Genomic DNA, 72,089 nt, shown 5'->3' on the forward strand with positions numbered 1-72,089 from the left:
TTCCTCAAGAAAGAAACGGACCATCATAATAATCATCGTGGTAGCCGGTTCGTTGGTTGTCTTAGCACTCATCGCCGCAGTTTCCTATATCCTCAAAGATCCAGCCATGGCATCCCGGTTCAAAAAGGCAGAAAAGAAAAAACCAGCGGGGAACGTAATAATGGGGAAGAAAGAGGATCAATCATCGCAGCATTACAGAAAGTTAGGTGAGAAAGCGAAACTTTATTTCGTGAGAAATGACAGGGAGAAGTTCCAGTTGCAGGAGTTGCTAAGGGCATCGGCAGAGGTGCTGGGGAGTGGGAGCTTTGGGTCGTCGTACAAAGCTGTGATCTCGAGTGGGGAAGCCTTGGTGGTGAAGAGGTTTAAGCAAATGAATAATGTGGGGAAGGAAGAGTTCCGAGAGCACATGGTTAGACTTGGAAGGTTGTCACACCCTAACCTGCTTTCCCTTGTGGCTTTCTATTACAGAAAAGAAGAGAAGCTTTTGGTGTCTGATTTTGCTCCCAATGGAAGCCTGGCTAGTCATCTTCATGGTACGCTTTTCCCACATTTCTTAGTACCCTTTTCCCCCTTTTTTGTCTAAATTAACGTTAGGCTAGCATATTTGCACAGCAAGGCGTGCTCCAGGAGAGCCAGGGCTTGATTGGCCAACTAGATTGAAGATCATCAAAGGAGTAGCAAAGGGTTTGGCTTACCTTTACAATGAACTCTCCAACCTTACACTCCCCCATGGCCATCTCAAATCCTCCAATGTCCTTTTAAACCACACATTCGACCCCCTCCTATCTGACTACGCCTTGCTCCCCGTCATGAACAAAGAACACGCCCAACAATTCATGGTGGCATACAAGTCCCCTGAATTCTCCCAATACGACCGAACTACACGAAAGACCGACGTCTGGAGCCTCGGAATACTTATCCTCGAAATGCTAACAGGTAAGTTCCCAGCCAACTATTTGAGACAAGGTAAAGGTGGCAATGCAGATTTGGCAACTTGGGTGAACTCCGTTGTGAGAGAAGAATGGACCGGAGAAGTGTTCGACAAAGACATGAAAGGGACCAAGAACGGGGAAGGCGAGATGCTGAAGCTGTTGAAGATCGGGATGGGTTGCTGCGAATGGGATATAGAGAAGAGATGGGAATTGAGAGAGGCTTTGGAGAGGATTGAAGAGTTGAAAGAGAGGAATAGTGATAATGTTGAAGACTATTCTTCGTATGGCAGTGAAGGGGATGTGTACTCATCTAGAGCAGTCACCGATGATGAGTTTTCGTTCTCGGTTCAGGCTTGAAAACGTGAAACCAAATCGTTAGGAATGTTTGGAGTGGATCATAACATTTGTTTTAACTGTGATTTGGTGCTTAACATTTCCAAGAATTTGCAGACATAGCATGTGAGTGATAATGTTTATTATATGTGTTATGGGGAAAATTCATATGATGCATTTATTATAAATTTAGGATCTCATGTTCTTTTAACCTGTTAAGTTGAGAATAAAGTGAAGGAATATTTAATTCGATTGACATTCATTCATGGCTATGTTAAAACAAAACCCAAAGCGATGGAACATCCATCCATCTCTGCTTACTAAAAACTATATTATATAAGGCCTAGCGGGTGCCAATAAACCACCTCAGCTATATACAGCCACAATGGGACTGGGCCTCTCCTACTCTAAGTCTCCCTCTTATACCTTCCCCTGTCTCAAACACTGGCTATTACATACACATCTTTCAGTTAGGGACCCTTTGCCTTAAACTCTAGAACTGACCACCTTCGAATGTTTGTCCGAACTGCCAGTTTGCTGGAGCCACATTGTAGCTTGTCACAGTCCGGCCGTCACTTGTGGTGACTTGGAACGACAAACTTTGGCCGTTGAGGTAGGAGTTGCTCTGCCAGTTTTGGCCCCAATTTCTGGACATTGATTGCCATCCTGTTTTAGAGCCTTTGATTGAGACTGCATGGACATCTCCAGCACCACCAACATTTGAGATGAGGACCAAGTTGAAGTAAGAGTGACCATTGATAGTAAACCTGATTCCTCCTTTCTTCATGCAGGGTACTCTGTTTAGACCAACATATATTTTGTTACTAAGATGAGCTTAAATCATTAATGTAGTACATATAATTACTCAAGGGTGTTGTAAATATTACCTTCTGAATGAAATGGGAACGATTCCAGCACGGTATTGAGCAATCTGCAAGAAAGCAGGCTCAGCCAAATCGAAATGCTGGAGAGGGGGATTGCACCAACCACCATTGTCGTTGGACAATGCTAAGTTAGGGGGACAGAAGTTGGTTGCAGTGATGGTAATGGACCCGGGCAGGCACCATTTGGGGTCATTGTCACACCTCATTTCATAACAAGAACCGCAGCTCAAACCATTGTTGAACAAGGCAGTGCTAAGTGCTGCAGTGTTAGTCCCATAGCCTTGGCTATACAGGTTACCATATCCACAAGCACCTCCTGAAATAGCACCAACGGATATAAGAAACTAAGCTTAAAAGTTAAAAAAGACCATTTAAAGCTACTAATTAAGGTACCCAAAAGTGCTTGAAACAACTTTGAACTTTTTCATTACCCCACACTTCATAAGTTTGTTCCCCCCCCCCCCTCCCCCTTTTTTCTTCCATAAATTCCTTTTGTTAAAAATGTCCTCAAACTTACCCATTGTGCCAGATGCATCACCACCACCATAGAATGTGGCATGGCCACCTTGCCATCCTCCCCCATAGTCACCAAAGGTGCCTTGCAGGAAAAAACTGAAAACAAACAGCAGAAGAGAAGTTGCAGTTAATGGTGCTATCACCATAGTATTCGTTGAAGTGAGTTGTGAGGAAGAGAGGAAGAAAGGAAACAAAGAGAAAAAAGGGGTAATTAAAAGGTTGGTTGCTTTGATGGTTGTGACATAGGGATTGGGGGAGAAAGGATTTATATAGGAAAAAACACAACAAAGGAACAGAGATTTATCATAATTTCAGGTCAGATGATCTGCAAAGGATCAAAATATGCACATGCAAATGTTCCAGTCGAGTTCCATAAGGATAGACTACCGACCGCTAGGCCTAATGGTCCCACTTGCACATGCATTTATTAATACTTCAGTTCACTTCCCCCTTGACCTTTATTCCTTGTCTTAGTTTATCTTTGCTAAGGACATCTCCTTTTTGTTTTCTTCTATAGCTTGCATACACCCACGTCTAGTTTTATGGATTTTTGTCCTTAAATTGCCTGAAATCCCGCCAATCCTTTCAAGAAATCTTTTTATTCCCTTTGATTGGGGACTTTGGTCTTTTTCCTTTTTTCCTTCCTTTTTTCTAGTCTAAAGATTTTGTTTAAGACTTGAATCAATCTCAGTCGTTTTATACCCTTTTATGTTTTAGAAAACTTGTAAAAATGATCATTCAATTCAGATTGGCGTAAATGAAAAATCAATAACAAGGACACCATGTCTAGCCTAAAGGACATCACATGTGAATGTCCTTTTTGACTTGCTTGTTGGTAGAAAAGAAATTTTGAAAAAAAAAATAAAGAATTGAAGAGTGGGGAAATATTTTAAAAATATATTTTTTTTCTTCTTTCCATCAAGTAGAAAGTATTAAAAATTTTTAAATAAATCTATTTCCATTATTTGATAGAGTTTTGTTGAGGAAATGAAGAAAATGACAAAAAGGATAGTGGTTAAGAACCCGAACATGTTTAGGTGTGATTAAATTTAGTTACCTTAGGCTAGAGAGAGAGGAATTTCTCTACCTCATAGGGTGATGGAAATGCAAGACACGCGATTGATGGTTTATCTCATAGGGTGAGGCGATTGAGTTGAGTGCAGCTCTACCTTCAAGTGAAGTATAGGTTTCGTGTGGTGAAATACATATAACGAATTGAAAATAAGAGGCGGAGGAAATTAAACTTTTAAAACGTACATAGTGTACTCAAAATTTATATTTATTTCCATTTTTTCACTCTTGATTTCATCCTTTTATTTTTCACTCAACCAAACATATTATTAACAATTTTCAGGCACGGGCAAAGTCAGAATTTGAGGGAGGAGAATTAAGCTGTACATTTTTACAATAGCAAAGTTACAATTTCATCATTTTAATAACTTAGGTCTTTAGAATTTTAAAAGTCCAAAATATATTGTTAAGATTCAAAATATAATTATATTTATAAAATTAAAAATATAAAAGAATTAAAGTAGAATTTTTTTAGGAGACTAATGCCCCTACCTACGTGGAGTGGGTCCTGATGCTTAATGATAACATTCAATATGATGAATTAGTAAGTAAGAAGTGCAGGCGCAGGCGAATTATGATATTATAAGGTTATAAAGAAAACCAAAAAGCAGGGTTTTCATCATCAGAGAAATGGTGATTAGAGTTGGTGGGATGATCAAAGAAGTGAATGGTAAAATGAAGGGTCCAGCACATGCAAGCCCCGCGGTTCACGCCATCAGTTTCATTGCAGAATTCCCTCCCTTTTTTTCTTAAAATAGGTTTTGATTTGCTTAATTCAAATCAGCAGCAGAAATGAATCCTAGTTTCTGCTGCTATTTCTTTTCACTTATCTTTTCCATTTCAATTTTTTCTGAACTGCATGGTTCTCGTTAAAACAATCTTATCTTTTTTTATAATGAAATTTAATAAAAGAAAAATTAGACATAATAACAAAATTATAAAATAAAATAAAATTATAAAAAAATCAAAATTATTCATAAAAGTATCATAAAGTTTTAATAATAAGATGACTGAATTGATATCAATATTGTTATAACATCAAACATGATTTTGAGCGTAATTATTATTCTCCAATTTAAGGATTTTAGAATTTGTATAAAAAAAAAGTAAGTTTTTTTTAGGGTCAAACTGCTTATTCAAGTATGGAGGCTTGCTTGATTTTGAGGGGATTAAGACAAAATTATTAGGTCTAAAAAATGAACTTGAAAAAAAAAATAGGTTTACTTAAAATACAGCTCAAACTTTTGCTATAATATTCAAGGCCTTTGTCCAGTTTGGCTCGACTTGGTTTTCAATCCTATAATATGTTATTCTTTTTGTTTTTATACCACATTATGTAATTTATATTATATGGAAGTTAAAATATGTAACATTAAAATGTAAATATTAAAATAATATTTTTTATGTTTAAGTTAATTTAATAAAACAATATATTTTTGTAAAAACATAAAACAATATATATAATATATAAATTACTAAGTATTAAATAAAAAATAACATATGGCTTTAAATAAAATTTAGAAAATATATGGACAACTTCAAATGGATTTAAATTAATCATTTACAAATATGAGATGATTTGAACAAAATTTAAGCTCTATATTTTAAATTGAGCTAGACTTAAATGATGCCATATATGAACTTAACTTTAACAACCGGTGGAAGTAAATATTTCACGAAAGCAGAACTAAGATAATAACATGTGATTTTATTTTCACTTGTAAATAATAATAATAATAATAATTTCACCAAAAATAATAATAAAAGATTTGCTAACCATTCAAAACCAATTTATTAGATTAAAATATAAAAAAAGGTAAAAATTAAAACTTTTTCTTCTTCTTTTCTCTCAATTTACTTCATTTTAAGAAGGCATGGAAGAAAAAAATTGAAACTCAAATATTTTTGTCTCCCTTTACTTCTTTTGGAACAATCATATTATCTATATAAAGAAAGAAAAATCATTTCTATTGCTCTACTTTTTCTTTTTCTTTGATTATCTCAATTGCAATCACACTTTATAAATATAAATATAATACAATCATAAATACATGTTTGAACAATTATAAAATCAAATTAAATTATAAACAGATAAAAATTAAAATATAATTAAATAAAACTCACACATAATAATTATGCATGTTGAAACTCATTAGAGAATCTGACATTTAACTTTGACTAAACTTCAATAAAAATAACTTTGAATGAGTTGATTACAATCCTAATTATCTAAAAGAATTAATTCTTTGAAATATATTGTTGTTATGACATTTTCAACTAAAAATAATATTTTAGTGTTGTTAGTAAAAATTAAAATTTTTGGCTTTTGAATATTTAATTCAAATATTATTATATATAAAAATCCCATGTGATGGGCTGAGGGTCAAAGGTGTTTAATGCTCCAAGTGTGATCTATATTCGAATTGCGCCAGTCACGTTAGTTATTTAGACTTTACCCTACTATTGTAATGAAAAAAACGAACCTCCAATTCTAGTAACTTTTTTAAAAATTAAGTAAGCCCCTACAACTTTTTATAGTTTATAAAGTATATATGTCATACGTTTGGTACCTTAAAAATATAAAATACTGGTACGTTATTATATAAGTAGGATTAATAGTTGTGACCGTAAGGTTCCCCAATCCCCAGGCAAATTTGCTGGGGACAACATTAATCAAACAGAGATCCAGAAAAGGGTGATGTGGAATTTACCCAAATGTTTTAGTGTTAGAGGCCAATGACAGTTCCCTTCACAAGCCTTGTCTCTTAGTCCCCCACTTACTTTCTCACAATGGAAATGGTCCTTCTCTTGAGGATACATTATCGCACACTTTAGCCACTAAACACACCCACTTGGGTCCTTCCAAGTGCCAGCTTCCACCCAAAATAATAAAATTATAAAGTATACATACATCAACATTCCAATAAGTAGTCTGAAATGCCTAGTGTTTTTTAAGAAATCATCTTTTAGGATTATTGTTAGACAGTTTGTAAGTTGTAAGTAATAGGTTGAAACTCTTATACATCGCATATCAAAGCCCGTGATCAATATACATGAAATGTTTTATAGAGGTCAAAAGTTAAAATGGGGTGTATTCGATCGACTTGAACTGACTCAATGAAAACTCTAAAATATACAGTTATTTTCAACACTTTTTCATATTTAATTTACGTAGAATCTGAGTAATTGATAACACTTTTTATAATTTTATTTATACTTACTTCAGTAGATAATCTAAACGAGTCTGTAATCTCGTTAAAGAATCAAAGTGAGCATTTGGTTCAAATACTGAGAATGATATTATGTCGTCTACAATTCCAATTGAAGAGATGACTAGTCTTGGCTATTAGAGCAGTTGAGTCCACGAGTAGAGACTAAGATGTATTTATTGGCAGAATGATACATTAGACTAGACCCAAGATAAATTAATTCTGAATTCGTTTGTGAATTAATTCACTTGTGACATTCATGGTGCGATTTACCTAAATCCTAAGTTAGTCACTAACTATTTGTATGTAACTCATATGCTTTGATATAAGTGGAGGCTTATGATCTAAAGATGATACAGTTGAGAGTCGGTATGTTGGGTACATAACTTGTGTATGGTATGGCTTTACTAGCAACAGTGGAATTCATGGTTCAATTAAATAGTTAATGATATCCTTTCATTGACATTATGTGAATTGATAAATATGGAACGTGGCCACGAGCTATTTGTTCTCAAAAGAACAATTTATCACAGTCATTTGTTGATAGTGATCATATTAATCATTAAGAAGACACAATGGTGACAATGAAATAAATAGAATTGCATTGAATGACGTATTTAAATCAAAGGAATCAAGGATATTCTATGATGGTAACACACACATGACGAGGTCATTAGACAAAGCAGTTGGATGAATTGCTTTTGTAAAAAGTATATAATAAGGAGTTTTCAATCATAATACTTCTTGTGGACTAACTCCATGATTAAATAATTGTGAATTATCGGAACAATACTTCTGAACATATTACAATTACTAGAGCCTAAATATATATATCCGATTGGTCCCTCTGCTAGCTCAACAAAAGCTCGATCGGACTACATTTGAATAAGAAGAAAATTTTACGACTTTGTAAATAATTTAATTGAGTCAATTTATTCGATGTGGAATTAAATTGGACGATTGTAAGAATTGTTCAACTAGAGAATTTAATTAAAGAATTTTCTTGAAAAATTAATTTGGAAAATCTAAATGATTTTTGGGAAAATTAATTTTGATAAACTAAAATTAAATTAATCAAACTAATTAAAATTAATAGGATATTTTTGGAAATTAATTTTCAAGTCAGACAATTGGCCCAATGGGTAATTGAATTTTAAAATTGGACCTGATATCGTAAATCAGGCCCGAGAGCACAAAACCAAGAGCAAGACCCAAAAACTATTCAAATCAGGTCTAATATGTGAAACTAGGCCGACGTTCTAATCGATGGCTAGACCGAACCAGTCGGGCCGTCACTGGTTCGAATCGAACCCACAGAAACTAAACCAACTCGAGGTGCTAGCAGCTACAACGGCAGCATTCTGGTGGCCGACAAATGGTTGACGACGGTGAGTCTTCGATGATTGAGCAATGAAAGAATTACACTCTTACTGGGACTCTACCAGAGAATTTGATTTTAGATTAACTATTTCAAAAATAATATTACTTTAATATATTTAATATGAAATTTAATTTAATACTTATCTTAATAGTATTTTATTAATTTAACATTGAAGTGATTATCTTAATATTAAATTTAATTTAATGTTTATCTTGCAGATAAATATTCTATTAATTTAATAAGATTTAATATTAAATTAAATTAAATATTATATTAATTTAATATTAAAATGATTAAGTTTAATCACGTTAAACTTTCTAAACTCTCCTATATAAAGAGAGCCTTAGGTTATTATTTACACACATTTGAATTCAAAAGAAAGTTGTAGAGAGAAAATTCTCTGAATAAAATATTTTAAAAAATTTCTAGAGATATTTTTCTTATTTACAACTTGGCTCAAAAGTTTAGAAAAATTACGAAACTACCCTACTGGTAATTTTTGTGAAAAATTTTCTTATTCGAAGCGAGCCCACACTCGGTAGACGTAAGCTTGAGATAATAGAGAAGACTACTCGGTTGAAGCATTCATCCTAGATGAATCAAAAATGTACAATTTTGATTAAGTGTTTATCACTTTAGATATCGTAACCAAGTTCTTGTTTTGAATTTTTTTTTTAAAAACTCTAGTTTTTCCCCTAAATTTATTTTCCGCTGCGTTTTCCAAATCTGATTTTCTAATACATCTCTACTATAGATAGTCCCTCATTCCTCAATCACTTAATCATCCATCTATCAACATCCCTCATTCATTCAAGCATCTCTCATCTCTCATTTTCATTTCTGCATTCTCTCTACATTTGAAAGAAAGATGAGTGAAATAATTCTAGAGTGTTAAAGCTCTTAAGGCTCGGCACCTGAGGAGTGAATTTGTATCGAAGCAAAGGAGGAGGAAACAACCACGAGCAGCGTCACGGAGAACCATCATATTCTACTTGGAGTTTTTTCTTTCCTTTAATCTTTATTTTTGTTCTAAGTTGAAAAACATGATTGCAATTTATTCTATTGCTTTTAATTTAATAATGAGGACTTAGCTTTGTTTATGCTAGAATGATTGCACATTCTTGATTTATATTGTTCATAACATGACATGCATAATAAATGTTTGAATGCATCTAAATTAGTTATTTAATCGAACCGGATGGTAATTAGTGGACATGATATTTGATGGTGCATATTTGATCTTTTAATGAGAAATTAGGTCAAATTAATAGTAATATCGAAATGTATTTATTATCTTGCATAACTTTAGGATTAATGTGATTAAATTGTTTCAAGATAGAAATATCATGTTACTTCACATAATTTCTAAGGAATGGTGCTTTATAATATAATCTTTAAGTAAATATGACATAGACATATATGCATATTGACTAATAGATAAACATCGGACTTCGGCAGAAGCTTATGACTAAATATTCTAAGTTAATAAACAATTGAGTTGCCATGAAATTTTCCGGATCATTTATTAAACATTGTTGTGAATAAATTAAGTTCAGGAGTGTAATTATTCTAGCTCATTCATGTCATAGTTGTTAAACCTCGAGATCTGCTACTCCACTTTTCATTTGCATTTTCATTTTCATTTACATATTTAGTCATTCATTTTAGTTAAGTAGTTAATTCACACTTTTTTTTTTATTTTTCACCACCAACTTGCTAATTTATAATTTCACAATAATTTGTTTTACATATACAGTCCCTGTGGAGACGATACTCTAACTCACTACTTTATTACTTGTTGACAACCGTGTATACTTGCACATCAATTGCATATATAATCTTTGTGACACCCAATTTGTGGAATGTAAACTGAAGCTCATATACTTAAAACATTGGTGGTCCAGTGAAGCACTCTAGTAAAACTAGAGTTACCATCCTAAGGGATAAAGATATATAGAGTTTAAATCCTTTAAAACTCTCATCTTGTAGATAGGGACTAATCTTAGCCATTGATGTAAAACGATTTGTATCGTTGGATTTGGAAGAGCTCAACTACAAATAGAGGTATCCCATCATACCTCGAAGTATATTGGTAAGTGGGAATCGTGGTTTTGGGGATTTATTAAATAACTACACAAAAAAATCGGGTCTTAGAGGAAATTGGTGGGCTAGTTTTGGAAAAGTTGGTTTTCAATTATGGTCCGGTTGGTTATAAACTAGAAAGATGTTAGTGGGAAACACGATTATTATGGATTTGTACACTTAGCTGTTGGAATTTAGATTGGTGAAAGAATAGGGGTATTATTTAAGGGAGAGATGTTAATCTCCGGGATGATTCTCTTCTTCCCTGTTCTTTCTTCATCGTCCTTACAAATGGAGTTACAAGAGAGGGAGATTAAGGAGAGGTCTACATGAAGGAAAAAAGCTAAAGACTGTGCACAAATAATTTATGATTTATCAAGATGGTAAGTTTCCTAATCTTTCTACATGCATGAATATTAAGAAAGGAAATAAAGTTAAAGATGTTAGTTAGTCGTCGAATCTGTTTTGTTCTGACTTGAAGCTATGAATAGTTGCCTAAATGGTTTCTGCTTCACCACACTGGACCTTCACCGCCGTCGTACCACCGTCGTGCTGCTGCCGTCGTTCTCCATTATTTTTTTCTGTTTCTCTTCTTCTCCTCCTCCTTTCTTTTGTAATTGAATTTTCATTCGTTTAAACATTTATATTTTGATTAGAAAAGATTTATTAACATCCTTTTTACTAATCCACCATTCTCTTTTTTTATTTGTACTTTGTTAGTCACGAATCCTCTTTTCGAATCAAACCACCGTGGGAATCATTGAGCCTCCTCTCTCGATTTTATGTAAGTAATTCATAAATTCTTTGATTCCAATCTTTTCTTTTTTCCATCTTTTTAGGCCGATTCTAACATTAATGATTATTTGCACATATGTGAAGTGTTTGATCTTAAATCGTTTGGATTCGTATTCCTAATATTGGAAGAGTGCATTATTTGGGCAACTAATTAAGTAAGTATTCTCACTTAATCATCAATATGAAAATCACTTGAACGTATCATTATTCTGATATGGTATTTATTTTATCAAATATAAAGATTCAAGATCGAATCTCCTTTCTTGGAGTTTGGAAGCGAAATCGGAATTGTCAAGAAATATTAATCAAGGTGTAGGTTTAATCTACTATAAAAACTGTGAGATTGTTTGTTAATTAAAATATATGTATTAATGTTAAATACTCTTATAACAATTTTGAAACGTGAAAATATGCGAATACACTATGTATTCAAAAGGATTGATAAATTCGTTAAAATGGAGAATTTCAAGTAAGTGATTCTGAACTATCAAATCTGTGTTGTTATGAATGTGATTGTATGTTTTACTGTTAAATGAAATATCATGTTTATTTCCTGACACTCATGTATTGTGACTATATGACATTATTTGAAAAGCATGAAAATAATCGTGTCATTGTTTCTATTGATGATAATTTGATTTGCATGTTCAGCATGCCCACTGTATTGATCCGTAATAAAAGTTTGATTCGTATGTAAAGTATGCCTATTAAAAAATATGTTTTTTGTATGCTATATCACATGCATGGGATTGGGATTATGTTGAAAGGTGAAAGATTCTGGTAGTTTAATAATCTGCATATTCTGGTGGTTTAACCACATTATCTAATAGTATATTTGCAATTTTGGTGGCTTGTCTACAATTATCTATATTTAGCAGCTTGTCTTCATTATCTGGTGGCTTGTCTACAATATTGGTGTGTTATTCAATGGATGAGTTCTGAGAGAACTTTTTTATGATGTGTAGTGGAGATGGGTAGGAACGTTTTCTGAAAACTCTGCATTGATTTCTGAAAAATTTTGTATTTACATTGTCATGTATATAGATATATGTGAAATTGGCTTGTTTGTGTACTTTATGTTATCTTTCTGAATTATATGATTTATTCACTCTTATGTTTTAAGTAAGACTTACTTTGAGCTTTAAAAGCTCACCCCTTTCATTTCATAACTTTTCATATAATAATCGAGGTTAGGACATGGGCTTAGCTTATAGAGGTGCACTCGAATACATTTTAAGTATAAACTTTTACACTTTATAGTTCGATAATTTGAGACTGTTTATTTATTATTGTGAACTGTGGCATGAGACACTTATTTGGATTTTAGATTTTTGAATGTTTTTGCTGAGTTGATTTTTTTAAAACTATTATTTAAAATGATTTATCAATTTGCTAAGAAAAACTATATTTTTAACTTAATGACAAAATCAATCCAATATTATCATTTCAAACAAGAAAACGTTTTAGAAAACTTGCATATATTTATTCACTTATTCAATAAATTATCTAATGTATTAAATTACGATTTTTAAATCAACAAGTACGATTTGGTCATTTTCTACTATGACATTTCAAGGTACGATGTTTTCTTCAAAGGTTCAAATCTTAAACTTCTCAACCTAATCAATTTTTGATAATTTCTTTTTAAAGAAATTTAAAGATATTACTTTGGTATTTCTCAAGCAAATCATAACGTCGATTTTAAAAGATGATGATTGTTGAAAGAAAATAGCTAAATGTTTTTCTGCACCATCAACATGGCCAATGTGATCTTCGAGATTCGGCCATAGTGTCTAGGTCGGGTTTAGGGGGTTACAAAGCATATTTATATTTTTTATTTAATGTTGTTTCAAGTTTTTTTAGTTTTAATTAATATTTTAAATTAATAAATATATTGTTTTCAAGTTTTTCTTTATTTTTAAGCCATCTTTTTTATTAATAACTCTTTTATTAATGCCATACACGCCCTGTCACACAGCCTGGCACACGGTTGTGTGGCTCAAAATAGTGAGTTACACAGTCTGACATACGGCTAAGTGCACGCCTGTATGACTCCAATCTCAAAATAACTCTCACACAGCCTGGACACACGACCGTATCTTTGGCATCTGTGACCCTAAATCACAAACAGTGAGTTACACGACCTGGACACACGCCCGTGTCCCTGGCCCATGTGACTCTAAATCACAAACAGTGAGTTACACGGCCTGTCACACGATTGCGTTGCGTCAACAACCATGTTTTTCGGCATTCAAAAATCACAGAAAATCGGGTTTTCAGTACACACCTAAAGTAGTTTCGACGTGGAAGCAACAAGAAAGATCCGAAACCTAATAACGCACAACCAAAGACCAATTCAATAGTTAATTCTGAAACGAATGCTCAAACAGTCGAACAAAATGGAGTTATTTCAAAAACTTTGACAAAGAAGCACAAATCTCGAGCCATTTCTCACTCACCTCTTACAAAACAACAATATACTGATTTAACGTGTTGAAGGAACGTTACCTTTAGAATTCCTGCCTAAAAAGACAACCAAATGAACGCTTAAACATAGAAATCGAGCCAAACAAGTAGAAAACTAATTCTTGACAAAAAACAACAAAAGACATTAATTAACATAATTTCATACTAAAACTTATACGATCAGCCTTACCGTTGAAAAGAGTAAGGAAGCGCACCCATAGAGTGTCCAAAACAAGAAGTAAAAAGAGGGGAAGAATATGACAGGAAACAAAAACAAAAGAAGAAGAAAAGAGGGAAAGAAGGAACAAACATAAAGAACAGGAAAATTTAGGAAATTTAATTAATAAAGAGGGAAAGCAACTGATTTTTTTTGTACAGAGTAGTAAAAATTATACCCTCGCTTTGCTTTCACAGAGACTCAAACACAAAATCCAAGGATACACAACAGCTTAATCGTTGAACCAACAAGTTTATTCTTGATATAGATTTACTACTCATAAATACTCTTAAGTTGAAAGCTCAGAGATACAAGTTAAATCAAAGGAAATAACAAAATCTTCTAAAAGTAGGACTTAAACCCCATATCTCAAGCACATAAACAAGACACTTAACCATTGATATAGAGATTTAAATATTAACAGAATTTAACAACAGGCATTCCAAATTTCGGGGCATTACAGAACCTGAAACTCAAAGATAAAATCACTATTAATTAACCATCTAACCAAATGAGCTTATATGTTAAAAACAATAATTAAAAATAAAAGTAAAGGTTGAAACAAATGAATAAAAATACAAATGCGAGTAGGAGTGGAATTGAACTCGAGACTCAAAGACAAAATCACTAACATTTAACCATCTAACCAAATGAGCTAATGTATCAAAAAGTCAGAAAGAGCGCCCTGTAGGACACGTTTTCATTTCTTTCTCCAAAATCGACCTATTTCCCTAAATATCTCAGAAATTAGTCCAGAACCCTAAATATTTTTTAAAATCAACTTTTTTTTTCAAATTCGACCAAGTATACAGTTATAATTTTATTTCAGATTCATTAAATAAATAAGGATTTTTTTAAAAAAACAACCCAATTTAATTCATTAATTACAAAAATGACCTAGGGTAAAAATTATATATGTAAACGACATGATCTCTACAGTGACTGTCGATGTCGCCTGATAAACCGACAGCACCACCCCCAATGATGACCTAATTATCGGCTTTTAAAAAAAATTTTGGGTGCTGCCACTGTGAAATACCCATAAAAAAAGAGTATTCACAGTAGAAAAAAAAAGAAAAAAATATTTTTTAATAGGTATTGCCAGTGTGTCAGGCGAGACCAATAAATTTTTTAAAAAATAATTATTTTTTGGTGTTGCTGGTGTGTTAAGCGACATTGGTGAGAATTTTTAGAAAAAAAAAACAAAGGTGAAACAGAAAAAAAAAAGCTAAAAAGAAACCGTTGAAATAGATAAAAAAAATAGAAATAAAAGTGGTTCTTATTTTCTTGGCTTGACAGTGCCACCATGAATGGATTGAAAAACTTAATAAAGGATAACTAAACACAAATAATCTTAGATGGAATGAGAGTGGAAAAAAAAAGAGATATGAGAGAAATATAAACGGATCGAAGAGAAAAAGTCGAAAATGGGAAGGAAAAAGAGAGTAGCAAATATGAAAAATAGAGATATGAAAAGAATTTAATATTTTAAATTTATATTTAAGAGATTTATGAGAAGTCATTGATTGCATATACTAATATTATTTAGTTTTCCATTTTTCAACTTGAGGGCTTTTAAAGTAAAAAAAAAAAACAGGGAGTATGAAATTCCCATTAATTTTTTTTCTTTTAAATAATTTTTGAAAAAGTTGTTTCCAATTATAAAATTTCATTTAATTCCCATCATATATTTTTTCCTTTACATATACTTTTAAAAGTATCAGAAACTTTAAAATCCCATTTAATTCCCATTAAATATTTTTCCTTTAAATATTTATTTAAAAGTTGTCACCAACTTTAAAATAAATATAGTGGAAGTGAGTTGTTAACATTTAATTTTCATTAAAATTCCAGTTAGATATCTTTTTCCTTTAATTTTTTAAAATTGTCACCAACTTTAAAATTCCCATTTAATTTCTATTAAAATTCTCATCTAATTCTCATTAAAATTCACATAACTTTCCTTTTTTATTATTCTTTTTTCTTTCTTTTCACATTCTCATTTTTTTTATTTTGTTTCTTTTCTTTCCCTTATTATTCTCAATTGAAAACCCTTACTATGATATTCAATAATAACCATCGATGTCGCTGTTTGTGGTGGCCTTTTGTGATGATTTTGACACCAGAAAAGGTTTCCTCTTCATCGTTGAGTTCTACGATTCAGATCTCCTAATAGTTGGCTCTAAATATTCTAAAACAATGACCAAAGCTTTGAACTATGCTTTTTTTTTTTATCTTCATTTCACATCGTCAGTTAGAGATATGATGTTCCCCGCGGTTAAACACGCCACCTCACCGTTCAAATCACCAAACGAAGTCATGAGCTTCCACCCCTAACACCCTATAATTTTTGTTCGGTTTTTTTTTCTTATTTCAGGTAACTTTTTTTTAAATATATTGGTGTCGCCTGACACACTGACAAAACCCAAAAAAATAATTTTTTTAACTTTCCAGTGCCGTTTGACACACTGATGGCACCCTTTAAATTTTTTTTTCGACACCAATTCCACTCGGCATGCTAATCGCACAAAAAAAATCAGTTTTTAAAAAAAAAATTCATGATACCACCTAAGTGTTAGGCAGCACCTATTAAAAAATATTTTTTTCCTTTTTTTTCTCCACCATGAATACTCCTATGTGAAGTGTCACCTGACACAGTGGTGGTATAAAAAAAATTATCCTTTTAGAAAAGCCAATAATATGGTCATCATTAGGGAGCGGTGTCTCCGGTGTATCAAGCGACACCGACAATCATTGTAGACTTAAGGTCATTTAGGTACATAATTTTTTCCTTAAGTTATTTTCATAATTAATGAATTAATTTGAGTAATATCTATAAATGTCTTTTTTTAAATATTTAATTTCCATTAAAGTTCTCATTAAATATTTTTTCCTTTAAATATATTTTTAAAAAGTTGTCACCAACTTCAAAATTCTCATTTAATTCCCATTAAATATTTTTTCTTTTAAATTTACATCTTCGGTTATGAAAATTAAATGCTATTATTTTTGTTTGTTCAAATTCCCATTAAAATTCACAACTTTCCTTTTCATTTATTTTCTTTCTTTTTTTTTCTGTTTTTCTTTCTCTTCTTTTCAAATGAAAATCTTAGCCATCGTACTCAATAGCCACTGGTGTGTCATTTACGGTGACCGTTCGTGTCAATTTCGACACCAACAAAGATTTTTCTATTAAAAATAGTCTTTTTTTTCTACTATAAATACCCGTATTTTTCACACGGTTATTGCAAAAAAATATACTGATGTTGCCTGATATAGTGATAACACCCCAAATTTTTAAAAAAAAGCTAATCATTGGGGGGGTGCCGTCAGTGTGATAGGGCACCAGCAAACACTGTGGATTTCAAGTAATTTTTGTGTATGCTTTTTCATTTGGGTATTTTTTGTAATTAATTAATTAAGGCTTAGTTTGGATGAGCGGTGCGTCTACCTGCGGTTAGTATAAAAATAACGATGGGATAAGATTAAATATTGTAACGATATTGTAAAATGAGACAAAAAGTAAGCTAACCGCACCGTATCACACCCAACTGCCCATCCAAACCCCACTTAAATTGGGTTAGTTACAAAAAAAAATAGCCGAATGTGAGTTTACAAGGGTGAAATGAGAGGAAACTAAGACTAAAGCAGCCCTAACAACCTTAAGCTATGCCGGAGGGATTCTGAAGATCAAGTTTCAGGGTTTCAGCTAAGTTAGCTGCAGTCTTCAGCTCAGCAATATCTACAACTACAAATTGCAGAAAGAAGCAAAATTTAAAGGAAACTAATAGTTCAGCAGTTGTCTAAATAGCACCGTAAGTCCGGGAAGGTTTTGCTTATGTAAAACCCATGAGCTCGGACTCAAGATGATAAGTTGTTGTCCATTGACTGTTAGCATCTGAGAACTGAGTAAAATCACCACAGAGATGGATTCACGAGTAATCATATAACATTATTAAAAAGCCAAGCACCAGCAGATAACGCTAAGGTCCAACCGAGCCAGGAAAAAAGAAAAGAAATGGTAAACTCAAGGCATTGCAATCCGATAGCCGGATACATTTCAAGTTGCGCACAAATCCATCTTGTGAGGGAGAGAGTCCTCGACCGAAACAAAAACACAATTTTCGAAGAAATTCAACAGCAATACAACTTTAAACAATACTTTAACAGACAATAGAAATGGGAGCAGCTGGTTTGAGGTGCTCCATTAATCTACTCCTACGATCATACTTCTATTCCCACATCATTGCTCCAAAAAAATTGAGTTGAATGCCACAAGGAAAGAATCTTAAAGGACTGAAGAACTAGCAAAGCTACGGAAAAAAAAAAAGAAAAAGAAAAAACTAAAAATCCCAAACAAGGTCAGTCTATGAACAACCCAACAAATAGGACAGGGCAAGGTGTAGATCAGCAAAATTTGTATCATAATGTTCCACTACTTTCACCAGCAGATATTGAAGGGCCTTCAGATTTCACCAAGTGTGAATCTCTGCTACTGATATCAAGCCCCTGCAATCGGCCAAGAGGATCCTGTTGCATCATATCCGCAAAGGCATGTGGGCCAGAGGCAGCTACCATAGACTGATTAGATGCCAACATGTTAGATTGCAAGGGATGAAATGGTGGCATTTGCATATTCTGGGTTTCAACTTGCTGTGGCTGGGGAGGAAAGAAAGAAGATTGGGTGAATGGTATATGGTGCATTCCTAAGTTAAAGTTATCTGTGGGTGTAGACATTTCACCGGTAGCCATCTTGAGCCTCTCTACTTCCTTCTTCAGTGCTTCATTTAGAGCTGTAGTTAGACAGGAAAATGAGAAAAAATTATGTGCAGGAACATGATACAAATATGATTAAATTGACTACAAATTAGAATGGGATGCACATCCCTGGGTAACGAGTTCCATGCGAGTTTGTTTTGTTTCTCGTCATTGACTACAAACTGACAATATATGGTAAGAAAAACTGCTCAACTTTGTGTAGGGAACAAACACGTCCCTAGACAAGCTAGGTATAAACTTTTGAAGGAATACCATCTTGGAGAGAATTTGGTAATTAAATTAATTTAGTTTGTGGACAGAACATACCATCACGTAGCTGAGCCTGCTGTTCCATAGCTTGTAGCCGAAGCTTAAGCTCAGTGTTCTCAGTAGTCAAGCCTGTTGTATCTCTCTAGAATAGAACACAAGAAATAAGGCTATTAAATATTCCATATCATCAATAGAGAAAGTCATAAGCAACACAAGATGAAAGACATCCAAAATTAATGGCAATTTCAGAAACTAAGATGCCTTTAACAGAGTTACAAGCACATATAAACATGTAAAACAATAAAAGTATGAATCAAGAAGAATTGAAAACACAATCGCAAAAAGCTTTTGATGCACTAGAAAGTAGAGCTGCAAAATACTGATTGTTTAATATGTAGATCAGATATTCTCAGAAGGAATGCAAATGGTCACCATGAACAAGCTCTAAAATTATGCAATGAGAAAGGCAAGTGTTTGACAAAAACCTGGAAAAGGGTTAGTTGCGCAGAAAGAGTAGTTGCTTCCGTTTGAAGTGTTTGGACCTTTCTCTCCAGTTCAGATATATATCGGGCTTTTCTCTCTTTAGAGCGAGCAGCTGACTGACGATTTGCGATGATCCTACACAAGTTATGAAGTTCTCAGCAGAAACTTGGATGGAAGCACATAGCTCATCAAAATAATGACAGTCAATCTATGGAAGAGAATTTCCATTTCCCAATAAAGGTTGAGTGAGAGAACAATTTCTCTAACCCAGCCACCTCACCAAATGCTTGTGCATTTAGGGCAATATAAACTTTTTGAATAATATATAAATAACAGACTCGAGTTTAGAGGCTCTCAAACACTAGCAAATATGAGTGAAGAAAGGCTATAACATTCTAAATCTAGAAAATTCACAATCACGTGACCTTCTCAAATCCATTATTTCGCATTCCAAAGTTTGGAATGAACAGCTCATTCGCCCAAAACTCAAACTTATTAGAAACCAACAGCGACCAAATGTGTCCGTCCACTAGTCATTTTGTTGTAATGTCATACTAGTACTGCATGAAATATAGTGACATGCAGGGTATAGATTGACAAAAAAGTTATGAAAACTTTCCATCAAGTTTTAAGAATATGATAAAACTATCAGAAAACTTTTCAAAAACATCATTTAGGAGGAGAAAAAGTGGCAATATCAATTACTTTACGGTCAGGAATACGGCAATCAGATTAATCACTGCTGGATTTTGTTATGAAACAAATATCCAGTGATACTCAAACAATATTTTTCCTACCCACGACCTAGTATTACAATATTAAATGGTGTAACAGACCATTCGTATGCTGAAATACCTAGACAAGCATAAAATGTTTTTAGCAATTTGAGATAGAGATATATAATTGAAATTCAGGTATAATTTACTAATACAAATATTCAATTCAGCCCTCGATCAGGAAGCATTTATGAAATCTCCTAATCAGGGTACAAAACAAATAACCATATATAGAACACGCCTTACAATTCACATGAATTTTTCATTTAAAAAAAAGAAGAAGCGAATAGTTTTAAGAACTTCCGAAAATAACAAAACTCCATTCTTCAAGGCTCAGAAAAGTAAATTGTTAACAAAAGGATAGTCAACAACGCAACCAAAACGTCCACGAAACCAGAGAAAAGCTAAGAAACATGCATGATCCATAAAAGAGTACCTAAAATTAGTTCAAACTCATAATAGACACCAATTATTAGTTACATAGAATTGCATGTTTTTCAGAACTCTAGTACTCAGTTTCTTTCAAATTCCACCCTCCCCTAAAAAATATATTTCCAAGTTTCAACTTCTTAATTTACTTCCTAAATTGCCCAATACACTATTTATAACCAAAACAAGAGGAACAGAAAGTCAACTTGATACCATTGAGATAAAGAAAAGAAAGAAAAGAACATTTCAACAAAATAATAATAACACCCACGAAAATTTAAATATATATAACCAACCAACAATAAAGAAAAAGACACAAAATTTTTAAACTAGCACTACAATGTCGTTCATAAATAACTTCCCCTAATAATCTACCGAAAACCAAAACACAAACTTTCCATTAAAAGCTATAAGCTTAAAGTTTCTTCACCAATTGCATGAGTACCCAAAACCAAATGCTGTAAAAAGAAGCCCGAAATAGTGGAAGAAAAAAGAGAAGTAAATTCCAAACCTTTTGGCTCTCTTAGGGTCAATAGTCCACAATTCAGCAAGCTTATCAGGAGCCATAGCTTTCTTAGCTTCAATGGACTCCATTAGCGAGCACCCATCAACTGAATTACTATACCTATGCCTTCCTTTCCCACCTTCATTAGTCTTCTCCCCCATCCCCGCCGACCCGCCACTGATTTCATCTCCTTTGGGATTATGAGCGGATCCAACAGTTGAAGAGCCAGTAGCACCCCCTCCTTCTTCGGCTCCCTTAGATGATCCCCCTAGCTTCTCAATATCCATGTAACTGCAAAACAAGTCGTCTTCGGATCCCATTCCTTCGAAAGGGTCGGAAACGAGATCCAAGTCATCCGGGATCCGAAATTGAACTTCAGACTGGGCTCGCCTGTGGTAAGAGCCTCGGAAAGTGGTTGGGTTGGGAAAAGAAGGGGTGGTGGATGATGCATTGGAGGGAACCGGTGGATCCGGGTTCGGCTTCAGACTTGGTGGATCCTGCATTTTGGTGTTTCCTTTTAGATTCAGATCTCAGAAAACTCAGCAGAGAATGAGAGAGAGAGAATGAGCGAGCCAGCCACCTGAGTGTTGAAATTATTTTATCTTTCTTCTTCGCTTCTTTCGCAACAAAATACAACTTCATAAACGACGCCGTTTAAGTAAACACTTGACATAAATTTTTTTTTAAGTATTTGGAAAGTTACCCGTAATTGAATTTACTAATAATTACTTGTAATTGTATACGTGTCACATTTAATTATCTATTTTAATCAATAAATTTTAATTAAATCTATACTTAATTAATTATTTTAGTTGTTTATTCTTTAAAGAGTTCAGAACTGAGAGAATTATTAAATAATTTGCAATGATTACATTCAAACTTTATTTTTTAAAAAAATTTAATCAGATTAGGAAATTAAAATTTAATGCCTAAATATTACACTATCTTATAAATTAAAATTAACATATAAATTAAATCTTAATTTTATAAAGAGCCAAAATTAAAATTTGATCATTATTTTATGATATAAAAAAAGAAAAAGAAAGAGAGGAGCGCAAATGGTTAAAAGAAATGGGAAGGCATATGTTAATCTCTAAGACTCTTAATGCATTCAAATTATATATAACCACATGATTTTTCAATAAAAGGTTCATGGTATTAACTATTTGGACTAATTAATAACATTATAAAAATATAGAGACCAAATTGTGTTAGAAATTAAATATCAAATTTTGACATAATAGAAAGACCAAAATTGAAATTTAACCACTTTTCTATAATGTGAGAGAGAGTGTCAAAATATTATTCTAACAAAATTTTTGTTAATAATTTCAATTTAAATAAATTTATTTAAACTCAAAATTTTTTGTTAAAATAATATATATTTTAAATCCAGTAAAAATTAATCAAAGTAATTAACAATATTAGCTCTTTGGACTAACTAATAACATATAAAATATAGATACTAAATTATTCAAGAATTTAAAGAATGAAAATTAATTCTTAAACTTAGGTAAAAGGGACTAAAATTGGAATATTACCATTTCCCTGATGAAAAAGAGGTGGACACTGAAAGGGTGGACACATGTCAACAGCAAAACCTTTGTTTTATATATGGTTATGTAATTTTACAAAGTAATTATATATATTTTTTAAAAAATCAAAATGCTTTATTGAGTTTATTTTTTTAAAATTTTAAAATGTAATTAATTTTATTTTCAATGACCAAGTGGCCCAGCCCGCCTTAGGCAACCATCTTTTGATCTCATGCCCGTACGAATTCAAGTTGAGATTTAAAAAAGAATTAAATTAATTATAAAAATATATAATTATTAACCTATAATTATATTTATTTAATATTTTATTTTTTATAATTACAGGTGCATTTATTTGTTTTACAGCTTAAATCTAATTTTATTTTAACCGGGATAATATTTAAGTAAAACTCTAACAACAATAATAATTTTAGAATTCAAACTCAATCCAACTCCTTAAAGAAAATTGAAGCCTAACCCATAATCCCCTCTAAAAACTACCAGCATTCTCCCTAAATAAATAAATTTATTTTCATTTTGAATGATGAAAAGGTAAATATCCATTTTGGTACCTTAACTTGATTTCAAGTTTTAAATTGGTACTTAAGTTTTTTTTTTTTTCTAATTAAGGCTTTAAAGTTCAGTTGGGTGCCTAAATATTATTTTGGTCCAAATAGGTAACTAAACTTGGTTTTTTAGTTCAAATCAGTACTTGAATTTGACTTTATGGTCTGAATTAGTACTTAGTTATTTGAATCAATTTGAACTATGAAGCCAAGTTTAGGTACCAATTTGATCCAAAAATTCAAGTTCATGTACCTAATTGGACCAGAAATGTTTAGGTATCAAGTTGAACCTTGAAATCAAGTTTTAGGGGTGAGTAAAACTCGATTCGACTCGAAAAAATTGAAGAAAATTTTGAATTTCGAGTTCAACGAATCGAGTTAACTCAATTTTTTTTGAATTTCGAGTTCGAATCGAGTTTTTCGAATTCGAATAAACTGAATAGCAAACTATAATATTTTACATTTTTACCCTAAGTTTTTAATTTGATTTGATCGAACGCTCACACCTACCAAGTTTAGGTGCTTAATTGGACACAAAAAAAACTTTATCAATTTAAACTTTGAAGTGAAATTCAGGTACCAAAATGTATATTTATCCATGTATAATTATTTGTTGTCACAAGATGTTGACGTGAAGTTTTTATGAAATGTATTTAGCCATTTATATAAAAAATAGTTTTTTACACAGATAATTAGATGGCATGGAGTTAGCTTAACGGATTACAATAAACAACACATTATTTGAATTTTTCCTTTTTGAAAATGTATATATATAAAGACAAGAGGTACTTCCCATTGTTTTCACAACAGTCCAATGGAATTTAATATAGATAATGAATTATGTATGGAATGGGTATTTCCAAATATAGATGAGCAATTCATATATATACATAATAAAATCAAATTGCAATGCTGTACAATAAAATGTACAAACAAAGGGAAACAATTATGTCTTTCTTTAGTCTTTTTGTGTAAAATAGAATGGTTTATGTAAAAGGTTTTTCAGTTAACATAAAATTACCGTTATTCTTGTAAAATGTCATTGATAAAGCTCTGTTCACTGTAATACCCCCATACTCGACCCGAACATCGGGTCAAAGCACCGGGATGTTATATTCTCTACTACATTCTTCACTTATCAAATATTTTCTTATAAACTTCATAAATTTTCAATTTAGTCTCTTTTTGTCATAAAAGTTCAATATTCACTAATTAATCATATTAAATCAATTTTCTTTCTTGCAACACTTTAATCAAATAATTTATCTCAATATCTTGTTTCACATATCAAATTTCTATTATTTCATCCACATATTTTCTCAAGTTTAACAATTTAGTCCTTATCATCATAAAAATTCCATATTTTCTACATTTTCACTTTTGCAATACTTTATGCATATTTCATCATCTCATAACACATTCATTAATTTTTATCATAATTTCCTTATTCACATATTAAATTGTTTCACACTTAAACTTTTTTACATTTTTAATTTAGTAGTCTCTATTGCCATGTAATTTATTTTCCACCATGTAAGCACTTTAATCAAATAATTCATTATAATATCTTATTTCACATAACAAAATTTCATGCATATCACTTCTCTTGTTTCAATTATAAATTTCACAAAGTTTACAATTTAATCATTAACGTCATAGAGATTCATTATTTACTATAATTTCACATTAACATCACATTGTAATCAATTCAAGACTTACCATAAATCTCAAATTTATATTTGTTTCTTTGAAAACAAATTTTATGAAATATTTAGGAAATCTACCAAACAACAGAAAATATTTTACACAGATTCATCCAAACAATAGAAAATATTAACTTTTTCAAAAAAGTAAGTCATTTTTCGGAAGCCATTTTTAGTGAAACAAATAGAGCCTGAGTATCATACCAAATTTCTTTAGATAACTTGCTTGATAGCAAAATTGGGATTATGCATGACAATAGCTACAATGACTAACTAGCTAACTTGATTACGCTAATATTCACCTTGTTTCTAGCTTTGTCAAAACTTCATGCGATTATTTAGATATAATTATAGTATTTTAATTATTGATGCAAGTACTTGAAAGGCATTAATAGTTAAGTTGTTTGATTATGTTTTAAGGTAGGTTTGATGGATTAAGGGACCTATGCTGAGGAGGAGCAATTGTTGTTTTGTTCCTCATTTGTTTGGTTTTGTTTAAAAAATTATCTAAGGGGGAAATTGTTGAGGGAAATGTATGCCGAAGTGTCAACAAAAGTGGCTACTAGGACTAACAATATGATATACCAGGTTGCTTGTCATATTTGAAATTGACAATTTTTAGAACAAAAACTTTGGGCTTTGAATGATGTTGATATTGTGAAAGTATCTTGAAGATTGAATCGAATTGATCAAGCAATAAAATCCTTTAGATTATGGAGATTGAATCAAGAAAGCATTGAAGGCAAATCTCCAAAAGTCCACTTTACATTGGACTTTATTATTATACTGTATATTGCTATTTTTGTTGTTGTTTGATAGAGATTTGCATTGTAATTGTTTTATAGTATGTTAGCAAGTCTTGAACTTCTATATATTTGAAAGACTTTTATAGGTTTTGTATTTAAGTATTAAGTGCACTTATTTGTTTTTGAAGAGTGCATTTAAAAGAGTAAACAAATTTTGTTTAGTGAATAAGTTCTTAGGGGGAGAATTTACAGGTGAGTGATCTAGGTATTTAGATATAAAAGTAAGGTTTCTATACCGAGATGTGATAGAACTTGAATCACTTGTTGTATTGGGATTAAAGATATTGAATTTACTCTTTAAACTAAGCTTCGCAGATATATACAACTTTATGTGTTTTGCTTTTCTGTTGTGTTCATCGCAGTGTCAATTAAAGTGGTCACTGCAACCAAGCATTTCCATTCAATCACTTTATTCTCTAAGCAATTAACAAATGTTGATTTCTAAAAAATATATATAAAAATTTGAATGCTACTGCCAACTAAATGAAAAGTTCTAATATCAAGTAAATAAAATTGCAATGATGTTCATAAAATAATTGGATAAGTCACTTTTAGTCCCTGAACTTGGTTGCTTTCTCAAGTTGGTATCTAATGTTTTTTCGTTTTAGGTTGATATCTGAACTTGTACTCTATCAAATAATTTATCTATTTTATCATAATCGTGTTAAATTATGACTTATCTACAAAGAAAGAAAAAGAATTGTGGTTTTCTTCGTTCATGTTGGATCATTTACAAAGGATGGATATTTATAATTAGCTTGGTACAGTTTAGAATTCAAAAATAAGTTTATAAGAAGAATATGCATCATACACATGTAGCCACTTGTACACTGTACCAACCTTCTCTAGATAGCTAGCTTAATAATAGAATTGGCACTATGTATGACAGCAACTACAATGACTAACTAGTTAAATTAATTATTCATCATAATCAAATCAGATCAATTTTGTAAAAAAATTGTTTAGAAAGTATTAATTTCAAAACAATATGTAAAATTATTTCAATCGGCCATGTGATGCACAGGCAAAAGGCTTTTGTTCAAATGAAATTTTGGTTGTTATCAAGTTCTAAATTTCATCTCTACATATTCTTTACCTTCTCCTTGATAAAAACATATACTATTAATGTATAATTAATTAATAATACCATTATACATCATTATTGAATAAAATAAAAATAGTCGATAACTTATAAATAAATAATAATTTTTAAACATAATTAAATAATAATTAATTATAAATAAGTACTTAAATCATAATTAAGGTTTAGGGACTAAATTATAAAGTCCAATCATTATAGATTTTAATTAGAAAATGACTTGAGGACTTAAATTGCAATTAACCAAAGGTCTAAAATAGCAATTAGACCAGGCCAATATATGTGTTAGTGGAAGGTTTAATTAAGGGACATTAGATTAATTAAATTAAGTTTAATTAAGTAATTAAGGTTAAAATTAAAGTATATATGGCTTACAAGTGGAAAGTGAGAGAATGTTAACACTTTGTTCATCTTGTCAACATCGAAACACCATAGGAAGAAAGGAGAAAGACACTCGACCCTAGATTAGGTGAGATTCCTAAGTCATTTTCTTGTAATTATATGTTTTTGAGGTTATGGGAGCTTGATTTAGTTAGCTCATGTACCATTTTTTTAAAAAAAATTTTAAGGTTTTAGAAAGTTGTCATTGTTAATTTCTTGAAGTTTTAGCTGTTGAATTGATAGATTTTAAGCTTAGATGAGAAAAAGGACTAAATTGTAAAAATAATTAATAGTTTTGTACATTAGGGAACAACTTAATGAAATGTAAAATTGAAATTAGGAATAAGAAATAGGAGGTCCGTAATGAATAATAGTGAAATTAGATTTTAATTTGGAACTTTAAATTGAAAGTTATGCTAGTCCCGGTTTTAGGGACTAAATTGAATAAATTGGAAAATAAGTGTGACTTCAGAATTGATTGAGATTTGAGATAGAATTTAATATTATATATTTCTAATTATTATTCATAGCTAAAGATGATGCGACAATATCTTGAGGGAAAGAAAGATGAGAGCCGATGACGAGAAACTCGAGTGTTCGGTTTGTATTTCTATGATTCTAATCATTTCAAGTGCTGCATATTTACTCTATTTGCATGGTAAAATATTGAGTTGAGTTGAAAATGATTAATTGAATTGAATTGATATGATTTTGATTGATTATCAAGATAGAAAACTAAATTGAACAAAATTGAAAATAGTGTAACTTGATGAAAATATGATATTGGCTTGAAATTGGGTTGACTCATGTTATTTTATTTATCAAATGATGAATTGGTTGATGAATTGAAAGTGTTGAAATGCAAATCGAGTTATATTATGAATTGGCTAATCGGTTATCGTATTTGCTGTTCGGGCAGAGTTGGATATAATTGGTATGCCATTGGATAGATTGAGTACGAGTTACTTTGACTACATGTTGATGAGTGCTGTAACACCTCTTACCCATATTCATCACTGAAACAAGGTAAAAAGTATTATCAAACGATCTGAATTTTTTTTTTTACAAAAATTTTGACATAATTCCTTTTCATAAACATTCAATTTCTCCTGCAAATTTTCGAAACACAATTTCAAACAACTTCAATATTTCAACCAAATACAGTTATATGTTCAGACACAATTTATCCATCCACAACATTCTAAATACTTTGTTAGTAGTTTTAAGAAAATAATTTATCAATTAATATACACTAACATTTTAAACCAAACAATATTATATATATATATATATATATATTTATACCACATTACATTAAGTCATCTATACATGCCATATTTCAAAAGTATTGGTTTCAAATACCCAAAAGATGTTGATGATAGTGTGGATAATGTTCTGCCTTCGTCCAATTTCCGAGCTGATTGATGTCACTATAAAACAAGGGAAAATAAAGAGGAGTAAGCGTATAGCTTAATAAGTATGTATGTAATTGATAAATAAATTTCTAGCATGATACCATAGATAATATAATTTTTATCACACATAAATCTATTATTTATTCAATTTCCAGCAAACTGTTTTTCTGCGTCACAGTCACTAAATTATTTTTATCCAGAGCTACAGAACTCCAAATTAATATTTCTAAATTTTCCCTGAAACTAGACTAATATACCTTCTTACCATAAAATTTTAAGAATTTTTTATTTAGCAAATAAATACATTTTATTCTCTAAAGGTTCCCCTATTTCACTGCTTAACATTTCTGACCTCTCTTCACTAAAAGTCAGTTATCTCTTAGTACAGAATTCAAATGATGTTCCCACTTATTTCTTTTGAAAATAGACTTAATAAGAAATTTAAGAATGTAAATTAAAAACATAATTATTTCTTTTTACAATTTTAGTGATTTTCCAAATTTAAAACAGAGGATTTCAAAATCATTCAGAACTTGTCTCACTAAAATTCCAATATCTCAGAATATATAACTCATTTGGCCATTCTTTCTCTTTTATATAAAAGTAGACTCATTAAGATTTAATTCCATGTCTTATTCAACCACTAACTCAATTCCTATAGTTTTTGGTGATTTTTCAAACTAACATCACTATCACTGTCCAAATCTATTCTATTCCAACATCTCTCATTCACATAGCACTATAACCATTTATTTTATAACACAATACAAGACTTCATCACTTCAGTCACTCTTTCGCAACTTATCACATTTCAATCACATACCCATATCTCGTTGAACATGTCGGTATAACAACAAATATTTTGGGGTTTTCACATAGTACCACCCATGTTACTATTATCATTCGATACACGTAGTAGCCTTCACATAGTACTACACACGTGATCAAGTTTTACGATCCACGTAGTAGCCTTCACATAGTACTACACATGTGACCAAAGCTTTTTGGTACACGTAGTAGCCTTCACATAGTACTACACACGTGTTCATCGATACTTTATTCAAATCTTCACCATTCCGACAGTTCCACAAAGATTCTTACTTCCCAGTAATTTACAATTTCTCCATAACACATCATAATATCAATCTTTCCACTCAACTCCATAACCAATTTAATAATTCGATTTGAATCACTTCAACCATTACTTGCAGTTGGTATATCCATAAACCAAGCTGATTTTAAACAAATCAACTATCAACTATCAATTTCAAATTTCTAACTTTTATATAACTATTTCATATTCAACCCTTTCACATATATTGTCACAAAATATAACAAATATAATTATAACAATGTATTAATTACATACAACTTACCTCGATACAAAATGTAGAGATTTTGCAATTTAATCCCCTATCTTCTCTTTTCCTCGATTAAGGTTGACTTCTAGTCTTTCTTGATCTATAACAGGAAATTGAGCTTGTTTAACCTTTACATTTATTAAAACAAGCTTCGACTCAACTTTTGACAAACTTACAATTTTGTCCCTAAACTTTTGCATAATTACATTTTTGCCCCAAAGTTCGAAAATTAAATTTTATTCTTTATTCTTATGTTTTGTAACATGCTAAACACTTTTCCCTCTTATAGCAACCTCCAACTCTCACTCTAACTATTACTTATGAGCTTTAGGTATTTTTACCGATTATATTATTTTAATAGGTTTCACTTAAAATCGACTAGCAAAAATTGTTTAACATAATTTATAACTCCATATTCTTCTATAAAACATCAAAATACACAAATTTCACACATGGGTAAATTTTCAAATTTCAACCCTAGCTCGAATTAACAATAAAAATAGATAAATCGAGCTACGAGAATCTCAAAAATGCAAAGAACATTAAAAACGGGGCTAGGATGCACTTACTATGAGCTTGAAAAAGAAAAGAAACCCTAGCTATGGTGTCTTCCAAAATTCGGCAGCAACTATGGAGAAGATGGGCATATTTTTCCATCTTTTTCCCATTTAATTCTATTTATTTACTAAATAACTAAAATGCCATTTCTTAAAAAAAAATCCTATTTCACTTATTTCATGCCCATTTTTGTCCATAACTAATGGTCTAATTACCACTTGAGGACCCCTAATTTATGATTCCATAACAATTAAATACCTTTAACATATAAAACTCAACTTTTGCACTTTTTACAATTTAGTCCTTTTGACTAAATTGAGTGCTCGAACGTCAAAATTTTCGAACAAAATTTTTACAAAAACTTTCCATGAAATAATAGACCATAAAAATATAATAATATTTTTCCTAGTCGGATTTGTGGTCCCGAAACTACTATTCCGACTAAGCCCTAAATCGAGCTATTATAAGTGCTAGGTACAAATTTTACTTCGGTTATACTGATGAGCGCTAAGTACAATTTATTTACTTCAGATTTTTTTGATGAGACACTGGGTATCGAATTGGTGTGTTGGTTGGATCAGTGTATCCGTTCGAATCCAAGTTAGGTTAATAGGGGATTAATAATATATTTATACATTGCAAATTGGTTGATGATTGAAATTGATTATATGCTACTAAGTTGAATTACAAACATTTATACATGACATTAAATGTCAAGGTATGTAAAAGGTTACACAAAATGATTAATGAGCTGGTAAGCCAATTCGATAAGATTCGGGATACATCATTTGACTTAGTAATGAAATGTAGCATGACTATTTGTTAAAAGTTAGATAATTATGAAATCTATATAGCATTGTAATAATGGTATGAAATATGTATAGAAAGATAAGTCGAATGAATTTGGTCATGTGATGCATTGTGTTGATTAATAGTATAAACATGATATTTGTGTGCATTTTAATTACTTCTTATGTTATTTTAATTGAATTATAGAAATACCACTAAGTTTTATTACTCAACGTACGGTTTTGTTTCCCGTGTACAGGTTAGGTTTAAAGCGAGATCCCAAGCATCAACTTCAGCATCCACTCAAGATCCCGGACTCAACAATGTTTGTATAAATCTCTTTTGTCGGTTACAAGACATGTACCTAGGTTCAGTCAAGTTTGGTACACTTTATGTTTATATGTACTTGTGGTTCAAAAGACTAATGTATAAGTTTGGTTGATTATATATAGTTCGTATATTGACTTACATTGGTACGACTATATATGAATTTTGTAATATTAAAGGTCTTGATGATTTTTGGTATGATTGTGTAGGTTTTGAAAGTAATGCTTTAGGTTGTTAGTTTATAGGTTTAAGGCATTTGTTTATTGGTGAATTAGGTAATTATGTACATGAGTTATATGCCAAAGTATTTTATTTGTTAGTTGGTATGAATTTTTTATGAGTTAAAACTTGGTGAAAGAATTGGGTTGTTGTCCTGTATAAATTGTCAAAATAGTATGTGACGTCGTGACGAGAAAAGACTTGTAATGTCACGGCGAGATGATGAACCCTATAGTCTCGATGAGGCCAACACAGTAAGTGGTGTCGTGACGTCGAGCGGTTTGATGTTGTGACATGACAAACTGTTTAGCGATGTCACAACGTCAACCCTGCATTTTGAAACTTTTACAATTTGGTCATTTTTTGACCTTGGGTTACTATTTGAGCTTTCGTAAGCTCGTGTGAGACCCGATAATGATTGTATATTGCATTAAATGTATATTTTGGTTGAATTTAAGCATTAATGGTATAAATTGATTTTGATTGATCGTAATCGCTTTAAGAATGAATGTGATATTTCGTAACTCAAACTCGACGATCGGGTCGGGTACCGAGGTGTTATAGTTAAATTATTATTCACTAATGGTACATGAAATTTATACATCAAATATTATTTCAAAATATATATTTAAATATTTTATATTAATATTTATGTGTTGTTGATAAATTTTAATGTTAAAATAGATGCTGATAATGGCAATAGAATGATTGCAAAAATAAAAAAAAATAAAAACACATAGATTTTACATGGAAACCCTCTTGGGAAAAAACATAGGCAGAGGAAAAGAAATTCACTAATGTTGAAAAATGAACGATACTAGAAGCGTTTCGACTACATTTATTTAAAGTTTGAAAAACCTTATTTTAATCAATGTCAAATAGAAGAAGTGTAGTTCTATACGAATTATACTTGTGCAACATGATCCCTTTGTTTTATCATTGTATTTCTTTAACAAGATTTAGGTCACACAACTCTAACAAATAAAATATTTTCATTAAATAACTATTAGTATAAATCATTTAAATAAATTTGAATTACATTTTACTAAATCCAGTCTTATCTAAAAAGTCATTTAGATGGAGTGTATAATCCTATCTGTTAACAAATTGAAGGGTTAGTTGATCATTCAATTAAAAAGCTTTTTTGAAAAGTGATGAAAAATTTATGTTTAAAAGATTTGATAGTTTTATTATTGTTGTGGAATGTTTTTAAGAAAATAAAATATCAATTTTAAACATAATATTATAAAATATTTTAATGAGAACTAAAATTACATTAAACTCGAAATTCGATTAAATGAGGTATTGGAACAACCAACAACTTGTTGATTTATTATTATTAATTTAATTATAAGTAAGGTAGTTTAGTCGTATAATGTTGTGTCCTTGTGTCTCAATCAATGAAAAAAACTATTGGAAGATAAGATATGGGGTTGCCCACATGATATCCATGTGCATTTGCCTTTTCTTTCACTTTCATTTTAAATGTCTCCATCATTAGGGAGACACTTCAACAATGGGAAATTATATAATAATCTCATCATTTTATATCTTTTGGCATATTTGAGATGAAAACAAGTCGATATGAGTTGTTATCCAAATCTTTTTAGATTAAGCACCTCAATTTTAATTTTGTGAATAAAAAGAATTTATGTCTCCAATAAGATTCCAATCATCTAAATTTATTTAGGATGTAATATAATTATTCATTTATATTAGAATAAAATTTAAGTAATTTTATATGATTAATATTTTAATAATCTAACTGTTATATTTTATATAGATCATGTATATCAAATTTGGCATAAATTACAAATTTTAACTATTCGTTTTAGATAAAAAAGTTAAATATATTAATATAGACAATATTTTAAATTAATAAGATCGATTAAAAAATTTACATTCATGTTAAATATAAATATCTTGATAAATTCAATACTTAAAATATTGAAATATTAATGTTAAAGGTATAATAAAACCATGAATTTATTCAAGATAATAAACAAAATAGTAACTGCTTTCTGTTTTAGATCATTTTCATTAACCGCTTGATGATAATCATAGTTAAATTATTGTACTCTTTCCTCCTAGGAAAGGCTATTTAATCTAGGAAAGGAAAGTAGGAAACTCGTGTAATTTCTTCTCTATTTAGTTTTAAGAACATGGTGCCTTCCTAAGAATGGTAAGGGACTTTTGTTTTTCTGTCCTATCTCGATTTTTATTTATTTTGGAAATTGTGACAATCACAAATGACAAAAAATGTATAAATTTTTTACTTTAAAAAATAATGAAGGTTAGAAAGGTAGGTGAAGCAAAAAGAAGATCTATGTGATACGTGAATAGTTTTAAAGTTGTGAGTTATGTTTTATTTTTTTTTAAAATGAATGTTGTATTTTAGATTTTTTTCGATTAATTTATGAACTAGTTGACGGATTATTAATAGTAGAAAAATCTAATAAGAATATGGAAATAATATTTATTGAAGTGTTTGGAAAGGGTGCCAATTTTAAGTTTGATTCAAATGGTTTTTAGATTAACTTTACATGATTGAGAATGCATTTTATCATGCTCCCACTGCATCCAATTCTCCTTGATATTGAACGTCACAATAGAACTTACATCCTCCAGTTGATTTTAATTGGTTAGAATAGACAGTATAGGGTTTGGGCTTTTGGCATCCTACACAAAGTGCAATGTGAGGCATGCGGATTAAGAAAGATGAAAGTAAATGATGATCTTGTGAGTTTGCAATCGTAAAAGTGGTATAGACTTACATGGATAGTGCCTATCCCTTTTGTAAATATCAATTTTCCTTTTGCTAGGAGGTAAAATTAGAAGCATGTTTTATAATATGTATTACATTATATATATTTTCTATTGATAGTAACATTTGCTATTGTAATAGATGACCCATGCTTGGTGACCATACAACTTATTGGAAGGATGATATTGTAACAATTTAATCATTTATAAATGTTTAACCATATGTTCGGTAATTCGTTAGTTATAGTGACATTTAATTAGTGTAATTATTACCATGATTGAATTTAAATGTTTTTTTTTTTGCAATTTGTGTGGATGTCACACAAAGTTGAAGAGATTATTGTTATACTATGGATGAATGTGCACAAAATTGTGTTTTTAATGTGTGCACACTTCTTATATACTTCTCTTTATTATTGTGATTGGATTTTACAACAGTTCAAGACGGTTTAAAAAATTCTACTAGACATAGAGAACATTGGTGAGATCACAATATAGATTAGTGTTTGTGGTTTGAGTGCAATTGGGAGGTTAAACCTACTAAGCATGTCATGCATTAGGTCAATAGTCTTTCAACATATCTTACAAACTGGATTAATCAAGGATAATAATTTTTTTATTTTTTGTGATTTATAACAAATGGTTTAGGGCTGGTAAAATGTATCTATCAACCTAGAAAGCTTTCTATATATTCGAGAGATCGTTTAATGTCTAGGCGTCGAAAGAGGAGCATGAAAGTGCATGGAAAATCTGTTGAAGCTTGTAACACCCTATACCTAGTCCAAAAGTTTTCTTGAGCTATAAAGTACTACGACTATAAAACAATAAAATTTAATAAAAAAATTCAATACTTCAAGTAATACCAAAATCACAATCATTTCCCATGTTTTCATACTTATCGGGACCTAAATGAAGCTTTGGAAACACTTAAAACAAGTCGTACTTAAATTTGGATTAAAATGAAATACATAAAAAATTTAGAAAAAAATAAAAAATAGGGGTCACACAGCTGTGTGACAAAGGCCAACTCATTTGGCGTAGAAAATGGCTGTGTGGTCTCCAAACACGCTCGTGCTCCCTGGGTCACATAGCCGTGTAACTCTTTGAAATCGTGTCACAAATCTTGCACCTAAAATTTAACATCCACACTGCTGTGTGGACAGGCCGTTTGTGGCACATGGTCATATGACAGCCGTGTGCAACATAGAAACTTCATTCTCAAGTCAAATTTGCAACCAAATCTTAGGTACCAAGCTAACTATTTCCCAACATATTCGTACATTCAATAAACCATTTAAACAACCATCTCAAGTCACAAAATCATTCAAATACATGCCAAAACAATAAGCCTTCAATGGCACCCCAAGACAAATCTAAAATAAGGATCAATCAAGTTCAAAATTTATATATAGGATTTTGTCATATCAAACCAATTATCAACCTCATATATATACAAATCTAAAACATAGTTTTCCATCACAACTAACCATTTGAACAAAATGCCATATTCTAGATATCCATTCTAATTACAATACACATCAATATCATAGCCTAAGTGTTAAAACAACAAGGATGACACCATAATTCAACATAATCTAAAACATATAGAATAACTAGAATCATAGACATATAGCTCTATATACATGTCACCTATAACCAACCAAAATGAACCAAAAGACTACCAAAAGTAGCTGACAGTGTGATCTCCCAAGCTGTCCGATCAACGATACAGTTCCAATAACCTACAAGAATAAAACCCAAACGAAGTAAGTTTTCACTTAGCTTAGTAAGTTCGTAAATTTAGACGATCGTATCTGACAAATTAAATTATATTTAAAAGAGAGTAGAACATAGGTCTAATATTCATTCCTTGCTTATTGATCTGTCGTAATTTGGTGAAGCAGATTAAATTAGTTTTCACATTTAAGGAGCTTGAATACAAGCATTTTTGTTATGTTTTAATCGATTTTATTTAGTTTTCCTTACATTCAATAAAATGTGCAAATTGCGTCTTTTATTTACCTTAAGGGTCGAACGAGGCCTAAGAAAGGGTTAACGGACCCTAAAGAAATTTTTGTCCCCAAAAATTTTACTAGAAAATAGGTTCGGGTACTGTTTTCTCATAGTTTCCTCGAGTTCCCAAGTGGCCTCTTCAACACCATGACACTGCTAGAGAACTTTCACTAAAGATATCTGTTTGTTTCTAAGTTCTTTAACTTCCCAAGCCAATATTCCTACCAGTTATTCAGTGCACAACATATCATGTTGTAACTTTATTTCAACCTGAGAAATCACATGTGAAGGGCCTGATCGGTATCACCTCAACATCTACACATGAAAAACTTTATGAATCTTTTCAAGTTCTGTCGGCAACGCCAAATGGTAAGCTACTGGGCCAATTCTTTTAATAACCTCATACGGACCGATAAATCTCGGTTTAAGTTTACCCTTCTGTCCAAAATGAATAACCTTTTTCTAGGGTGAAACTTTCAGGAATACTTTCTCGTCAACCTAAAATTTGATATCTTTTCTTTTGAGGTCGACATACGACTTTTGATGATTTGAAGCAGCTTTCAAGCAATCTCAAATGACTCTGACTTTGTCCTCGGTTTTGCGAATTACATTTGTGCCAGAAATATTTCTATCACTCAACTCTGTCTAATATAGCAGAGTTCTACTCTTTCGACCATACGGAGCTTTGTATGGTGTCATTTTAATGCTCGACTGGTAACTGTTATTATAAGCAAATTCCACCAACAAAATAAATTGCTCCCAACTACCCTTATAGTCATGTATACAACATCGAAACATATCTTCAAGTTCTCGAATCACCCATTCTGATTGACCATTTGTTTGTGGATGGAAGGCGGTACTAAACTTCACTTTGGCACCCAGGGCTTTGTGTAACTTACTCCAAAATCTGGAGGTGAATCTCAAGTCGCGATTTGAAATTATCGACAATAGAATACTATGCAAGCTGACAATATCAGCAACATATAAATCAGCTAATCTTTCATGTGAGTAATCCGTTCTTATAGGCAAAAAATGTCCGGAGATCGTTAATCGGTCCACAATAACCCAAATCATGTATTTCTTCTTTGGTGTTAACAGTAACCCTAATACAAAATCCATCATAATCTGTTCCCATTTCCACTCGGGAATCATGATTGGTTGTAACAAACCTAATGGGACTTTATGCTCGGCTTTTACCTGTTGACACACAAGGCATTTCGACACAAATTTAGAGATTTCATGCTTCATTCTTGGCCACCTGTATCTTTGTTTCAAATCATAATACATTTTAGTACTACCCGAAGTAAAGAATACGCACTACTATAAGCTTTAGTTAAAATATCTTGTTTCAATTGCGTGTCCTCTGGTACACACAATCTATTACGAAATGCAAATTACCATCGGCACCAATACTAAAATCTGCTACCTGGCCCCTTTTAGCCATTTCTCGCTTAACCAACAAGCTTGAATCTTTGGATTGTAATTCTCTAATCCTTTGCAGAAACAAAGGTTTAACTCGGAGCTTAGCTAAGATGGATCCATCACACTTAAGATTAAGTTGAGCATTCATCGCTCTGAGAGCGAAAAGAGATTTTTGGCTCAAACCATCAGCAACTATGTTGGCTTTTCTCATATGGTAATCTATTACCAGATCATAATCTTTTAGTAATTCGAGCCACTTCCGTTGACACGAATTCAATTCTTTTTGTGTCATCAGTTACTTCAAACTTTTATAGTCCATAAAAACACAACATTTCCCTTCATATAGATAGTGACACCAAATTTACAATACAAACACTACTGTAGCTAAATCAATATCGTGAGTCAGATAATTCTTTTCGTGCGTCTTAATTTGTCATAAAGCATCTACAATAACTTTTCCTTCCTGCATCAACACACATCCCAAACCTTTCAAGGAAGCCGAAAACAATAAATTCCTTACCCGATTTAGGCTTAGTCAAAGCTGGTGCCTCGATCAATATATTTTTTAACTGATCAAAACTTTGCTGGCATTTATCAAACTATACAAAATTAACATCTTTTTGCAATAATTTTGTTAGTGGCAGAGCTATTATTGAAAAGTTCTTAACAAAACACCAATAATATCTTACTAAACGTAGAAAAGTGCGTACCTTGAAGACACTCCGCGGAGGCTTCCAACTCAATATAGCAGAGATCTTGATCGGATCAACTTGTACTCCCTCGAATGAAATTACATAACTGAGAAATCCCTCATCTCTAAGGCAAAACTCGCATTTACTAAACTTTACGTACAACTGTTTTTCACGCAATGTCTGTAACACGATTCTCAAATGCTGTGTATGATCAGATTCATCCCTAGAATAAATCAAAATATCATCAATAAAAACAACCACAAACCTATCAAGGTATGGTTGAAAATTTTGATTCATTAAATTCATGAACGTTGCTGGGGCATTAGTTAATCCGAATGGTATAACCAAAAACTCATAATGTCCTTTAACTTGTAGTAGCCTGATCTCAGATCAATCTTTGAGAACACTGTGACACCTTTCAGTTGATCAAAGAAGTCATCAATATAAGGAAGTAGATATTTATTCTCGATTGTAACTTTGTTCAATTAACAGTAATATATACACAACCTCATTGATCTGTCTGTTTTTTTCACAAATAAAACAGGTGCACCCCATGGTGATATACTCAGCCAAACAAAACCAACTCTTGCAACTGTGCTTTTAATTCTTTAAGTTCAGTTGGATCCATTCAATACGGAGCTATCGAAATCAGAGAAGTGCCTGACATTAGCTCAATAGCAAATTCAACTTCTCGTCTTTGTTGCAAACCCGAAAACTCTTCAGGAAAAACATCAATAAATTCACAGACTATCGATACTTGATCAAATTTCGTCTCCTTTGCTTTAGAATCTAAAATGTAACACCCCAGACCCGACCTGGACGTCATGACAAAATATAAAGAGCTACATTTAACCACATTTGGAAAATCTGACTTTTAATAATAAAAATTGAAACGTTCAAAGCCATTTACAAAATCATAAACCGACCATAAAATCCAATCTTTAAAGGTAGCAATCCGAAAAGAAATATGCAATAGTATAAATTCATAGAAACGATAAAGTAATCAAACGGACATGACCGAGCTCCTGCTACGCCGACCCGCCTGAGTCTTTGGGTTACTTTAAATTCAATCAAACAGACGAAATGAGTTTACATACCCAGTGTGCAACTCAAATATTTAATAAGAAAATACCAGACACGTATTTGGGTTCTTAGTATTCAAATGGTTCTCAAAGTCGGGTACAGAAACATAAATAGAATATATCATATACAGATATAGATCGTATCAGAGATAGATGTAGATTCCTTACCCCATCCTCTCCACAACATCTCCGTCCATTTCTACACATCAAATAGGGTATCAAGTTCCCATCCATCCTTACACACCACATAGTGACTGTATGTCATGTTCAGAATGTTGCAGATTAGCTGCTAGATCAGAGTGCAATAAATTGCCAAAATTGGATATATATATATGTGGTTTAGCCACCATAATCGAAAGATAATTAAACTGCTTACACTTTCTTCTTTATCACAAATACTGCCTTAAATATTAATGCATAATTAACAAATATCAAATATGCGTACACAATGATACAAGTTCAGTCATTATAGATCATACTTGCTTATCAAATAAAACAAAAGATGAATGTTCACATAACATATTTTCCAGCAACAGATCATCGATAATGAGTTTTATAACTTAATTCAGATCATACGAACCCTACAGAAGGCCTACATTTGATTCGAACGATGTTTATGGCCCTAGGAAAAATTCTGGTTTTTTGGCCCACACGCTCGTGTAGATTCACACGGCCTAAATGGCTGGCTCGTATGGTTCACACGACTAGGCATACACCCTTGTAGCTTGTCACAGTGCCTCACACGATCTGTCACATGGCTGTGTGACCCAAGTCAAAGAGTCACATGGTCTGGCACATAGCTTGACACATGCCCATGTCAGTCAAATTAGAGAGTTACACGGTCTAGATAGATGCCCATCTGACTGACAATCAAAACAGTCCCTCACATGACCTGTACACATGCCCGTGTGACTCAAGTCCAAGAGTTACATGGCCTACCACATGGCTTACCACATAGTCGTGTGGCGTCGACAACCATGGAGTCAGGCTTTTTCCATTCACAGAAAGCTTAGTTGTCGTTACACACCTGAGATAGATTCAACGTAGAAGCAATAGAAGTGACTCCGAAACCTAAAAACAGTAAACCAATGACCAAGTAAACATATATTCCCCAAACGGAATGCTTGAATTAACACACAAAATCGACTTACATCGAAAAGTTTCAGCATAGAGCCCTAAACTCAAAAATCAACGCTTACCTTCGCAGACCTAATGCGTTGGTGGATTGTTATCCTCAAGATCTTTGCCTAGAAGAAGACCAATCGAACACTTAAATAGAGAATTTGAGCAAATGAAGTAGAAAAACCAATTGTGATATAAATGAACGAGTGCGAACATTACATAAATTCAACCATAAAACTTATGCATTTAACCTTTTAATCAAAATACAACGAGCTACGCAACTTCCCTGACAAATAGAAAAAATATTTTAATGGAAGAAATGAAAGAATAGGCAATGGAGAGGAACAACGGGGAGTAAAAAAAAGAAGAAGAAAAGAGAAAACAAAAATAAAAAGAAAGAAGAGAAAAAGAATGAAACCATTTAGTAAATTTAAAATAACTGATTCTTTTTCGAAGTAGTAAAAAAATACGTTCCCTCTTCGCTTACACGGAAACTCGAACACAAGACCAATGAGTATATAGAAGCTTAACCATTGAACCAATGGACTTACTCTTGACACAAGTTAACGAAAAAAAAAAAAACTTAAGTCGAAAGTTGATGGACAAAGGCTAGGTCAAAACAAATAGCAAAACTTCAGAAAGGAGACTTGAACCTCAGATCTCAAACACAAAATCAAGGCCCTAACCACTAAAATAGATACTTAAAATTATTGGAAAAATTAACAAACAAACATTCAAATTTTGAGGTGTTACAACTCTCTCCCCCCTAAAAGAAATTTCGGCATCGAAATTTACCTGGCTCAAACAGATAAGGGTATTACAGACGAAACATTAATGTCTCAATCCAGAATCTGAACAGGCTCCTCCTCGAAAGTCAGATCCGGTTGCATCTCTATCTTCTCAACGGGAACAATGTGAGATGGGTCAGACTGATACCGTCTCAACATAGAGACGTGGAACACGTCGTGAATCTGATCTAATTCAGGAGGTAGCTCTAGCTGATAGGTGGCAGGTCCAACATGTTTCAGAAGACGGTAAGGCCTAACGAACGTCGGGCTCAACTTGCCTTAAGTCTAAATCGAAGAAACTTTTTCCATGGAGATACTTTCAGAAAGACTTGATCACCCACTAGATACTCAATATCTTTCCTCTTTAAATCTGCATACGATTTTTGCCGGTCGGAAGTTGCCTTAAGGCAGTCTCGAATCAATCTAATTGTGTTTTCAGTCTTAGAAACAAAATCGGGACCCAAAATTTGACATTTACCTAACTCGGTCCAACACAGATACGACACTTATGACCATACATAGTCTCGTAAGGTACCATTTGAATGCTAGACTAGAAGCTGTTATTATACGAAAACTCAGCTAGCGATAGAAACTCCTCCCAACTATCTCGGAAGTCAATCACACAACTCCGTAACCTATCCTCCAGAATCTGAATAACTCGCTCAGACTGTCCATTGGTTTTAGGATTGTACATAGTACTAAAATCTAATCGAGTGGCCAATTCCTCGTGAAGCTTCTTCCAGAATTGAGAAGTAAAACGTGGGTCTCTATCAGAGATGATTAAAACCAGAACTCTGTGCAGTCTTACAATTTAAGAGACATATAGTTTAGTTAGCTTCTGCAACGAATTGTCTGTCTTGAAAAGTAGGAAATGAGTAGACTTGGTCAATTGACCCACGATGACCTAAACATAATATTTCTTAGTGGGTGTCAGGGGCAACTCGCTAAAAAAATTCATAGTCACACGCTCCCACTTCCAAAGGGGAATCTTAATAGGTTATAGTAGACCTGCAGGTAATTGGTACTTATCCTTAACCTGCTAGCACGTCAGACAATGAGAAACAAAGACAATTACCTCCCGTTTCAAACCAAGCCACCAGTAAACCTCTCAGAGATCCTTGTACATCTTATTTCCATTGGGATGCATAGCATAAGGGCTACTATGCACTTCCTACAAAATCGACTACCTCAATTCAGCATCGTTAGGCACACAGATCCAACCCTTGAAACATAAAACCCTATCATCGTTTAGCCCAAAATCAGAAGTCCCACCATCTTCAACCTGTAGAAACCGCAAATCGAGAGACTCATCGCTTAACTATTTTCTAGTCTGGTCAATCTAGGTCAGTTTAACTTGTAACTCGACCAACAGACTACTATCATCGAACAAACTCAGGCGAACAAACATCACTATCAAATTGGACATCGCTTTACAACTAAGAGCATCGACCACAACATTTGCCTTACCGAGATGATACTCTATAGTGCAGTCATAGTCTTTAAGCAACTCAGCCCATCTACGTTGCTTGAGGTTCAACTCCTTCTGAGTCAACAGATACTTGAGGCTCTTGTGATTGGTGTAAATGATACATCTCTCACCATACAGATAATGCCTCCAAATTTTCAGAGTGAAGACAACTGCAATCAACTTAAGGTCGTGCGTGGGATAATTGCTCTCATGTGACTTAAGCAGTCGAGACGCATAAGCCACAACCTTAACATCTTGCATTAGAACGCAGCCCAATCTGACATGCGAAGCATCATTGTAAACTAGGAACTCTCTACCAGATTCAGGCTGTACCAGAACAGGTGCTTGAGTCAGAATAGACTTGAGCTTCTCAAAGCTCGCTTGCTGGTCTTCAGACCACTCGAAAGGCACATTCTTACGAAAAAAACTTATTCAGGGGAGTTACAATAAGTGAGAACCTCTCAACAAAACTCCAGTAGTGACCCACTAAGCCCAGAAAACTCTGAATCTCAGACACATTCCTCGACTGTTTCCACTCGATCACAGCCTCAACCTCTTTAGCATCAACTCGGATCCCCTCAGCAGAAACATGTCCCAAAACGGTAACCTCTCGCAACCAGAACTCTCATTTTGTAACACTGTATATCTGGCCTAGTCGCCAAGAATATTAAGATGCCACACCACTATCACATGTCATACTCATAGTAAATTGTCACATTATTAAGAAATCATCCTTTTTATTAGTGATCTTATAAATTTTTAGTTAGACATATACCAATCATCATTAAATAAATATCAAAATGGCCATAATACTAGTCTCAAACATCGAAAGTAAGTCTAAGCTATAATCAACATAATACAAAATAGATCACATAAACTTCGGAGCATATAGTCTATGGAAGCATCCAAAACATCATGGAAAAAATAGTAAAAGTCTACCACATTGCCTTATTCCCAAAATGAAAACAAATAATGATAACCCCTATGAAAATACGGAAATGAACTTGTTTGGATCCCCCCTTGGAACCACACCGCTCACACAGGCACACAACTAATCTGCAATGGTTTAAAAAGAGTGGGTGAGCTTAACAAGCTCAATGAATGCTCAGAATAACCATAATGTACACACAATATCAAAGGTTAAACAAGAGCATACTACAATACGTTCACAACCATATTCTAATCAAGTCAAAATAACATATTCACGTTTCATTAAGTCATAAAACTAACATATACTCCTACATGCAATTACACTCAACCCACTTATATATAATTAATTTAACAATAATTCATCTAGACTAAATGACATATACATGTTTTAATAATCCACAAGTCTAGTGATATATTCAAATGCATTCACAAGTTAAATGGAAATAATCCAAACCACAATTACATACACAATTTACTATAAGAACATACTAACATTTTCATGAAACTTAAATCAACTAAATTAGCATATTGTTCACATGTTTAAGAGTCCATCTGACATCATATTACCACAACAAACAAGATCACATTTAAACAATAATTTGCATAGCAACCACATACTCATTTAGGCATACATCACATTACACATATATACATTTTAAGATAATTTAGCAGTTGAGGCTATGAAACATAAAAGTGAACTCTATCATCACTTATCAGATACACGAATCTCCAACACACCAGATAGACTTATAGAGTCGAACATATCCCAAAAGTGAAGCATAAAGCTACCAGTCTCTAACTTACCAAATATGTCCTGTTGAATAGAGCTTAACTCATATTCCATTATCTCTCGAACATGTCCCAAGGCCTTAACGCCCAAATCACAAAACACATATAGGTGAGTACTCACAATCCTATGGCATGCCAACTATATCCTACGGTCTCATAAGGTCACAAGGCTAAAATATCCACAATTACACCATTTTAATAGCTGATTTAATGCACATCATGTTTGTTCATATTCATCAATTCACATCACAACTTGTTCACAATGCACGCTTACCGAATTCACATTTAATTCACTTAAAGTGCCACAGTAATGCTCATTGAGCCATCACAAATTTGACCACATATGAGTGCATTAAAATCAATTTATCACATACATAACTTGCTACATTAGCATTACATTCCATAATTCAACATATACGTACGTACCGATTTTTGCACATTTTCTATGCACATTTATATTGCTAACACAACATCATCACTTTTATTCAACATATTTAATATGCCCACAACACAATACAATTCACAATAGTCATTATACATGTCTCATATCACAATAACACATCATAAAAATCAATTCACAAATATTCTCATAATCACATAATTTACCAAAAATAAAACAAGGGAAATAGAAAGCTTACACTCAGAAGTTAGGATATGGGTTTAGGCTATTCCTAAGCTCCTAATTAACAGTATGAATCATGTCTACAAGTAGCGATTCCAAACACTCACCGATTATGCTTTCGTTAAAAAGCCGAAAGCTTAAACTAACTTTTCCTTGCCTTTCCCCTTACTCAAAGAAGATTCCAACGGTTTCGGTGCTTTACACATAATAACCACACAACATACATAATCAATATTCAGTCAAAGACTCACTTAAACCAATGAAAAACGCAAGTCTAAGCTATATTCCTCATGAAACTGAAATTTTGACTAACAAACTTGAAACTCAAATATCTTATTTTATACTTAATCTTTTCGCCTACAACTGATTTCGTTTATCTAATTATTCACCTATGACTAATTCTCAACCTTTAACCTACAAAAAAAACTACTCAATTCATGGTATCAACATTTTTGACATATTTTTGGCTATTTTCTAAAAATTCATTAAAACTCAAAATTCTTTAAAGAAACTTAAAAGTTAGTTTAGAAACTTTCTAATTACATCAAAACTAATTAATAAACACTTTGAAACTGTTTTTTACCCAAAATCTCAAAATCCACCATTAATGAGCCAATTTTCGAATTTTATTCAAAACATGCCATTTAATGGCTAAAAACTTAGTTTTAAAGGATAAATAACATTTAAAACTATTTAAGAGTTTAATCGTTACCTTAGATGATGAAAATCAAGCATTTGATCAAAAACTCGAGAAGCTCACAAGCTTGACAACGGAGAAAACTATGGTGTTTTTTGGGGTTTTTCTTAACTTCTATGGAGATTTATAACTTAAGAAATGATAGAAATAAAAAGGAATTAGGATTTGAAATTCAAAATCGATTGGGAGAGTTGGGAAAACTATGGATGGCACAAGTATAAGAGGAGAAGAAGACTAACATGAAAATATAACTATAAATGTGGGTTTTTAGGTTAGATTTTAAAATCTGGTCTAATTGTCGCTTAAAAAACACTAAGTTTTGACTCTTTTACAAATTAGTCCTTCTATCAAAATTAAAGGTATTTAAAACTCATTTTTAGAAATTGATTTAATTTTCTTTAAACTATAGTAAAAAATTACCGATAAACCATGTCGCAAAATTTCAAACACTCTAAGGCTAAAATTCCTAAAATAACCCTAAAACTCCTAGGCCCTATTTTGGGGTGTTACACATTTACTCAACTTAGCATAGAGCTGTTTTTCACGGAGTATTTGTAGAACTACTCTAAGATGCTCATTGTGCTCACTCTTAGTCTTAGAGTATATCAGACTATCTTCGATGAAGACCACAACAAATTGACCTAGATACGGCTGAAATACTTGATTCATTAGATCCATAAACGTAACCGGAGCATTCGTCAAATTGAAGGGCATGACCAGGAACTCGTAGTGTTCGTAACGAGTCCTAAAAGTAACCTTATACATATTAGTTTCCTTAGCCTTGAGCTAATGGTACCCAGAACGAAGATCGATCTTAGAGAATACAAATGCCCCACGGAACTTTACAATCACCTTATTCAACTCACGATAATCCACACACATTCTCATTGTGCCATCATTTTTCTTTACGAACAAAACTGGTGTTTCCCACTGGGACACACTCAGCCTAATGAATCCTTGATTGAAAAGTTCCTGAAGCTAAGCCTTTAATTCCATTAGCTCATTTGGTGCCATATTATAAGGAGCAATAGAAACAAGAGTGGTACTTGGTAGAAGTTCAATGCCAAACTCAACCTCTCTATCCAAAGGTATCCCCGGTAACTCCTCAGGGAAGACATCAGGGAAATCCCTTACCGTCTGAATATCTTTAACAGAAGGTTTTGTAAGACCGGAGTCAGACACAAAGGCCTAATTATGTCTTACAACCTTTCCAAACTAACCTTTCGGCTACCAGAGTAGAGATCACATTAGAGAGATAATCTCGACGCTCGACGCTCGTCGATCATAGTAGTCTCAATATCATGATTAGATCTTAGAGTTACCTTCTTAGAGGCACAGTCCAAACTGACTCGATGTTCTACGAGCCAATCCATTCCCAGAATCAGATCAAAATCTCAAAACAGTAACTCCATCAAATTAGCCGGAAACATAACACCTTGAATCTCTAATAGAACCCTCCTATAAACTTTATTAACCCAGACAAACTAACCCAGGGGACTAATCACATAAACTTATGTAGTATTACTCTTAGCATATATACCCAAACTCAAAGAAATATTACTAGCTATGTATAAGTGTGTAGAACCAATGTCTATCGAAGTAGAATACGATGGAGAATGAATAAAGAACGTACCTGCTATAATGCTGGCGTCGTCTTTGTCCTTGTGGTGCCTTGTGGTATATACAAGAGCAGGCTGTCATGACTCAGTCTAAACCGCACCTCTGCCCGGTGCTCTTTGAACCTTGGTAGAACCATTAACACCCCTGGCTGTACCACGACCCCTAAGTGGCTACTGTGCTACCCTCGGAAGCTGAACCAGACCTAGAGTTAGAGCCTATGCAAGAGCTTGCACCTAATCGGATCGGAGAGAATAGTCCCTAATACGATGCTCCATCGACCCGCATCATAAACAAGCTCCCAACCTCCTCCAGCAGTCGCCCAGATTGTGTCTACCACAACCACTATAGGCCTGAATCTTAGCTAGTGCAACTAGTACCTCAGCCCTCGGGGCTCGTCAAACCTAGCTCATTTCTTAAGGTGCTAAATAGAACTAGAGGGACCCAAATACCTCTTAATCTTGCTCTGACCCTTCTCTTGATCTCTTCTCTTGCACTCAATGTGCTTTACCTCCTTCGCTATCTTTGTCTTATCGAACAAGGCCTCGAACACTCGCTCCCTCTGAAGAGATACCAGAACCCTCAAATCATATATGAGTCCCTCCTTGAACTAGATACTCATCTTATAATCATTTGAAACCAAACTACAAGCATACCTACTCAATCTTAGAAACTCGGCCACAGACCTCTAACCCTGAACTAGGATCATAAACTCGCGTCTATGAGCCTCCACATAACTTGCCCCCACTAACTTACTCTAGAAGCTGTTCCTGATGAAATCCCATGTGATGCGTTCTGGCTGGGTACCCTCCTCAACAGTTAACCACCACTGGTATGCCTCATCTCAGAGAAAAGCACTACACCCCTTAATTTCTGTGCAATAGTGCAGTCGTTATCATTCATAATGCGTTTGATGGTCTTTAACCAGTAATCGGCCACTGTTGGGGCAACTCCATTAACCCCCCTAAATACCTCAACACTGTTCGATTGGGGTTGTTCAATAATCGATCCTCTCTAAAACACGAAGCATGGCTTGGGACAATGCATCGTCCCTAGCCGTCGGAGTCTGAGACCTCGTCTTAGCAGTAGTAGTACCAATAGTCTCACTAGTGTTCAAATTGGGCATATTTCCCATTGAGGAAGACTCAACTCGAACTCCCCCTCAGCACCCATGGCACCCACGAGAACCACGTCCATGGCTATCGCACGAACTCATAATATCAACTTATCTACAAATATCAGAAATTCACAGCTCAGTTCAAAGTTTTTATCATATGTCTGATTCCAAAGTTCATATCACAGGTTCTAAGTAAACGAGTTTAATCACTATTGCTAAACAGTATAGCTAAAGAAAAAGTACTTATAGGTTTGGCGTCAGAGGCGTGGTCTTTCACAAAATTAATTTTTAAAATTAACCAAATAAATATTTTTATTCAAAACACTTTTCATAAAAATAAGAGCCTCGAAAACACAACCCAAGTTTTGCAACCTGACTCTGATACTACTAAATGTAATACCTTAGACCCGGCTTGGACGTCATGGTAGAATCTGAAGAGCTACATTAAACCACCTTTAGAAAATCCAACTTTTAATAATAAAAATTCAAATGTTCAAAGCCATTTACAAAATCATAAAAAAACCATAAAATCAAGTCTTTAAAAGTAGCAATCCGAAAAAAAATATGCAATAGTATAAATTCATAAAAACAATAAAGTAATCAAACGGACATGACCGAGCTCCTGCTACGCCGAGTCGCCAGAGTTTGTGGGTTACCTGACATTCAATCAAATAGACTAAATGAATTTACATACTTAGTTTGCATCTTAAGTATTCAATTAGCAGAAAATACCAGTCACGTACTCAAGATCTCCATATTCAGATAGTTCTCAAAGTCGTGTACTAAAACAAAAACAAAAACAGAATATATCAGGTATAGATATAGATCATATCAGAGACAGATGTAGATTCTCTACCCCTATCCTCTACACATCATTTCTGTCCATCCCTAAACAAAAAATAGGGTATTAAGTACCCATCCAACCTCACACATCGCATAGTGATTGTATGTCATGTTCAGAATGTCGCAGAGTAGCTGCTAGATTAGAGTGCGATAAATCGCCAAAATTGGATATATATATATATATATATATATATATATATATATATATATATGGCTTAGCCACTAGAATCGACAGATAATTAAACTGCCCACGCTTCCTTCTTTATCACAACTCCCGTCCCAAATACAGATGCATAGTTAACAATATTAGATATGCGTACACAGTGATACAAATTAAGTCATTACAGATCATACTTGCATATCAAATAACACATCAGATGAATGTTCAAATAATAGATTTTCCAGTTACATAACATCGATAATGAGTTTTATAGACTAATTCAGATCATACAGACCCTACAGAAGGCCTACGTTCGATCTGAATGACGTTTCCGACCCTAGGGAAGAATTATAGTTTTTGGCCCACATGCCCATACGGATTCACATGGCCTGACACACGGCTGTGTGGCTCACCACTATGCCTCACATGGTCTGTCACATGGTCTGGCACACGATCGTGTGACCCAAGTCAGAGAGTTACATGGTCTGAGACACGGCCTGACACATGCCTGTGTGACTCAAATCAGAGAGTTACACAGTTTAGACACACGCCGGTGTCATCTGCCCGTGTGACTCACAATTAAAATAGTCTGTCACATGGCCTGGAAACACGCTCGTGTGATCCAATTCAGAGAGTTACATGCCTACCACACGGCTTAACACACAGCTGTGTGGCTCACATGGCCTACCAAACGGCCTAGCACACAACCGTGTAGAGTCGATAGCCATGGATTTTAGCTTTTTACGTTCGCAGAAAACTCGATTTTTGTAACACACCTGAGATAGGTTCGAAGTAGAAGAAACATAAGTGACTTTCGACCCTAAAAACGGTAAACCAATGATCAATTAAACAATTATTTCGCAAATGAAATGCTAGAATTAACGCATAAAATTGACTTACATTGAAAAATTTTGACGCAAAACCCCAAACTCAAAAATCAATGCTTACCTTCGCAAGATACCGCAAATTCACAGACCTAATGCATTGGTGGATTGTTATCCTTAAGATCTTCGCCTAAAGGAAGACCAATCAAACACTTAAATAGAGAATTCGAGCAAATTAAGTAGAAAAAACCAATTTTGACATAAATGAACGAGAGCGAACGTTACAAAAATTCAACCACAAAACTTACGCAATTAACCTTTCAGTCAAAATACAACGAGCTATGCAAGATCCCCGATAAAAAAAATTAAAATTTTATTGGAAGAAATCGAAGAACAAGCAGTGGAGAGGAACAACGGAGAGCAAAAAAAAAATAAGAGAAAAAAACATAAAAAAAGGAGAAAAATAGGGAAACCATTTAATAAATTTAAAATAACTAAATTTGTTTTTTGAGGTAGGAAAAACAAATACATTCCTTCTTTGCTTACACAAAAGACTCGAACAAAAGACCAAGGAGTATACAAAAGCTTAACTATTGAACCATCAAGCTCATTCTTGATACAAGTTAACGCAGAAATAAACTTAAGTCGAAAGTTCATGGAGTAGGGCTAAGTCAAAACAAATAACAAAACTTCAAAAAGGGAGACTTGAGCCTTTGATCTCAAACACATAATCTAGTCCCTAAACACTGAAACATATACTTAATTATTGATAAAATTAACAAACAAACGTTCAAATTTTAGGGCGTTACATAGTATGTAGGCTAAAAATGCGTTGCAACCTTTTTGGATCATTTTCTGTACCTTTACTGCTAAAATCACACTTGAAACACAATCAGACTTCTTGGATTTAATAGAAATCACTTTATCGTTCTGACATCTCAAATCAACTTTCTTTCGCTAGCAACTAACCACAACATCATGTATATTCAACCAATCCATTCCCAAAATCATATCAAACTCATTGAAAGGTAACAATATCAGATCGGCATGGAAATGATAGCCTTGAATTTTTAGTGGACATTCTTTACATACTAAATCAACTATAATGTTATGACCTAATGGGTTGGTTACTTTAACAACACAGTCAGTAGACTCTACATGTAAATTCTTTTCCAACACTAATGTGGTACACATATGTGATTGTGTCGACCCAAGATTAATTAATGCAAAAACACTAACATCAAAAATAGAAAAGGTACCGACCGTGTTGCTAGGCCATGAAACTCTCTAGAACTGTGTCACAAATCCTGCACCTAAAATTTAACATCCACACTGGCGTGTGGACAGCCACACACGGCCGTGTGACAGGCCATATGAAGCATAGAAACTTCATTCTCAAGTTAAATTTGCAACCAAATCTGAGGTACCAAGCTAACCTATTTCCCAAAATATTCGTACATTCAATACACTATTTAAACAACCATCTCAAGTCACAAAATCATTCAAAAACATGCCAAAACAATGTGCCTTCAATGGCACCCCAAGACAAATCTAAAATAATGATCAATTAAGTCCCAATTTATATCTATTATTTTTTCATATCAAGCCAATTACCAACCTCATATATATATACAAATCTAAAACATAGTTTGCCATCACAACTAACCATTTCAACAAACTGCCATATTCCAGATATCCATCCTAATTACAATACAAATCAATATCATAACCTAGGTGTCAAAACATCAAGAATGACACCATGATTCAACATCATCTAAAACATAGAGAATAACTAGAAGCATAGACATATAGCCCTATATACACGCCATCTATAACCAACCAAAATGAACCAAAAGACTACCGCAAGTAGTTGATAGTGCGATCTCCTGAGCTGTCTGATCAACGATACAGTTTCGACAACCTACAAGAACAAAACCAAAATGAAGTAAGTTTTCACTTAGCTTAGTAAGTTCGTAAATTTAGACGATCATATCTGACAAAATAAATTATACTTAAAAGAGAGTAGAACATAGGTCTAATATTAATTCCTAATTTATCTCACCTAACCGAGACAATGCGATTTGTTCATTCATCCATCAATTCACCATGTGATATAGATATATATATATACCACCACTTAATTTAGAGAGCATTAATAGATATATCAAAAACTCAAAAAAAAAATACTTGCTATATACGTTATTGACTTTACATTAACACCGATATGAAGCCTGCTTGGCCCAAGGCCTGATTTGATACACCGGCAGGAATCCTACTTGGCTCAAAGCTCGACACGATACACCAGTACGAAGACTTCTAAGCTCAAGGCACGATACAATACACCGGCACGAAGCCTACTAGGCTCAAAGCCCGATATAATACACCCAACACATTTCAATTTCATTATTGTCCTCCATTAAACCAAACATTTACTAATTACAAAATACAAAAATTATTAAAGTAAAACAAATAATAAGAAAATTAACTATACATAACTTATGTAATACAAACTTACCTGTTTAGTGGCAACCGATATTCGACGACGACTACTCAACTGTTTTTCCCTTCCCGTGTTTATCTACTTAACCACTCTAGGTATAATAGTTTAACTCAATCAATTCAATTGAATATTCAAGACATTGAAAAATTCTATAATTCACTATTTAATGACATTTTACGCAATTATCCAAAACTATTACATTTTATACAAATTAGTCCTTAATCCCTAATCTTCCAAATTTAAACAAACTGAGCTAGAAGGACTTGTGTTGATTTCCTCCTAGTCTTTAAAAAGTCCTTAAAACTGAATATTAGCTAGTATTCCTTGAAATTTCAAAATTATAACAGTTTAATCCCTAACCACAAAACCAACCAAAACTATGTTACAAATAACCTAAAAACATCATCAAACTTATAAATTCATCTACCAACAACAAAACGTCAAAATTTCATTCATGTTAAGTTCAAAAACTCCTAACAATTCTACAAAATGATATATGGGTTGCATAGATTAAGCTTCTACGATTATGAAAACATAAAAATTACCAAAAACGATAGTCAAATTCCCTTACATGCAAGCTCTTAACCAACCGAATGCTCAACCTTCCCAAGCTGAATTTCTTCTTCTTCTTTTCAGTCAAAAATTCAAGGAAGATGATGGTGTTTTCCTTACTTTTGTTTTAATTAAGGCTTATTTTTTAATTCCTAAATTAACCTTTAAAATTAATCAAATTCCTTTAAAGCCAAAGCCACAACCGTCCACTAAAGTAAGAATAGGTAGATTTACCATTTTAGGCCTTCAATTAATGCTTTCATAATCATTTAGTGTAATAAGCTACTAAAAATTAACTTTTGTAGCTTTTATGATTTAGTCCTTTTTACTTAATGAAATATTTAACCTATAAAATTTTCTAACTAAAATTTAACACGACCCTGTAATAACTCTATAAAAATAAAATAAATAGAAAATGTTGTCTCACTGGTCGAAATTGTGGTATTAAAACCACTGTTTTCGATACAACTAAAAATATGTCTTTACAAAGCTGGCCAAACCAATAGACAGAGAAATCTATAACCCTATGGTAGAGGTTAAGGAGGAGGTTGATTTTGTAAAACTAAGTAACAAGGCTTGGTTAAGGCTAAGGTCGAGGCGAAGGTCGAGTTGCTCAATATTCTTAAGCTTTCTTACCTATGGAACCTAGTCAAGCTCCTTAAGCTCTCATACCTGGCCAACCTCATGAAGCTCCCCAACCGACACAATAAAATGAACCTGGGGGTCCTCCAATATCTAAGATCATACCCATTAGATCTTTCCACTGGTGTAGATACTTATGCCCTTTTTGTTTAAATTCACAATAGAATATTCAACATTTATTTAAGGACTATTAGGTTTCCAGTAGTTTCTGGTATTCTATTCACTTTTCTACCTAGGTCCTTCCTTCTCTCTTAAAGTTAATTGGGAGGATTTGTAACACCCCTCACCCGGATTAAACCAATAACCCGAGCAATAGGTGTCACATTTTAGTCACTGAGTTACTAAATTAACCAAGTCACTAAGCTAACATAATATTAAAAAAATTATCAAGTATTTCCATTTGTACACACATATAAATACCATATTTATACATAAGTAAATGCCATTATAAAGTCCAAAATTTATATACCGAAACTTGTCCTTGGAGCTTGTGAAGTGATGTGATCCAAATTGACATTGCAATCCTTGATTCATCTGTACCTTTATCTTTTACTTACATGTTTTAAAAACAAATGCTCCACATAACTTAGTAAGTACTCAATTGTGTTCAATCTTACCATTTTTCTATATTTACATTTTAATTAATTTTTAATAACAACATTTATTCACACACTTTCTTTCACTAACATACTTAAAATTTTAACTTATTTCCAAAACATAAAATCATTTAAATTAACTTTATAACTTATAGTTTTCTCTTTAACACATATAGTCACTAATTAACTTTGAAATTCACATATCAAAATCTTTTCTCATTTTACAAACATAACATAAACACTTAATCAACATATTTCATTTAAAACTTAATTCACATGTATTATTGAAACATATATATCACTATAACACTTTTACTTTTACATATCACTTTGCAGCCCTTAGTGAATCTTAAAGGAGTTCAATAGTTTCGATACATTGCAGAGATGTAGGTCAAACACGAACTCCCGACCTATAGCGAAACTCTGATAATGGGAACTCTAGATAAATACATAGGAGCTCCAGTAAACACATCACATAACTCATTTCTCCTCTCTTGATCCCCTCCGAACCCTTATAACTCCAACTTGGTTCCCATTTGAACCCCTAGACCCTCTCAACTCCAAATTCATTTTGATATCACATAATATATTTCCTCAGAGCTCACTAAGGCATTTATTCACATAACACTTTATTCGTTCACTTTAAATCACATAAGAATATTAATAATATTATCATTTCACACATTCACACATTCACATATTCACTTTCATATAACATACTTGGCATATCACATATATCACTTTATAACACATTTTTCACTTTGCGCACAATTCACAAAAGCACACAGTTGTCACCTTACACAACCACTTTGATTTCATAAATTCACATAATGCAAACGTATCACATATTCACAATACCTTACACTTTTGATTTCACTATTTTAGCTCACATAGTATGTTTTGAAAATTTTACAATTTAGTACTTAGATTCATGAAAATTCATTATTCACTAATAGAACACTTAAATACCACTTTTCACTTCATTTACTAACACTTAACATTTTATTTAAACCTTTTATTATAACATTTATTCACGTATTGAATTTTACACTCTATTTAATTTAGTCATCTCTACAACAATTTCACTATGCTACTACATCTATTGACTTATAAATTAATGAAAATAATTAACATTTCACTATTTATAATTTGATCCATAGTTTCATGAAATTCACTAATCACTAAATTATCACTTTATTATTTCTTACATTACTAACATACCTTTAATTACATATTCGATACTAAATTCAATATACATATTCAATAATGTAAATGATATCTTATTTTTATTTATATTAATATTTTAAATGCTCAAACATTCAAAATAAAATAAAAAGCTTGAATTCAATTAAGTACTAACCTATTTATTCACTTGAACTCAACTTTTCTCTTCACTTTCCTATGCTTTTCATTCACTTTCTTCTTCATCTAAGTAGTTTCCATGATAGAAAATATTTCATAGCACTCTAGGATATGGAATTAGGCTATGGTTTTAAGGAAAAACTTAAAAAAATGCATGGGAAATTTTTCCTTTCTTTTCTTTTCTTTTCTTTTCTTTCTTTCTTTCTTCCTTCCTTTTTTTTTCTTTTCCTTTCTCCCCCCTTTATTTATTTATTTCTTCAGCTGATGCTTGCTTTCTTTTCACTCCCAAAAGAGTGTAGAAAATTCTACACATTTTTTTTTAATTTCATCCTTTTATTTTCAATTTCCAATCCAATTTCAACACTTTTCAACCTTATTTTCCACAAATTTCCACCTAATTAACTATAGAAATTTAATCCCATCATTATTTCCTAAATATCAATTAAAATGGAAAAATTGCATTTAGGTTCCTCTTCCATAAAATGAGAAAATTGCGTTTTAGTCCCTATAAATTTCCACTTTAATCAATTTAGCCCCTATCTTGATTTTCCAACTCCTCATTTCAATACATATCCATACCACATTCATAAATAATTTTTTCAAATTATCACTTTTCAAAATGGTAAATTTTCACTTTTAGTCCTTTAACTTTCAAAATTTTATAATTTAGTCCTTACTAAATTTCATTATCCATACTTTCTCTCCCTATGCTTAATTCACCATTTAAATAATTATAATTTCTGAAAGATTAAAATTTTGGGGGTATTATAAGATTGGGTTGCTATTAATCTCTTTTCCAAAGGTTGGGTAGTTAAACCGAGAATCCCTTGAACTAGCCTTTTTGCTTTCATGTTATGGGAGTTTTGGCTTACTTTCAAAGCTTTGGTTTTTGGAAATGACCGCCCTAAAGAGAATCCTCTTAATAGAATGTTCTCTACAGCTAGAGAGTTTTTTTACCCTTTCTCTATTTGTAAGATAGAAATACCTACCCTTTTTCATTCCAGTTTCCTGAAAAACCACATCTTGTGAATTGATTTAAACTTAACACTAATGGTTTATTGTTGGATAATCCTGAGAGATTTGGGGCTAGATCTCTCATTAAGAATCATTATGGGGACTGGATAATTGGAGCATACAAACATATTCCACAAGCCACTACTATTGAGGTAGAGCTTTGGGCTTTAAGAGACAGTCTCTTCATGGCTAGAAATATGAATATAACCAATATTGAAATAGAAGTGGATGCCACTTCAATCTTTCATTTTATGTTTACTGAAAATTTTTTTGACATTATCTTATCCCCTTTGATTGATGAGTGTAGGATGCTCTTTCACAATATGACTTTTAGTTCACTCAAGCATTTCATTTGGGAAAGCAATAAGTGTGTTGATGTGTTAACTCGTCTTAGGAGTAATTTTCAACCTGACCTCTCTTTATTTGATTTTTTTAGTTCAGTGTTTATTTTGGTTATGTAGAACCCCTCCTAACTATTTAAACTCTCTTTTAGCTACTAATATGTAGGGAAGTATTAAGTATCGAATAATATTTTAAGTTGGTTTAGTATTATGAAGTTCCTTTATTGAAAAAAATTGCATATAATATTCCATTGGTGATACAAAACCCAAATTAAGTATATTTAATTTCATCGATACATCATATACAATTTATGTTTTTTTTTTGCTTAGCTAAAAAAATTATTTATTAATGGAATCCAAAAGCACATAAGATACACCTCTTACAAAATAAAAAATCCACTATTTTAATCTCACACAAGGCAATCAAATCCTCCTCAAAGAAAATTTTGTGATAATTAAACTTAAAAACCACCAAGCTATTATCCTATTCGACCAATAAACACCACATTAAGCAAAAAATAACTAATAATCATCATCAACCTTTTAGTCATGTTAAAGAAATCCATAATCTCCATAGTCAAAGGTGAATCCCCACACCCTACCCTTAGCACTCATAGCTTTAAGAACATAGAAGCAAAACATCAATCAATTTCACCAAGCACAACTCACATACAATAGATATAACCAAATATCAGTTTTCCAATTGTGCACACAATTCAAAGGAGCGTTAAACACCTAAAGCTCATTCCTAAAATAAATCCTGAAACTTAAAAGGAAAATACATTTATACTAATCACAACTCCTATTACAAACAACCAAATATAAGTAAACCAAAACTAAAGATCATGGTCTTTACAGAATTCTAAAGCATTCAATATTGGTGAAAAACAAAACACTTAAAAATTCAGAAAATGTCTAAAGACACAAATATCAAGTATACCACTCTCAATTTGCAACTTCAAAATCATCCAATCAACACATTACTCCCTCACTCGACACATTTATCCTTTTTGCATCCTCAATAGACATTTACACTTGTTGTGGCCTTCAGCTCTATGAGAAATGTTTTTATTGGTTTTCCTAATTCCTACCACCTAATTTGGTGTGTATTCGAGCTGATTGGAGGTGACCTTTTGGAGGCCTGTAGTGTTTTAGATTTGAACACAAGTTATAAAGCATTGGATTCGACGAATAATACTCTTTATTAGGAAGTAGTTGAAACAAATGTCAATAAATGTTCTAAATATACTCAAATCAAGAAATGCTGTCAACATATTCAAAGTAATTGAGATGCACCTTATTACATGCAAAAATCACGTATGAACATGAGTATTTTCTCCCTGAAAATGTCTACATTCACACTACTTATCCATCAAAATCTACTTTAGATGAACTTAGCAGTACTTCTCACACAAGAGATTTAGTCTCCTTAACCCTAAATATGAGCAACTTACAGGAGAATTTTAAAACATGATAGTTGTTAGTTGCATATTGATTAACGACAAATATCTTCATAACATTTTAATATATGTGTCCACCTTTTATAATCTAAACATGATACATCTCTTATATGAACCAAAGTGTGTTGCTTCTGTAATAAACTACTTCAACTAATGTACTAATAGGAAACTAACATATGGACTTCAATATCATCTCCTGTGCACACTCGATAAGGTTTCTTGTCATATGGTCGTATCACCAGCCTTCATCATATGATTGCACCCACTACTCCACTTAGATTTTATCAACAAAACACAATGCAATGACATTTGCTATTGCCACTCTTTGATGGAATTAGGGTCTCTTTAGCTTATATCTTGTTCAACAAAAAGTATTTCACAACCCCATAACAATATCACATAATCATACGAACTCTAGAAAACTAGTATTAGACAAAATAATATATCTTTTCAAATCAATGTAGACCATAAATCATTCTATCATCTTCTCAGTTGAGACAGTCAAATATTAAATTTCCAACATTAAAAACAACGATAATGATTCCAACAATTCTAAACAAAAAGAATCGAACAAATATTAGATTAACATTAACTCAATATAATGGAAAGTAATAACAATAACACAACTTCCTTATAATATAACATATTTAACAACCGATAATAAAATAATAACATAATGTTGGCTAAAAGAACACATGCAAATTTACTATCAACAACTAATAACATAATATTGTCCAAAATAGCTTCAAAAAATAAATAACATAAAATGAAAAATACATACATAATACAATGACTTATAGTAAAATTTGGAAGTAATTAGGATAAGTTTAAGGTATGTAGATTTTGAGATAGAATTATTTGTAGAGAATTTTGAGAGTATTCAATTTTTTTAGGTTTTGTAGAATATATAAAGGGGAAGGGAAGAGAAACAAACACCTTTAAATAAAATGACTTTGACACTCATGATTGTCAAGGTCGTGAGCTTCTTTTCCCGAAGAAGAAGTATTGAAGGTATCTGGTGAATAAGCATGACCTAACTCTGTGCCAGCAGCCGCGGTAATACAGAGGATGCAAGCATTATCCAGAATGATTGGGGGTAAAGCTTCTATAGGTGGCTTTTTAAATCCACCATCAAATCCCAGGGCTCAACCCTGGACAGGTGGTGGAAACTACCAAGTTGGAGTACGGTAGGGGCAAAGGGAAATTTCGGTGGAGTGGTGAAATGCGTAGATATCAGAAAGAACACCAATAGTGAAAGCACTCTGCTGGGCCAACACTGACATTGAAAGACGAAAGTTAGGGGAGCGAATGGGATTAGATACCCCAGTAGTCCTAGCTGTAAACGATGGATACTAGGCGTTGTTCGTACCGACCCGTGCAGTGTTGTAGCTAACGCATTAAGTATCACGCCTGGGGAGTACGTTCGCAAGAATGAAACTCAAAGGAATTGACGGGGCCCACACAAGCAGTGGAATATGTGGTTTAATTCGATGCAAAGCGAAGAACCTTACCAGGGCTTGATATACCGCGAATCCTCTTGAAAGAGCGGGTTGCCTTCAGGAACGCGGACATAGGTGGTGCATGGCTGTCATCAACTCGTACTATAAGGTGTTGGGTTAAGTCTTGCAATGAGCGCAACCCTCGTGTTTAGTTACCACCTTTGAGTTTGGAACCTTGAGCAGACTGCCAGTGATAAGCCAGAGGAAGGTGAGCTAACTCCAGAAACCCGTCCTCAGTTCATATTGTAGGCTGTAACTAGCCTACATAAAGTCGAAATCGTTAGTAATCACCGGTCAGCCATACGACGGTGAATTCATTACCGGGCCTTGTACACACCGTCTGTTACACTATGGGAGCTGGCCATGCCCGAAGGCAGGACTAGTGACTGGAGTGAAGTCGTAACAAGGTACCCATACTGAAAGGTGCAGTTGGATCACCTCTTTTTCAGGAAGAGCTAATGCTTGTTGGGTATTTTGGTTTGACACTACTTCACACGCAAAAAGAGGCGAGCTACATATGAATTAAACTTAGAGATAAAAGCCTTCTTTTGTTTCTCGATGGTGAAGTAAGACCAAGCCCATGAGCTTATTATCCTAGGTTGGAACAAGTTGATAGGATCCCCTTTTACGCCCCCTGATCCCTCCCATGTGGCGATATGGGAGCGTAAAAAGAAAAAAAAGGATGGGTTTCTCTCGCTTTTGGCATAACGAGCCCCCAGCGGGAAGCCCGTACGATGGGCTATTAGCTCAGTGGTAGAGTGCGCCCCTGATAATTGTGTCATTGTGCCTGGGCTATGAGGGCTCTCAGCCACATGGATAGTTTAATGTGCTCATCAGTGCTTGACCCTGAGATGTGGATCATCCAAGGCACATTAGCATGGCGTACTTCTCCTGTTCGAACCAGGGTTTGAAACCAAACTTCTCCTCAAGAGGATAGATGGGGCGATTCAGGTGAGATCCAGTGTAGATCCAACTTTCTATTCACTCGTGGGATCTGGGCAGTCGAAGGGGACCACCACGGCTCCTCTCTTCTCAATAATCCATACATCACTTATTAGTGTATGGACAACTATCTCTCGAGCACAGGTTTAGGTTCGGCTTCAATGGGAAAATAAAATGGAGCACCTAACAACATATCTTCATAGACCAAGAACTACGAGATCGCCCTTTTCATTCTAGGGTGACGGAGGATCGTACCATTCGAGCTTTTTTTTCATGCTTTTTCCGGAGGTCCAGAGAAAGCTGCAATCAATAAAATTTTCCTAATCCTTCCTTCCCGAAAGGAAGAACGTGAAATTCTTTTTCCTTTCCACAGGGACTAGGAGATTGGATCTAGCCGTAAGAAGAATGCTTGGCTAATAAATAATTCACTTCTTGGTCTTTGACCTCCTCAGTCACTACGAATGCCCCCAATCAGTGCAATGGGATGTGTCTATTTATTTATCTCTTGACTCGATATAAGAGCAGGTTTGAAAAAAGGATCTTAGTATAGGATACTACTGATTTTAATCCATTCATTTTATTTAAGACGTGAGATTTGAACCATTTTTTTCTGAACTCCTTGATAAAAAGTCAAGTTTCATTCAAATTAATCACTTTGACTAACATTTTTTACGTATATTCTAAGTAAAAAAGTGGTAGGAACTAGAATGAACAGCACTGTAGCAATAAATGCGAGAATATTTACTTCCATAATTTTATTTTTTTTACTTTGCAATAACTCGGGATTTAATCCTATAGAGATGATAAATTTTTCTCTTGTAAATTCAATACAATGACTTACATTTCAATGACATCTAATCGGATCAATATCATGAATAATAATATCTAGGCTATCAAATCGATTCACCGTCTAGAATTGAATAGTATAACATAGGAAGATCTTTTATCCACACCGAATACAAAAAGTGATGCTTCATCCAATCAAAAGAATTCATTTCCTTTATTTATATATATTCTTTTCCACCCCTTTTTTTCGATAATCTACCACCTTCCTTGTACAATCATCTGATGATGTATCGTCTGACTGCTTTTCCACTTTCACCGTTTACAAATAGTTTCCAAATAAATCCCAAAAAAAAAGAGAAGGAAAAAATAAATAAAAAAAGATAAAGATATCGTTGGGAATGAAATTCTGTCATTTGTATGCCCTTTGACAGAAAACGGAGGGATCAATTGATGTATTTTAAAAATTTTATCCATCGGGACTAACGGGGCTCGAGCCCGCAGATTTCGCCTTAATAGGGTAGTGCTCTGACCAATTGAACTACAATCCCATGGAAATAAAGAAAAGTGTACAACATAGATAGTCTATGATTTGATTCAAGCCATTTTCTATTTAGATTTTAGATTCGAAGCCGGGTTGTAACAAACAAAGGTGCTAGTGATATATTGATATCTATACGGGTATGCACTTTGAGTGAGAGCGACGCGGATTCCTAGTAACTAGGGATCCTTTCGTTATTGCCAAATAAATCGATCAATAATCAATTTGAAAATGAAAACAAAACAGAGTCTTTTTTTTTTTACTTTACTCTTTTTCTTTTCATTAAACTTTCTATTTAATGATCCTGATATGATTCTAGAGCGTTATCAAGGTCATAATTTATGGGAACAACTAAATAAATAGAACAAAATAAAAAACAAATAGCGGCAGGGATGGATATATCACACAATTGGAATTTTTTTTTATGCATCCCTAATTTTTTTTGGCTTTTCGGGAAAAAATACAAAAAAATGGGCATTTTAGGTTATGGTGGATCAGTGAATTATTGGGCCGAGCTGGATTTGAACCAGCGTAGACATATTGCCAACAAATTTACAGTCTACCCCTATTAACCGCTCGGGAATCAACCCAGAAAGAATCAATTCAAGGTTTATTGATAATCCATGATCAACTTCCTTTCGTAGTTCCCTACCCCCAGGGGAAGTCAAATCCCCGCTACCTCCTTGAAAAAGAGGTGTCCTGAACCGCTAGACGATGGGGGCATGCTTGCTTAACTGCGACCATACTATGCTAATAGTATGATCATTTTTTTGAAATTATCAATATAAAACTGAACAATTTTACAATATTTGCATTATGTAACGCGTTGGGATTATTTAGCCACTATGTTCATGGAAGCAATAACTGTAAATGGACTAGAACAATAGTGGAATATTCAAGTCCCTAAAAGGGCCAACTATATTAGAAGAGTGTCGAGGTACTATTACATCAAGTCAAATTCATAGAAATCAAGTTCAAGATTCTTAAGTAAATCTAGAAAAATATTAACATGGACTCATAGTATGGTCTTTCATCATCAAAAAATGATTGAATAAAATATTCTATTGGTCAATAATAAGAGACCCAAAACATACATATTCTAAAAAAAAATTAAAAAAGACATATTTTAAGAATTATTATTATTTATATAAATTATAATTATATTTTTATATAAGTTCTCACAAAATTAAGAAACTATATTCTAAAGAAAAAAATCCACCTTTGAAACTCGATTCTTTTTATAAAATGTTGCTACATTAAGTTTTTTATTTGCTTAAAATGAGAATAGCCTTGGAAGTGCTAGACTGCAATGGCCACTACAGCTTGGCACTACCAAAATTGTGCAAACAAAAAATCAAAGAACATCAATACTTGTTTACACAGTTCAATTTCCCTACATTTACTGATCCTAGCTCAGTGAGTAAGTACACTATCTTTAATCACAAATACAACAAGTGATTCACACTCTATCACTCCATAAGTATAGAGATCTCACATTTGTACATAAATACTAGAGCACTCACCTCCAAATTCTCCCCTTGAGAACTTGAGCAGTAAACATTCAACAATGTTTATAATTCAGTTTGCACTCTCTCAAAAAAATAGTTCCTAAATGAACAAATTAGAATGCACTCAATAAGCTCTCATTACATAACCTAGACAAACCTCAAAGATTATATCAATTTCAACTTGCTAATATGAAATCTAAGTGAATACAATGTAACTCATTGAGAATAGCTATTACAATCTCAATAATCAAAATACAATCAATCAAAGATATGATTTCCAAGATAACACATAGTCAACACATAGTCTTGATTGATCGTTCTTGTACCAAGGGTTGATTTGATTTACTTGAATCCAATCCAATCATCAAAAGCCAAGGTCAGTTACAAACTCAGATTTTTCACCAGCACTAAGAGATACTAACATCAACATTTAAATAAATATACATAAGAGTTTCATCAAGAACAAAAATTATATTACATTGAGAGATCACTGCATCAATTAGGGATTCCATCTTCTCTTCTGGCATGGGGTAATACTTTAGAACTAGAGGATTTGCCAATAGATCATCAATCTCTGTTATGGCATCTTGTGTAGAGGTATCTGCACCCTTCTTCTCCTCTCATTGACACCCTTGAAATTTTGAAAGGCCAGCTATAGTTGGCACTATTTCCTCCATATAGCTTCTTTCCTCATGGCTTTCAGGTTCTGGTTCAGATGTATCTTCCCCTTTAGCTCTAAGTCTTTCTTGAGCCTTTTCCAATTCCTCTTGAGAAGTGATTTTTGTTCTTCCCATCATGAATATAAAAAGAAAACACCGATGAAAAATGAAGAGAGAATAGAAGCTTGAACAATAACAACTTATGGAAAATGTAAATCGATTAGGGTCACTGCATAGCCCTTTAAAAGACACTTTTTGTAACATCCCAAACTTGTCATAGACGTTAAGGTCAGATTATGAAGGTTACAACGTTCATAAAACATTGTCGACTAACTTACGTGAAAACTTAGTTTTATTTTTAGAGTAATAAAGTTATTTAATTTATCAAAAACACAATTATTCAGAAGATCATGTGGGAACACTTTAATGCAAACATTATTTTATTAATTTTATAAAAACAATCTCGAATGTTTAACCAATTGAGTTGTAAAATATCATAATTAATTTCAATACATTGCAGTGGAAAAATACTTTAAAAATTCTTATCTCTTAAAATCTTAGGGTTCCTTTAGTTATGTCGTCTTGGGTGTGTTTACGAATTGTAAATAATACATCCGCGAAGAACAAATACCAAAAACCAAAAATTACGTTCCAAAACATATTAAAATCTAAAAAACCATAAAGTTTGAAATCAAAATCCAAAACATACTTATACCAAATTTTGTGAACCGAGCTACGGAATCGCCACCAAGTCCTAAGACTGAAGGTCTCTTGAAACGTATCAAACAAACGGGTAAGCTAGAAGCCCAGTGTGTGACTCGACCCACAAGCAGTATATACTTATAACAAACACATATGTAGATACCATTACAAAATTTTTACTTATAATGTGCACATTACCAGAAACATATGTCAGATTGGAATATCATATTTTCATTATCATATATCATAATAGAGTTCATAATTTCAGAATAAAAAAAATCTCATGCACATTCTTTTATACAAAATCAGATGTATTTCATAATTGGATACAGATGCATATTTAGATTTAAATACAGAATCAGATTTAGATACAATTGCAAACACAAATTCTAATACATATTCAATCACAGATCCTACCCCATCCGCTACACACCAACTTTGTTCAACCAATAACACCAAATAGGACTACATGAGTCCATTCATCCAATCACACCAGTTCATGGTGGTATGCCACTTATAATAGTGCAGCTGATCTGCTAGACAAATATTGCGGTTTAATTGCCAAAATTACAGTATTACTGCAAGAAAACACTTTCTCCATCAAATCAGAACCCACTCCAATACATATGCAAAATCACGTTAACATACATACATATCACATAGGTTGTATGACATCCTTACATAAATAGATATTATACGGAGCGTAACACAGCACATAACTGAGATAGGTCATAGCATCTCATATTGCTTATACTAATAGTTATTTTTACTTGCAAGTTTCATGCACGTTTTTACACGTAATTATACTTTCAGAGTTATCGAAATACAAATCATACATAAGTTTTTCACCTACCTTAACCATAATACATACTAACATATCTTGATAGATGTCACGTTTCGAGTCTTATTTAAGCCAAATGAACCCCACAGAAGGTCTAATTACTCATTTTTAGGTCAAATGGGCCTAAGTGGAAAATTATCCAAAAATGGCCCACACGGCCCAAATAGCTCAAACTATGTGGTCTACAGCGTTTGGCACACGATCGTGTGGCTCACACGGTCTACCACACAACCTGGCACACGGCCATGTGATGCAGAACAGGTTTGAAAACAATATCTATTTTTGAGTTTTTTTCAGTTCTAATCAATGTTTCGAGTTAGAATCACACACCTGACAATATTTTTGATTAGCCACGCAACCGGGAACTCAAGAATCCTATAATTATTCATCCAATTAAATTTATTAACCCTCAAATTACCATCCAACATCACATTCCTTAAACAAAATTTGAGTCCTAAAGTGAGGTTCAAGTGCTTATCACGTGGAACAACAGTCTTATAACACCTAATTTGCTGGAGAAAAGTGGTGAATTTTACGTCCTTTGCCTAACCGAAAATGTGTACTATTAATACCGATAGATTCAAGAACCCAAAATCTTCCAAAAATTTCATAACATCAAATTGATTAAACACCAGGAAATATACATACTCACCTTAACCACAACAATAACCCAACTCAATCAACCATGGCACTAAAGTGCCAAAACAAAATGATTGTAGCACGAGACTAAAGGTAATGGCACTAAGAACGAAAAGAAAAAAAAAGAAAAAAGAAAAAAGCAAAAAGAAATAAAATCTTATTGTAACAGACGAGAAAGGAAAGAAAGAAACAAAACTAACAAAAACAAATGTGAATTGAAAGTGGATAGTGGACCAGGATTTTAGGGAAAAGATATTTAAAAATAATAATAAGAAAAATAAGAAAAATAAATAAAATAAGTAAATGAAAATAAAATATTAGCTAATTATAGTCCTAACAAATTCGATTGCATCTATCCCATCCAACCACTAAGAATTTGAATATTTTTTTTTGCTCACGCAAGGATTCAAACACAAGACTTAAGGGTAAGTTAACACCTTACCACGAAACCAGCAAGCTCATTTTTTCATAACTTGCACGAAAATAAGATTTAAGTGAAAAGACTAGGATTAGGAATTGAGATAAAAATTATCAAAATTTTAGAAGATAGGATTTGGATTTAGGACCTTTCACACAAATACAGAACACATATCCACTGAACCAAATTAAATATTTTTTCATGATTTTCACAACCTTAATTCAAAACAAGACGACCACTCTTGATTTCACTAACCCAATTTCTTCTAACCCGATTTTCAAGATGTGACACTTTTTGGAAATACAATCAAATCAATTTCCAATCCCACTTTAATGAAAAATGCACAATCGCTACCACTCCTTTGAAACAAGCTTTTCTTTGCAGGATTGGTGAGAGGAACAAATCAGAAAAAGATATTTTCCTAACAAAATTTTGAATCAAAAAATAACCTTACTCAAAATGGCATTAAGCCTTCTACATTTGTATGCCTTCTAAAAACTTATCTAAATCAGTTAGATCCAAAACAAACCAATTGAGGAAGTCAACTACTTAAAAACCTATCTACATCCATCGATTTAGTGAACAAATCAACTAGTTTATCTTATGTAGCCATGAGTTTAAGCACAATAACACCATTCTTAATCAATTCCCTTATGAAATGATGCCTTATGTCAATATGTTTAGTCCTCGAATGTTTCATTGGATTCTTGAAAATGTTAATGGTACTTGTGTTATCAAAAAACAGTATCCATATCCAACTCAACATCAAAACCCTTCAACATTTGCTTTATCCATAGCAGTTGAGCACAAATCCTTGTAACAATGTACTTAGCTTCTGCAGTAGACAATGACATTGAAACTTGCTTCTTACTGTACCATAACACCAAGTTCAGACCAAGGTAAAAACAACCACCCGATGTGCTATTCCTATCATCAATGCTACTTGCCTAGTCAGCATCACAGGAACCAACCAGATTAAGAATGCTATCCTTTGAGAACCACATTCCCAAATTAGTAATTCCATGGACATATCAAATAATCATCTTCACAACTTTAACATGAAACTCTATTGGACTTTCTTGGTACTTAGCACATACTCCCACATTAAACGAAAAATCAGGTCTACAAGCGGTAATGTACAAGAGACTACCAATTATAATGTTGTAAGTGATATCTAAAATGGGCACTCCCTTATCATCTTTGGACAATTTCTCACCAATAGCCATAGGTGTCCTAGTTGCTTTAGCACTCTCCAACCAAAAAATTTTCACCAGATTCTTTGCATACTTTTCTTGTGAAATAAAAGTCCCATCATTCATTTGCTTAATTTGGATTCCAAGAAAGTAGTTCAATTCACCTACCATACGCATTTCAATTTGATGTTGCATAAGCCTCACAAAGTTGTCTTTAGTTGCTGTTGAAGTGGATCCAAATATGATATCATCAACATAAATTTCAGCCAAAATAGTTGACCTTCTCTACCTTCTAATAAATAAGGTTTTATCACAAAACCCCTGTCAAAACCTGGAGTAACAAGGAATTGAGTTAGCCTTTACTCAATTTGTACACATAGTTAGGATATGTAGGGTCTTTAAAATCTTTTGATTGTGCAACATAAACCTCCTCCTTCAAGTACCCGTTTAGCAAGACACTGTTGACATCCATTTGATACAGTTTGATGTCAAGATGAATGACCATAATAATTAACATCCTGATGGCTTCAAGTCTTGCCACTGGTGCAAAAGTTTCATCGAAATCAACTCATTGTATTTGAGTGTACCCTTGTGCAACCATCTTGGCTTTGCTTCTCATTATGTTCCCCTGCTCATCAATCTTGTTTTTAAAGATCCACTTACTACCAATGATATTGCAATCACTAGGTCTAGGTACAAGTTTCCAAACTTCATTCCTCTCAAATTGTTGCAGTTTATCCTGCATGGCTTAGATCCATTCTATATCTTAAAAAGCTTATTCAACACACTTAAGCTTGAATTGAGATGTATAAAATGCAAACCTCACCATGTCTCGGTAATTTTATCCAGGCTTTCCTCTAGTTTGAACACCATTACGAATATCTCTAATGATATCACTTGTAGAGTGATTCTTTCTAACTCTAGAAGAGGGTTGAAATTGATCAAAACCATCACAATGATCTTCTGCCTCAGTTTCATCTTCATCTTTCTTACTTTTATCAATATGTTTGTCATCTATTTGTGAATGGTCACTTAAAGTCGACAGTTCAACTTCTACTGTAGATTTCAAAGGATCATTCTCAATTTGATTGGTTCCACACAAGCTCTTATCATCAATCACCATATTAATAGACTCATTTAACTTTTGTTTCCTTTTATTTTAGACTCTGTAAGCTCTACTGTTTGTGGTATACCTTAGAAAAACAACTTCATTAGACTTGAAGTCAAACTTCTTTTGATGCTCTTGATCTTTCAAAATAAAGTAGGTAATTCTAAAGACATGAAAGTATTTCATAGTTACTTTCTACCCTTCCACAACTCATAGGGGGTGGCTTGAGTTTTTAGACTTAAATGAACCCTATTATTCACATAGGTAGCTATGTTAACAACTTCTGTCCAGAACTTATGAGCAACACCTTTATTATTTAGCATCACTCTAGCTATCTTTTGCACTAACCTTTTCTTTCCTTCTACAATTCTATTCTGTTGTGGAGTTTTTGGAGTAGAAAACTTATTCTTAATTCCTTCATCCTTACAGTAAACAAAAAATAATCATTTTTGAACTCTTTTTTTTGGTCACTTCTTATCCTTCTGATCATTCCAATAACACGACTTTTTTTATTCATCAAGGTTTTGCACAGCTTCCTGAAGACTTCAAAGGTGTCATATTTGTCTTTAAGAAATCTCACCCAAGTGAATCTTGAATAATCATCCATGTAGACTAGCACATATCTCTTACCACCAATGCTCTCTATCTGCATAGGGCCCATCAAATCCATTCAAAGCAACTCTAGTGACATAGATGTTTGGGCTTGAAAGACTCTCTTATACTTCTCCTTATGTTGCTTACCCTTCAAAAAACTACTATAGATTTTAGGTTCATCACCATTCAATTTAGGAATACCCCTGACAATAATCATCTAAGGTTTTGACCCCTTCCATAATATTCTTTTTTTTTCTTCGAAGAAAATTCACAACATATTTGGTAAAGTTGATCAATATCCCTTGGTCACGCAACTAACTTATATCGACAAGATTAGCTTTCAAACCATCCACAAACATTACATTTTCAACCTAGGTAAACCAGGAGCATCTAGTGTACCTTTTTCAAGAATGTACCCCTTCTTTCCATCTCCAAAGGTAACTCTCCCACCAAGATAGTCTTCAAAGTCAACAAGGAAATTTTGATTCCTTGTCATATGTCCGGAACAACCACTGTTGAAATACCATACATCTTCATGAGAAACCTTTAAGGATCTATGTGCTACAAGCAAACACTTTACTTCTTTCTTCCTTTAAACATGTTTTTGTCTTCTAGCATTTGAATTGCTATGTGCAGCTGGCACTTTAGCTAGCACTGAGCTTTTCCACCTTAAATAATGCAATACCTTGAAACACCTTAGTGTAATATGCCTATATTTGTTACAATAATGTCAAATAATTCTAGATCAACTAGAAACATTATTAGTTTTAATCACAAAAGCCTTAGTTAAGTATTCACCAACTTCATTTTGCTTAGATGCTTTCACAACACAATTGGACTCTCTATAATAGCTTTCCCTATATTGAAAAATCTTACTCCACCTCTCTTAGGTTATGTTTTTCCAAAAGAGAGTATTTTATCCAGTTTGTGACTCCCAGCATTGAACTTTTCCAAAAGCAATTTTGTTTCAGCCAACTCCTCTGTATTGATTAGATTCTCCAACTCATCACTCAACAAAGACTCTTTAGCCTCAACATGTTTGACTAGCTTCATGTTTTCTTCCTTCAGTTGACCATTTTCTTATGACAACTAAATGTTCAACTCACACAATTGTTCCCATTTACTCAGCATGGTCTTGCTGGTGTTCAAGAACTCTTTATCAGAACCTCTATGAGAATAATCATCTATTTTAGCCTTAGAACCATATAGCACACTTGAACTGAAGGCAACAAAGTTATTCACTTATTCCCCATCAGACTCTAAATTTCTTGAAGATTCATCATCACTCCATGATGCACATAACACCTTATTTTTCTTCTTAAGAGTGTTAGCACACTCTACTTGAATATGTCCATAGCCAAGGCATCATGAAACTGGATG

General features: G+C 33.0%; 3 protein-coding genes across 4 annotated transcripts in view; 1 reads left to right on the forward strand and 2 right to left on the reverse strand.

Annotated features, from left to right (window-relative positions):
• Window positions 1-1,476, forward strand: part of LOC105778136 (probable LRR receptor-like serine/threonine-protein kinase At4g31250) — a 2,873-nt gene extending 1,397 nt beyond the window's left edge. The window contains exons 2-3 of the mRNA XM_012601757.2: window positions 1-533; window positions 613-1,476. The exon at window positions 1-533 is cut by the window's left edge and continues 37 nt beyond it. Coding sequence (XP_012457211.1) covers window positions 1-533; window positions 613-1,289 — 1,210 coding nt within the window. The 3' untranslated portion in view covers window positions 1,290-1,476. The remainder of the gene's footprint in view (window positions 534-612) is intronic.
• Window positions 1,477-1,497: 21 nt separating this feature from the next.
• LOC105778137 (expansin-A8) lies at window positions 1,498-2,922 on the reverse strand. Its single transcript, XM_012601759.2, has 3 exons — window positions 2,667-2,922; window positions 2,153-2,465; window positions 1,498-2,062 (listed from the first exon to the last, which is right to left on the reverse strand). The coding sequence occupies exons 1-3, from the start codon at window positions 2,809-2,811 to the stop codon at window positions 1,759-1,761; spliced, it is 762 nt and encodes a 253-aa protein (XP_012457213.1). The 5' UTR covers window positions 2,812-2,922; the 3' UTR covers window positions 1,498-1,758.
• A 14,983-nt stretch (window positions 2,923-17,905) lies between these two features.
• LOC105777759 (bZIP transcription factor 18) lies at window positions 17,906-21,722 on the reverse strand. 2 transcript variants are annotated; one of them, XM_052622792.1, is made up of 5 exons: window positions 21,114-21,722; window positions 19,400-19,532; window positions 18,972-19,056; window positions 18,629-18,679; window positions 18,382-18,545 (listed from the first exon to the last, which is right to left on the reverse strand). In XM_052622792.1, the coding sequence occupies exons 1-5, from the start codon at window positions 21,608-21,610 to the stop codon at window positions 18,532-18,534; spliced, it is 780 nt and encodes a 259-aa protein (XP_052478752.1). In that variant the 5' UTR covers window positions 21,611-21,722; the 3' UTR covers window positions 18,382-18,531. The 2 variants fall into 2 exon arrangements, with proteins under 2 accessions (XP_012456653.1, XP_052478752.1); XM_012601199.2 differs by having other exon boundaries at window positions 17,906-18,679; window positions 21,114-21,719.
• Window positions 21,723-72,089: the final 50,367 nt, after the last annotated feature.

This window comes from Gossypium raimondii, chromosome 10, assembly GCF_025698545.1.
Source record: "Gossypium raimondii isolate GPD5lz chromosome 10, ASM2569854v1, whole genome shotgun sequence".
In the NCBI taxonomy this organism is placed as follows: domain Eukaryota; kingdom Viridiplantae; phylum Streptophyta; class Magnoliopsida; order Malvales; family Malvaceae; genus Gossypium; species Gossypium raimondii.

Coding starts and splice junctions, on each gene's coding strand:
- LOC105777759 (XM_012601199.2), bottom strand. CDS start 21,610: ATGCAGGATCCACCAAGTCTGAAGCCGAACCCGGATCCACCGGTTCCC. Junction 19,533..21,113: donor GACCCTAAGAGAGCCAAAAG/GTTTGGAATTTA, acceptor TAACTTGTGTAG/GATCATCGCAAATCGTCAGT. Junction 18,680..18,971: donor GCAGGCTCAGCTACGTGATG/GTATGTTCTGTC, acceptor GTCTAACTACAG/CTCTAAATGAAGCACTGAAG.
- LOC105778137 (XM_012601759.2), bottom strand. CDS start 2,811: ATGGTGATAGCACCATTAACTGCAACTTCTCTTCTGCTGTTTGTTTTC. Junction 2,466..2,666: donor TGATGCATCTGGCACAATGG/GTAAGTTTGAGG, acceptor GTGCTATTTCAG/GAGGTGCTTGTGGATATGGT. Junction 2,063..2,152: donor GTTCCCATTTCATTCAGAAG/GTAATATTTACA, acceptor TGGTCTAAACAG/AGTACCCTGCATGAAGAAAG.